The 63,650-nt window shown below is 45.4% G+C and overlaps 2 protein-coding genes across 2 annotated transcripts; both read right to left on the bottom strand.

Annotated features, from left to right (window-relative positions):
* Window positions 1–25,143: 25,143 nt before the first annotated feature.
* On the bottom strand, window positions 25,144–27,392 carry rdh14a (retinol dehydrogenase 14a). The gene is made up of 2 exons (XM_076985747.1): window positions 27,009–27,392; window positions 25,144–26,163 (listed from the first exon to the last, which is right to left on the bottom strand). Exons 1-2 carry the CDS (start codon window positions 27,249–27,251, stop codon window positions 25,546–25,548), a joined length of 861 nt encoding a protein of 286 aa, XP_076841862.1. The 5' UTR covers window positions 27,252–27,392; the 3' UTR covers window positions 25,144–25,545.
* Window positions 27,393–27,565: 173 nt separating this feature from the next.
* Window positions 27,566–31,159, bottom strand: nt5c1ba (5'-nucleotidase, cytosolic IB a). Its single transcript, XM_076985746.1, has 6 exons — window positions 30,973–31,159; window positions 30,703–30,870; window positions 30,128–30,257; window positions 29,798–29,920; window positions 29,134–29,318; window positions 27,566–28,812 (listed from the first exon to the last, which is right to left on the bottom strand). Exons 1-6 carry the CDS (start codon window positions 31,090–31,092, stop codon window positions 28,447–28,449), a joined length of 1,092 nt encoding a protein of 363 aa, XP_076841861.1. The 5' UTR covers window positions 31,093–31,159; the 3' UTR covers window positions 27,566–28,446.
* Between the last annotated feature and the right edge of the window lie 32,491 nt (window positions 31,160–63,650).

Below are 63,650 nucleotides of genomic sequence, written 5' to 3'. Positions count from 1 at the left end.
GCACAGTGGATTCCTCTAAATCCAGAAGCAATCGTAAAAGATCACTGAATTTTCTGCTTCAAAAAGGTCTGTGTGCAGCGTAATTAAAGTAAAGAAGATGTTTATAACACCAGCTGTCCATTCACTGGGTGAGTTAGAACAGAGATTCAATACACTGAAAACAAGTTTATTTCACATATGGCTTCCAGAGAAAAAAGACTGAGAGAGAGAGAATAATTACCATCACTGTTTTTTTCCATTAAAATGAAAATGGAAGTAAAAAGATTTAGAAGAAAATAAGTATAGTCATATTTCATTCTTTCATTTGTCTTTTAAGGCTCCACTTAACTAGACAGGCCATGTCTGGAGAATTTGAAAAAACACAAACAAAGCTAATACAACTGATCCTGCATCAATAAACTATCGAGTCTGACCCATTTGATGTTTACACTTAAGACTAAAATTCTGCACGTCCATACACATACACGTAAGTATCCTGTCATCCTGTCAGCAATACTGGAACAACAATACTAGCTAGTTCATGTCATGTTGCTTTTCTAATTGCTCCTCACAATATAACTGTTACTGTCAGCTAGCTGCGTACAGCCAAGTCTTTCAGTTCTGGTGTCAGTCGGATTATGCAAATGAGATTTGTGCACTCCACCATTCAACATGCAGTGGCAGTAGTTGGTGTGTACAGCGTGACCAGACCAGACTGTGTTTGGTAGTGTTGGGTAGGAACAACAGATCTACTTGAATCTGTGTTCAATTGATCCCTGGAATGAAGTCTTTAAATTACACTTTGAGATATTGAGCACTCTCTCTCTCTCTCTCTCTCTCTCCCCTGAAACATATTTCCACACAAGCACCTGGCCCGTGTGTGGTGCAGGCATCTTAGCAAAGCTACTGGTTGGCTTGGGCACGTCCCCCAGGCAGGGATCCCCTGAGACAGAGGGCATCGCTCCGGGTGCCTGCCGGTCTGTACTTGCTGAAGTGTAGAGGCGGGAAACAGTGATGAGGATTGATTGTACCTAATGAAATGCCATAGATTTTCAATAAGTGCTATGGGAGTGCTTGGAGAACAATACTCAGAATGAAGACCTTACCACCACCCCACCCCCCGACCCACTACCACCCTCACCAGCACCACCACACTGCCCCCAACACATCACAGAGTTGGGTTAGCTGTGTAACACAGAGTGAAGGCAGGAGAAAGTCAGGTTTAGTGTTTTTTACCTTTCTTGAAGACCTTGAACACCAGTGAACAGGTCTGTATGGGTCAGCCCGTCCACTTTAAGCAGAAGACCGATCCAATTCTTGGTCTCTGTATGTTCTGAGTTTAAAAGCAAAACCGTGTTTTGTCCCTTCAAGCACTACAAACAGGCAGAGCATCGATCGTCTGGTGAGTGATGGGACATTCGGGCCGCCCTGGTCAGGTGTACTTCTGGGAACATACATTTGGATTTAACATTCACACTTCCTAAATGTCTAAAGGAATTTCTTTATTGATGATATGTAAATACTGGACATAAAATCATAGAAAATGATAGATTATGTCACAAATTACCATCTGTAGTCAGAGCCTAGTGGCTCTGTGCTGTCACTACATAAGATACACAGGACCCCACAAATGACACAAGGGCCCCACCTTCCCCTCAGGTCAAAGCACATGTCGATATCTACAACTTCAATGGGAGGAAAAAGTGGAACTATCCTTCTGATCATGCATGTAAAAAATACATTGATAGATTGACACTGACTACTGATTAAATATTTATTTCATATTGATGTTTAGCTGGGCAGCATGGATGCACATGTTTCAGTAAAAAATAACTGCCCAGTATTCAGCCAAAATATAGTATTTTAAAAACTGGGAGTGGTTGAGTGTTAGGGATGGAGACACAACCCAGCTGATTACAAAGTGCATATCCTGGACCCTCACTGTGTAGGTTGGAGAGAGAGAGAGAGAGAGAGAGAGAGAGAGAGAGAGAGAGAGAGAGAGAGAGAGAGAGAGAGAGAGAGAGAGAGAGAGAGAGAGAGAGAGAACCACAAACAAACTACACATAGAGCCTGACACCAAAGTTATTGTGAACCCAGGGGAAAGTGATAGGAAGAAGAAAGCACCACTCAAGTGAGTGGTCCATTATATCTGTTGGTTCTAATCCATGTACTGCTTTAAAAACAGTAGCAGAACTTTAAAATCTAGGTGTGTTTGGTGTGATAGGTTCTCTCTTGCGTGTTGTTATTAGTATTCTGGTTGCCGCGTACTTGACAAACTGTTACTTATCAATCATCTGTCCTTAGAATCCAGTTAGCAGTGACTTACACTAGACTTACACTTACAGCATACTACATACTACTGCATAGTCCTACATACTACTACAGCTAACTACATACTACTACATTCTACTACATACTACTACAGCCTACTACATATAACTACATACTACTACATAACACTCGTGTACTGATTGGGCCCCAAATCAGGTTGTATGCATACTGCCCAGTTGCCTACTGAAAGATCGTACTACACTGAAATCTAGTGCGTACTGCTTAAGCCTAAAAACCCATCTTTTTCAGTTGGCTTATGGCTGAGCCTATATTGTTTTTATCTGTATTTTATTTTCTTTTTCTTTCTTCTTTGTATTGCACTTGTCTATCTTCTATTTTAACTTTATTGAACTTTATTTTATTTTGCTTTTATTTTTTGCTATTATTGTGCAGTGTCCTTGGGTGTTTTGAAAGACGCTTATTAAATAAAATGTTATTATTATTATTATTAATAACTAACTTTAGTTCCTCGTTACATTCACTGGTCTTCATGTCCCTATAGGACACATGTTCCATGTGATTGCACACACCGAACAGGGAGCACCATATCATGACGGTTCGGTACGAACACATGTACTGTTGCACCCCTACTGCAGACACATGTATTGCACTGTTCACATGTATGTCAGTGACAGAAGGGAAATGTTAATGAAAAGTGGGTACATGATGATTTAGCAGAGGCATGGAATGAAAACCACATCAAGATCATCACAACAATTCTCAAGACATCAGTTACAGAAAGAACTTGCAGCTGCTCAAAGAGTTTTGATACAAATTTGATCTGACACACAAGATATCCACAGAAGGTCTGAACATCTTCTGCTCGAATAAAAATACTGACACATCGTTTTATGGACGGAGGCTGCAGAATGTTATTGAGAAGAGCTACTTTTCCACTGAAAACAAGACACAAAAAAATTGTGTCGTTAAAGCAATACACGATCTGCCAAACAGGATTTTGAGGTTTCTTAATTTTATCAGTTTACCCTGATAAAGAAGTTCTCAAACGGTCCAAATCATTTGGCATCTGGCCAACTGAATACACACTGTACGCCACAATCTTGAATAAACACTGTACGCCACAATCTTGAATATACGCCACAATCTTGAATAAACACTGTACGCCACAATCTTGAATACACACTGTACGCCACAATCTTGAATACACACTGTACGCCACAATCTTGAATATACACTGTACGCCACAATCTTGAATATACGCCACAATCTTGAATACACACTGCACGCCACAATCTTGAATAAACACTGTACGCCACAATCTTGAATATACGCCACAATCTTGAATACACACTCTACACCAACATTCTTGAATATACGCCACAATCCTGAATACACACTGTACACCAACATTCTTGAATATACGCCACATTCTTGAATACACACTGTACACCAACATTCTTGAATATACGCCACAATCTTGAATACACACTGTACATCAACATTCTTGAATATACACCACAATCTTGAATACACACTGTACGCCACAATCTTGTCTATTTATTTAATCAAAATTCCACCAACATGCTTCTCTACAACTATCCTTCCCTTAACTGGTTAACATTGCTAATACATTGCTCATACTACGCTAATGTTGTATTTTATTTATGATGCAATTAAATAGTAGAATCACAGCTAATATATGTAATATACGTAATATAATGAGAGATTTCTCTAAAAGGTTCCAAAAGAAATGCAGAACTTGTATGCTGATGTCATTCACTTCAACCAGTGCCAGTGGATGGATGTGTCACCAGCAGACGGGCTGACGCCGACTCCGACCTGAGTCTCAACATCAACACTGGAGGGACTGTGACTGCTTGGCCTAGAAATAGGACTATAAATGTGGACTATATGCTACTAGCTGGGCTGTCCAGTGGAGGATGGGTTACCTTTTGAGTCTTAGTCCTCTCAAGGTTTCTTCCTAATCCTGCGTAGGGAGTCTTTCCTAGCTGTTGTTGCTGCTGGCTTGCCCATTAAGGATCTTGACCTTGTAAAGCTGTAAAGCTGCTTTTTGACCACATGTGTTGTAAAACGCACTATAAAAATAAATTTGACTTTGACTTTGACAAACCTACAGCTTATTTTAAGATGAAATCAGTAAAAATCAGTAGTAAAACATCCCACTAGTGTAATGTTCATTACGATAATGGTTGTGCGTCTTAATAGTTAGCATGGCTAGGTAGAAGTGTAGTTTCGTGTTTTTGCCATGTCTAATTTGCTAGCTACATTCCCTTTAGCTTTTGTGTTCTACATAACAGAACTCCTTGAAATGTTCCTCCGGGCTCTGAGGAAAAGGTTATGAACTACATGCAGATATTTTACCTCACACGCACGTCAATGCATTCCCACTTTTCCTCCATGCATGAATGATTCTGATAGAGAATTAATCTACTGTATGCCACAGAGGACATCACCTCACCTTTTTAGTTTAATCAATAACACTTTTAATTGGCAAAGCCATTGAAGTTATGATCACATTTAAGCCTCGGGCAGCATAGAAACGTGCAAGATTATGGGACTGATAAATGGGAGCAATAGATCACGGATGAAAAACGTTTGAGAGTGCATGAGACAGGTGTGAGAGGGAATGTTTTACCAGAGAGAATGGCTACGTTCATCCATCTTTCCTGATCATCATATCCTCTCTTGGAGGAAACGCAATGGACTGCATCTGTATGGAGGTCCTGCCACACCTTCTCTGGTCTCCGCACTGGACTAAAATAGAAGCCAACATCGACTTCCGTGGACTATTTAAGTAGAATTTTCACTGTGATATTAGATTAATTAATGATAGCTTAACCTGACTCAACACTATGTAAACACCTTTCAGAGAAACTCACTCAGATTGGGAAGTTTCCTGCCTAACTGTGAAGATTTTGGTTGGAACTTGTAATGTCCTTGTTGAGCTGGCTTGTTATAATTGTAGCAGTTTTTTATATTTAACATGAATAAACTATATTGCTTAATAAACCATCTGAAATTGGATCAGGCTACTTTCTCCCTTCATCCAATTAATTAATTTTTTTATTACCATGTTATTCACGCCTATTGAATGGATGGCATGCATGCCAATCCATTTAACACTCTGCTGCAGTACCCAGGGTCTCGAGATTTCTGTGATTTACAGAGATTTACAGGGATTCCATGACCAGCTATAATCAATTCCAAAATTTCCTGTATTAAACTCTAATGAACTATAATTCATATGCCAGCAGCTTGAGTCAAGATCTACTGGGCCTGTATGATTTGTGCGATTTGTTATTTTAGATTCTTTTCTTATTTTAGATTCAATTTGTTTTTAAGTGTTTCTTTCCAATAAGACATTTACGGTGGCCAAGAAGACCCATTGCGCTGCAAAAGAAAATGCACTGCAAATACACAAAGCACATTCATCAAGATGACAACGCGTGCGCTACATTTCAGAGGCGCGCTGCAAATTCAGAACAGTGTTAATTTTGACAGCAATTTTTGATTTAGTTTTAGTCTTAGTCTTTTGACTAAAATGTAATTTAGTTTTAGTCATAATTTAGTCATTGATTTGTTTTTAGTCTTAGTCTAGTTTTAGTCGACTAATTATCATTAGAATTTAGTCGAATAATATCAAAATAATTTAGTTGACTAAAATATAAATGGTGTAGTAGTCATTATATACACTTGCACAAAATGAAACATTTATTAACCAGTTACAGAATATTATTTTTTGTATGTGCAATATATACAAAAACAAATTTCCAAACAACTCTATTGACCTGAACTTATAGTTATTGAGCATAACAATAACAAAACATTGATGACCAGTAGGTCCGCTCTACCTGAAAACATATGGAGTTTATGAACAATGCATATTACATTCTATATAAAACTGGGCGCCGTAAAACAATGCCATAGCCCGCAGATGTCGTTTCATTTGTCGTATTTGTCCCGACATCATAATTCCTCATGGTTTACACAGCATCTTGTTTTTCTCAAAGTCAAAGGAGAAATGTGTCCATATATCGCCGCTCATCTTTCTCCCTGCTGACATTGTCGAGTTAACTTCGAGTTTAATTTCATGAGTGACCACAGTTCACGGGCTGGTTTTGTTCTAACGGGTTCTGCGCGATGTGAAGACGTTAGTTCTGATTGGATGGTTACCCGGTTTGTCCCGCCTTTCCGTGTACGCTAAAGTAGTTACGGTTGGATCTCTTCTTAACTTATCCCTACCTTTCACAAAACTAAATCAGGTCTGATTGAATGTCGTCGCTGGCCAATATTTTCGTCTCGTTTTTATTCGTTGACGAAAATGTCCTTTAATTTCGTCATCGTTTTTATCCCTTCGTATAGTTTTAATTTAGTTATCGTCTCGTTTTCGTCATGAAAAAAAGGTTCGTTGACGAAAACTATGACGAAAATTATTCGTCAACGAAATTAACACTGATTCAGAAATGCTGCAAATCCACCCACAACACATTGGAACAAGGGACAGTTGATAAAAAAAATTATTCAAGTTATTCGGACTAAACCATATAATAGCATGAAATAGTCAGCTTGTGTGTGACAACCACATTTGTGGTTTTGCTTTTCAAAAAGCTTTTGAAATTTTGAATTTTCTGACAGCTATACCGAATGTTTAGAACATAGTATTGACTTTAAAGAAAGATTAAATATTTTAAATGAAATAAAATGTATGTATATGCTTGAATAGTGATACTTGAGACAGTGATAGAAAAAGAATGTGGAGAACATCTCTGAACTTGAAAGCTCGAGACTTTCAATCTTGACAAATAATGGCGGTGCATTATTCATGTTGCAACCTGCATTCTCAGAAAGAAGAATTCCCTCTCTCTCTCTCTCCCACACACACACACACACACACACACACACACACACACACACACACACACACACACACACACACACACACACACACTGTTTATTTCCTCATGAAAGAGTCAGGAAGGCTCCTGCTGGTCATTATTTAACTCTCATGCAAGAACGATCGAGTGCTGGTAGTTTTGTCAGACGCCTTTTCCGATACACATCGCGCCCCATATAGTTGTAAATCGGCCTCCTATGACTGGAGAAATAAACAACATGTCAAATCTGCGAGAACAAAATCGCCCGTGATGATTTTCTTCACGGCTTACACGCGAGCTCAAACTCAATCAGCCCAGATGATCTCCGTCTCGACTCCCTCCACTTCCCCGCCACTGCACATCTGATCAAGGATGGCGCCTGTCGTATCCGTTTAGCGCATTTAGCCAACAAGGGCTCTGTAGTTTGTCCGAAGTGTCGGTGTGCGTTTCATCATCTGGAATGACATTAAGGACCTTTTCGTTCTCACTGTAATCGCTGTCGCAAAACCTCATTTATGTGTTAATGATGTTGGAAGAAGGTTGAGAGACTTCAAGCAATCGGGCCTAATCGGTATTCGCCAAGAATTTCTACGAAAAACATCAAGAGGGCATTTTTACATTTGGTTCTACAAAAGAAACCGAAATTACAAATGAAAACACATTTATGAAATGTATTTTGTCTCGGCAAATTGACAGTGAATCAATCGCATCACCACACACGCAAGCATGAACACACAAATGAATTAAATGACCTTTTCTATAGTCCAGTGACAACCTGTTTTTAGACAGTTTAATGGTTTTAATCAATTTAACACTTTAGAAATTGCCCAGTTTACCAGTGGGGCCATTGCTCTCCTCAGACACATGTCATTCCGCTCCTGTTCTTTACCACATTCAGTAAGTGTGAGAAAGAAGAAATGCCAGACTGGAGTCTCATGTGATACAGATGACAAAGCTTTTGGATTGGATGAGACTGCATGACTATTTCTGTACTTCACATGCATCAGCGGTTTTAAGGCGGCAAAGTCGTAGGAATTAACGACGTATAGTTTCATGACTTCATTCCTCCACCACAGAGTGGTCTGATCAGCCGTTGAGAGCCGGTGTGATGTTCATATTGCCATGCGTTTAACACTCCATCTTGTCAAGCCAGCTCTGCGATACGAGCTGGAATCTCGCCTTGCGGGGTGTTTCAGTGTCATATAGAACATCTGCGCATATTCTTTATAGTTCCTGCAAATGGCCTACCCTGGTCCATTAAAGCTATAGCATTTCATCCCCCTCAAACTGTAGTTCACATGCAATATACAATAACTATAAATGCAGATAATATATCTGTCTTATGGAAGAAGAAAAATCTGATAGCACGTGTAGCTCGTATCAGTTGATTTCCAGCCATATTAAAAGCAAGGAGCACGCAGAGGGAGAGAGAAAGTCAGCGTCAGTGTGCAGTGTCATTTGGTCACGCCTGACGGAAATTTGAGTCCCCTCCCAATATGTCTGGAAGGGACAGATACGTAGCGTGATGGGGTACTGTGGTAGAAATTAAACCGGAGAGTTAAGGTAGGTGAAGGAAAGGGCGCACTGAAGGGTGTGTGTGTGTGTGTGTGTGTGTGTGTGTGTGTGTGTGTGTGTGTGTGTGTGTGTGTGTGTGTGTGAATCGCTGAAGTAGAGTGTGAAGAATGTCCTTTGAACCCAATTCATTCTCTGTGGTTACACATAACACTGAAAGAGTTCATCACCTTCTCTGAACACAGTCGAGGGTCTTTATGTAATGCGCTCGATCAGGAAACACGTTGCATCTGCAAGACAGCGGTAGGCCAAACCCCAGAGACAGAGCTGCTACATACATAGGTATGTTTCACTGGTGCATTGTGGGATTGTGGTTTCTAGTCATACAGGGATTGGTTCCTCTATAATGTGGCCTCTCAACAGTGGTGGTCACACCTGGCCTGAAGATTTGCAATTTCTTGGCCAGGAGGTAAAAAAAAGAAAGCTGTTGAATTGCTTCTGTGATGTAATAGCTGTGATGTCATATCTGCTCAGTGTCTCCTTTGCTTCAATCATTATGCTAATGCTGTGATGTCATGGCTTCTGATGTTGAGGGTAGACTGCCGTCATGACTGAGGTGACGCCTCATATGTTGATATGAGCCAGTGTTCACACACCTGGACTGCGCAATGTGGAATATCCAGTTTCTGGTGCAGTTGTTAGCTTCAATGGGGCAATAATGTACGCCATCTAGGAGTCGCTGAGGTATGGACTAGGAAACCCTGCACATGAGGGTTTATGAACCCTTGCAAATTACTGTACATTTGAACCATACTTCAATGCACATTTTGGATTTAATTGAAGCTTATTTGCATATATTTAAATTCCATCTGTGTTGTGTGTTTTTGCCGGTTATTCTCCACACACACAATCTCAGTAGGATTCAAGTCAGTTTTGTCACATAGCTATCACATGACCTCAACCTGTCACATAGCTATCACATGACCTTAACCTGTCACTTTACTCCAGGTGACCCGTGCAATTACAAATGTAACTAGGCTGTGTGTTGGTAAGAGAAGGCGTTTGCTCATCTTCTCTCTCCACCAATGACAGCAGGTATGCAAATAGACTCATTTCTCATCATTCTCCACCTCTTGTTGTCCCGCTTGAGAAACTATGATGGATCCGTCTCACGGAGCAGTTACAGGTCGTTCCAGTGGCCTGTTCTTAACTGCTACACATATATGCAAGTGTCCTTCGGATCCTGTTTGATTTTTCCTGAATTGATTTGAAGGGCTTTACATTATGAATTTACTGACTTGAATTGTTGTTGGTTGATGAATGAATCCCTGAGGCTTTTCTCACTTTGAGATGATTGATAGATACTGTGCGTTTGCAGTTTGTAGTGTGGAGTGGCTAAGTGATTCTGTAGATCCCTGGAGAAGTGTTTTACATACAAAAAGCCTGAGAAAAAAAGAAGACCGGGGGGTGATACCCTGACTGTTTCAGGGAGAGAGAGAGAGAGAGAGAGAGAGAGAGAGAGAGAGAGAGAATGAAAGAAAATGAATGTAGAAGGTAAAAAGTTAGAGAGAAAGGTATAGGGTAGGTGTAGAGATTGGTATCATATTTTTGTTTTTTGTGTTAATTCACCAAAATGTAAAATATAAGAATTCTTACTCTGTGGTGTCTATGAATTGCTACATTGGTGATTGCTGACTGTCATAAATCATTCACACACTTATCCTACTGGTGGAGAGTGTGTATGTGCGCATGTGCTCACACACACACACACACACACACACACACACACACACACACACACACACACACACACACATTCACTTACACCCCTAATCTGCCAAATACATAAATTGACTCCTCATTTGTTTGATCTGTCCCTGTCTCTCAACCTCTATGTCCCTGTCTCTCAACCTCTATGTCGCTGTCTCTCTACCTCTATGTCCCTGTCTCTCAACCTCTATGTCGCTGTCTCTCTACCTCTATGTCCCTGTCTCTCTGCCTCTATGTCCCTGTCTCTCTGCCTCTATGTCCCTGTCTCTCTGCCTCTATGTCCCTGTCTCTCTACCTCTATGTCCCTGTCTCTCTGCCTCTATGTCCCTGTCTCTCTGTCTCTATGTCCCTGTCTCTCTACCTCTATGTCCCTGTCTCTCTGCCTCTATGCCCCTGTCTCTCTACCTCTATGTCCCTGTCTCTCTACCTCTATGTCCCTGTCTCTCTGCCTCTATGCCCCTGTCTCTCTACCTCTATGTCCCTGTCTCTCTGCCTGTCTTTACTGCAGGACACAGTCCCCTCAGGAGTGAAGAGGTCCTGCTTGTTTTAACAAGCACAACATCCTCCCACATCTCAACATGGCCGCATAGGCAAACACAACAGCTGGACTGTCTTCACGTAATTGCATCTTTTTATTGTTTTTTTCTAATTTGCACCAAATTTCATTGATCATCAGTATGTTCAATAAAGACTTCTTAGTCTTAATTCTAATATTGAATGAGAAACATGGTGGGTTAAAATCCTTCAGTGGGTCATCTCTTTATTTTGGGTGGTTGCTGGGGTGATCCTGAGACTTCCCCTTACTCGCCAGCCGTATCCGGGCTGCTGCCGGGGGGCGGGGCCACAGCTCTTCTCCCAAAAACAGAGGTCAGGCACTTGAACTCAGAACGAAAGAGAGGCAACAGAACACTACATGCCTCTGCCTCCATCTCATGGTTTCTCTGGCTACCCTAAATGCATTAAAACAGACCATCACACTTCAGAATTACATTACTAGGGGTGTCAAACATACGGCTCAGGGGGTTCAGTACAGCCCGCGGAATAAACCTGCATATTATTAAAGAAGAATAAACTCCATTTTATTTAAAATCGCGTTTTAGTCATGAGTTTTTGTGCATAATACACTTAAATAAATGTTTAACTGAGTAAAAGTGTTGTTGAAATTGCACATACTTTTCTTAAAAAGTTAAAAGTAAAAGTAGAAAGTTGTTCATAATATTTTTAGTAAAAGGACAATTCATTTCATATAAAGATTTTTATAATTTAATTCTTTGCACTAATACAAAGAAAAAAAAATTGACCTGTTGTTAGTTCCATGTAATTTTGGAATGAGGTTACTGGTCTGGCTCCCTTGAGATCCGATTAAGTTGTATGCGGCCCCCAGACCAAAATGAGTTTGACCCTCCTGATGTAGATGTCTCAAGTAGGACTCTCTGCCTGGACGTCAGCCACCTCTCACATTGCTAAAGAGAAGACAAAGACGACATTTCCAGCGGCTGTTAGAGGCGTTTGGCGTCATGGTGTGCGTAAATGTTATCAAAATGCAGTCCTCTGCTTCACCACAGGGTGGTGCTGCTGAGTACCGCTGACGTGAGCGGACGGACTGGCCAGCGGGTGACGGGGTCACTTGGCGTGCGTCCATCTCTCCTCAGGTAGGACGGTCCCTTGGGGGTTGATGAAAGATGTTTGTCTGGTGAATGTCTGCCAGCTCCTCCCACTCTGACTCCATTCGGAGGGGCACAAAGCCCAGTGAAACCCTCTGCCCACATTTGCCCCCCCGGTTAGATTTCAGCTGTTGTGCTCCTCAAATGTGGGTTTACAACGGAACCATGAGGGCAAGAACCAGTTAGCTGGTCAGTTCGCCTCAATCAAACACACACACTCACACACACACACAACACACACACACACACACACACACACACACACACACACACACACACACACACACACACACACACACACACACACACACACACACACACACAGCACATTCCCTCCTCGAGCCCAATATTCTCCTGCTACTCAGTCGAGCAAACTAGAAGCATCACAGTTGTTTGTAATAACCCAACATCAAACAGCAGCTCAGCAGATGAGGACGGGGACCTCTTGTTACGGGGGCCTGCAAAATCATACACGCGTTCCTGCGTCCGTCCTGTCACGCGCTACTCGAGCGAGCCGGGCCCGCGAGCAGGTGCAGGACTGTCGCCGAGGTGGCTGGGTTTGTTTAGCGGTTCCTCGGGTTTGCTCCTCGGGAGTCGTGACCGCTCTCAGCACAGCTGCAGCACCTGCTGTGAACGTGTGTACCGGCTCCGTTCAGACCACAGCTGTCCCACAGCATGAAATCCTCTCTGCTCTTTCTCTCTTTTCTTGTCTTCTCTTTTCTTTATCTTCCTCCCTTCTTTTTGTTTTGTTTTTTTTTCTTTCTTCCCCACTTGACCCAGTCCTCCTCTCACAGATAAAGATAGTCCAGTATACTCCGGAGAGCGCCAAGGTACCGCAGTGTTCTCCGCTTGCTTTCATCACACGCAGTTCATCTATGTACCAGCAGAGGGAGACAGAGGCCCAGATTTGTGGAGGGTTGGCATGCATGGACAGGGCCCCGAGGACCTCTGCATCGCACCACCTGTACCGACAGTATTCGCGGCTTCATCGCCTGTCATGCAGCCGGCTGCTCCGGGCCGCGGGGTCACCACCCCGCATGTTCTGGCACTCTCACAGGGGTCAAAGGTCAAAGGTGACAGCAGCAGGTGGGGGTTCTGTTGCCTGTCAGTACTCTACTAAGCAAAGTAGAAGCAGCTGCAGAAGTCAGTGAGAAGAGAGAGAGAGAGAGAGAGAGAGAGAGAGAGAGAGAGAGGCACTGAGAGAGAGAGAGAAAGAGAGAGAGAGAGAGGGAGGGAGAGAGAGGGGCACTGAGAGAGAGAGAGAGAGAGAGAGAGCGAAAGAGAGAGGCACTGAGAGAGAGAGAGAGAGAGAGAGAGAGAGAGAGAGAAAGAGAGAGAGAGAGGGGCACTGAGAGAGAGAGGAAAAGAGAGGGGAGAGAGAGAGAGGTGATAAGAGAGAGAGAGAGAGAGAGAGAGAGAGAGAGAGAGAGAGGCGCTTGGTGTACAGTAAATCTTAGAAGATAAGCAAACTGTAGAGAGTGGGACCCACTTAAGTGTAACCATCAAAAATGGCCCCTTTTGCTTTGACCGTGCCTGAAATAAACCCTCATCCACGGCAACAAGCGTCCTCTCAAACGGATCCGCGCGTGATTTAAGATACACAGTTGTCAGTGAGAGAAATTGGGGAGCTTAAACACCATGATTGCAGGTAGAGGAACACTGACGACTTTGTTTAACGTAGACGGGATTTATCCGCCGGACTACGGGAAAACATTGCTGAATATATCTGACTTTGAGTTCTAATGCGGAACATTGAGATCTATGTGTGCAGGATGACACGGCAGCTCCCTGTGAGAGTCTGATTATGCAGCAGCCAGGAATCTGGCTACCAATTCCCCATATTGGAACTCTGCCTTAGTCTGTCCTTAATCCCGTTTGTCCTTAATCCCTAGTCCGTCCTCATCCAGACTCGAACCTTCATGATTCACAACAGCAAACCATACCTGATCGCATCGCTGTAATTACGGAGCTTACCCAGGGGAATACTGTCTTGTTTTTGAAATCCTTGTTCTGTGGTTCAGCGTGTCCAGATGATAGTGTTCCCGAGCAAGAGCGCTAACGAGTCCTGACGTCTTCCTAAATCCACCCCATGCCGATCCTGCTTCCACGGAGGAGATACAGTGACCGATGCTGATTAAAAATAATGAATATAATCAACAGAGCTATTTATGTTACCTGTCTCTGTGTGTAGAGGCCCAGATGTCCAGGGTCAGGAGCAGGCCTTTTGAATGTTCTTCAGACCTGCGGCTATCAGGTAGACATAAGTCCACTGTCCTGTCAAAATGTCCTGCAGGGGTTTGATGCATTTGTTCTTTTAGTGCCAGGACCACAGCTCTGGGTTTACCTGTAATCTGGCCCAAGATTTATTTCATTCTCTTCGGTCTTATATCAGCCTGGAATTTCTGTGTAAAGTCAGGCCATTGGATGAATGATTGAAAGAGAGGGAGAGATACGGCAGAATGAAAGAGAGAGGGAGCGGGTGAGAGACTGAGAGGGTGAGAGAGTGGTGGAAGAAAGAAAACCAATCTGGCTGTAGAGAGGGAAGACAGAGAGATGGAAAGATCAAACAGATGAGAGACAGGCCAAGAAAGAAGAAAGAAAAGCGTGAAACAGGAGTGGACGCCTTCCCTCCACTCTGTCCTTCGTCCACGCTGTCCTTCCCTCCACTCTGTACTTCGTCCACGCTGTCCTTCATCCACGCTGTCCTTCATCCACTCTGTCCTTCGTCCACGCTGTCCTTCGTCCACGCTGTCCTTCCCTCCACTCTGTCCTTCGTCCACGCTGTCCTTCGTCCACTCTGTCCTTCGTCCACTCTGTCCTTCCCTCCACTCTGTCCTTCGTCCACTCTGTCCTTCATCCACACTGTCCTTCGTCCACGCTGTCCTTCGTCCACTCTGTCCTTCATCCACACTGTCCTTCGTCCACACTGTCCTTCATCCACGCTGTCCTTCGTCCACACTGTCCTTCGTCCACGCTGTCCTTCATCCACGCTGTCCTTCGTCCACTCTGTCCTTCATCCACACTGTCCTTCGTCCACACTGTCCTTCGTCCACGCTGTCCTTCGTCCACTCTGTCCTTCATCCACACTGTCCTTCTGGTGGGCCCCAGTGACACGTGGTGATTTGGCCCTAACCTGGCTGGGGTTTGGGTCTGTGATGCTGAGCAGACACCACAGGACTCACCGAAGTCCGGCCTGATGACAGGAAGAATCTGGCTGATATTAACAACAACAGTGCGGCTGCGGGAGGTACAACAGAAGCACCGTGATCAACAATAAACAAGGAGGAGGCGAAATGAGGGGAGGGGACAGTAGGTGAGGGGACAGTAGGTGAGGTGAGGGGACAGTAGGTGAGGTGAGGGGACAGTAGGTGAGGTGAGGGGACAGTAGGTGAGATGAGGGGACAGTAGGTGAGGGGAGGGGACAGTAGGTGAGGGGAGAGGACAGTAGGTGAGGTGAGGGGACAGTAGGTGAGATGAGGGGACAGTAGGTGAGGGGAGGGGACAGTAGGTGAGGGGAGAGGACAGTAGGTGAGGTGAGGGGACAGTAGGTGAGATGAGGGGACAGTAGGTGAGGGGAGGGGACAGTAGGTGAGGGGAGGTGAGGTGAGGGGACAGTAGGTGAGGTGAGGGGACAGTAGGTGAGGGGAGAGGACAGTAGGTGAGGGGAGGGGAGGTGAGGGGACAGTAGGTGAGGGGAGAGGACAGTAGGTGAGGGGAGGTGAGATGAGGGGACAGTAGGTGAGGGGAGGGGACAGTAGGTGAGGGGAGGTGAGGGGACAGTAGGTGAGGTGAGGGGACAGTAGGTGAGGGGAGAGGACAGTAGGTGAGGGGAGGGGAGGTGAGGGGACAGTAGGTGAGGTGAGGGGACAGTAGGTGAGATGAGGGGACAGTAGGTGAGGGGAGGGGACAGTAGGTGAGGGGACAGTAGGTGAGGGGAGAGGACAGTAGGTGAGGTGAGGGACAGTAGGTGAGGGGAGAGGACAGTACGTGAGGGGAGAGGACAGTAGGTGAGGGGAGGTGAGGGGACAGTAGGTGAGGGGAGGTGAGGGGCGGTGAGGGGACAGTAGGTGAGGGGAGGTGAGGGGACAGTAGGTGAGGTGAGGGGACAGTAGGTGAGGTGAGGGGACAGTAGGTGAGGGGAGGGGACAGTAGGTGAGGTGAGGGGAGGTGAGGGGAGGGGAGGTGAGGGGACAGTAGGTGAGGGGAGAGGACAGTAGGTGAGGGGAGGGGAGGTGAGGGGAGGGGAGGTGAGGGGACAGTAGGTGAGGGGAGGGGAGGTGAGGGGAGGGGAGGTGAGGGGACAGTAGGTGAGGGGAGGTGAGGGGCGGTGAGGGGACAGTAGGTGAGGGGAGGTGAGGGGACAGTAGGTGAGGTGAGGGGACAGTAGGTGAGGGGAGGGGACAGTAGGTGAGGGGAGGGGACAGTAGGTGAGGGGGGTGAGGGATACAACGTGTATTCACTGAATAATAACAGAACCTTTTATGAGTCTGTGCCTAAATCTAACCAAGAAATACATTCAAACATAAAGAGTTGAGACCTGGGACTTCAGAAAGTTGCAAGAACAAGTGTGTAGACACGCACATTCACAGAACTCGGCGAGCGGCGAGCACTTGTGTGTGTGTGTGTGTGTGTGTGTGTGTGTGTGTGTGTGTGTGTGTGTGTGGAGCTCAGTGAGTGTGTGTGTGTGTGTGTTTGTGGAGCTCAGTGAGTGTGTGTGTGAGTTTGTGGAGCTCAGTGAGTGTGTGTGTGTGTGTGTGTGTGTGGAGCTCAGTGAGGATGTGTGTGTGTGTGTGTGTGTGTGTGTGTGTGTGTGTGTGTGTGTGTGTGTGTGTGTGTGGAGCTCAGTGAGTGTGTGTGTGTGTGTGTGTTTGTGGAGCTCAGTGAGTGTGTGTGTGAGTTTGTGGAGCTCAGTGAGTGTGTGTGTGTGTGTGTGTGTGGAGCTCAGTGAGGATGTGTGTGTGTGTGTGTGTGTGTTTGTGGAGCTCAGTGAGTGTGTGTGTGTGTGTGTGTGTGTGTTTGTGGAGCTCAGTGAGGATGTGTGTGTGTGTTTGTGTGTGAAGCTCAGTGAGGATGTGTGTGTGTGTGTGTGTGTGTGTGGAGCTCAGTGAGGGTGTGTGTGTGTGTGTGTGGAGCTCAGTGAGGATGTGTGTGTGTGTGTGTGTGTGTGTGTGTGTGTGTGTGTGTGTGTGTGTGTGTGTGTGTGTGTGTGTGTGGAGCTCAGTGAGGATGTGTGTGTGTGTGTGTGGAGCTCAGTGAGGATGTGTGTGTGTGTGTGTGTGTGTGTGTGTGCAGCCACCGTGCAGCTCGCCTTCATCAGCTCTGACGGCTGCTTCCTGTCTCAGCTGCCTTTTGCTGGGCAGACAGGCAGGGCTCTCCCACTGCAGCCCACTACCCCTCACCACGACCCAGGACAGCCATTCATCATCACCAACCTGCAGGCCCAGGTGAGCTTAAGGCAGACAGACCAAGATAAATGTGTGTGTGTGTGTGTGTGTATTTTAAGTCTGAAGAACCCTAACCTAGACAGACAGAGAGAGATTCAAAGTGATCTTAAAGAGAGAGGCCTGGTGGAGTTAAGATCAAATCACATCATGAAGGGCAGAAAGAAAAACCAGAAAGAGAGCCTGAGCTCGTTAGTTAGGCTAGCTCAGTGTTCTCAAACTTTTTCTATCATTCCCCACCTCAGAAGAACGGGAAATTCCACGCTCCAAATACAAATGCTAAATTCAATAGGGGTGGCGAATATAATTTGTTGACCGGGAGGGCCGGTACTAATTCATTAAAGGGCCGAATCTAGCCCTGGTTCACACTGTTCCTCAGACATTTTAAACATCCGGGGCTTATGAAAACCGAACAGGCATTAAAACGACAGGCTTAAAAAGGTTCATTTCTTCCATTTGCTTGCGCCCCACCTGCAATACCCATTACACTTTGAGAAACGCTGGGCTAGCTGAATAAAGACTAGATCAAAAAAGACTAGCTGAAAAAAATTAACTGAATAAAGACTAGCTGAAAAAAGACTAGCTGAATAAAGATTTGCTGAATAAAGACTAGCTGAATAAGGACTAGCTGAATAAAGACTAGCTGAAAAAACTAGCTGAATAAAGATTTGCTGAATAAAGACTAGCTGAATAAGGACTAGCTGAATAAAGACTAGCTGAAAAAACTAGCTGAATAAAGACTAGCTGAATAAAGACTAGCGACATAAAGATTTGCTGAATAAAGACTAGCTGAATAAAGACGAGCTGAATAAAGACTAACTGAATAAAGACTAGTTGAATAAAGACTAGATGAATAAAGACTAGCTGAATAAAGACCAGCTGAATAAAGACTAGCTAAATAAAGACTAGATGAATAAAGACTAGCTGAATAAAGACCAGCTGAATAAAGACTAGCTGAATAAAGACTAGTTGAATAAAGACTAGATGAATAAAGACTAGCTGAATAAAGACCAGCTGAATAAAGACTAACTGAATAAAGACTAGTTGAATAAAGACTAGATGAATAAAGATTAACTGAATAAAGACTAGCTGAATAAAGACTAGATGAATAAAGACTCGCTAAATAAAGACTAAATGAATATAGACTAGTTGAATAAAGAATAGATGAATAAAGACTAGCTGAATAAAGACCAGCTGAATAAAGACTAGCTGAATAAAGACTAGATGAATAAAGACTAGATGAATAAAGATGAAGTAGCTGAATAGCACTGTTCTAGTTTCTTTGTGATTGCTCCTCCTCTTCCTCCTCCTCCTCCTCTTCCTCCTGCTTCTTTCTTCACTATTGGTCTCTCTCTCTCTCTCTTCCACTCTCTTGATCTCACACTCATTCATTCTCACACTTTCTCACATTCATTCTCTCTCTCTCTCTCTCTCTCTCTCTCACACACACACACACACACATCACTACTTTATATGTAAATATATTTAGCAAAGAACGTGCTAAACGTGTGTAGTTTACATAATAGAAGAAAGACACTGCTCTCTCACACTCTTTCCCTGTCTGACTCTCTCTCTCTCTCTCTCTCTCTCTCTCTCTCACACACACACACACACACACACACACACACACACACACACACACACACACACACACATACATACACCACACACATGTGTGTATGGGTATTGTTTCAGTGCAACATGAGACACTGGATATGTGTATGTATGTGCTCATCTCTGTGTTTGAGAAGAATGTGCATTTGATGCACATATGTGTGTGTGTGTGTGTCTCAGTAGGCTTTGGGATCTGTGTGTGTGTTTCCGTATAGGCTCTTGGATATGTGTGTGTGTTTCAGTAAGCTCTAGGATCTGTGTGTGTGTGTGCTTCAGTAAGCTCTAGGATCTGTGTGTGTGTGTTTCCGTATAGGCTCTTGGATATGTGTGTGTGTTTCAGTAAGCTCTAGGATCTGTGTGTGTGTGTTTTAGTAGGCTCTGGGATCTCTGTGTGTGTGATTCAGTATAGGCTCTAGGATCTGTGTGTGTTTCAGGAAGCTCTGGGATCTGTGTGTGTTTCAGGAAGCTCTGGGATCTGTGTGTGTTTTTCAGTAGGCTATGGAATCTGAGTATGTGTATGTATCTGTGTGAGTATGTATCAGTGTGAGTATGTGTATGTATCTGTGTGAGTATGTATCAGTGTATGTGTATGTATCTGTGTGAGTATGTGTATCTGTGTGAGTATGTGTATGCATCAGTGTGAGTATGTGTATGTATCTGTGTGAGTATGTATCAGTGTGAGTATGTGTATGTATCAGTGTGAGTATGTGTATCTGTGTGAGTATGTATCAGTGTGAGTATGTGTATGTATCTGTGTGAGTATGTGTATCTGTGTGAGTATGTGTATGTATCAGTGTGAGTATGTTTATGTATCAGTGTGAGTATGTGTATGTATCTGTGTGAGTATGTGTATGCATCAGTGTGACTATGTGTATGTATCAGTGTGAGTATGTGTATGTATCTGTGTGAGTATGTGTATGTATCAGTGTGAGTATGTGTATGTATCTGAGTATGTGTATGTATCTGTGTGGGTGTGTGTATGTATCAGTGTGAGTATTCAGTGTGAAACTGGCTTTTGATATGTAGCACGTTTGTGCAGAGTGGATCAGTTATGGGTTCATCTAGAACCCTGTTCACAATGTTGTGTTGGTGTGTCATACTGTGGACTGCATAGACCATTTCTTATTTGGACAGATCCCACAGGTCTTTATTTACCCAGAAGTTGTTTGTTTTATTTTCAAGACTTATAAAGACTGGGGTGACCCTAATTAGTTTTGATGTAATTCAGCTCGAGAAAACACTCTGACTGGGGTGTCACACCATAAACATTCCACAGCTATAACGGATCAAATCCAGCATAAACGTAATCAATGTGCTATGTGACAAAACGTTGGTCCATTTACCGACCCCTCCCACACTCCTGGGGGCCTCCCTCTGGGTTGCTGTAATCAGTAGTGTTCCATTAAGGTTTTCATCACTTTACCCCCTACCAGAGCGCATTCCCGCATCTCACTCGGCCGTGTCTAGCATCACGGGCCCGTTTGAAGTGGCTCTGCTTCGTGTCCTGCGGACAGATGGGCCCCGTCGGGACCCCCGAGCCTTCGGGCTCTGCGCCTCTCACCACGAGGACACGTCACCGACCACCCTGACCCTGCTTGTCACCCCCGTGAATGTACTGTATGTGTGTGTGTATGTGTCGCTGAAATGCCTTTGAGAGAGATGAAGTGAAAGACCCAAGCCAGGTGGAGTGTTGATACAAGACACAGACACAGACACTGATCCTAGATGGAGAAAAGATACAATACATGACATGCAGCATATGTATAACTCTTGGTTAGAAAAGAAAGCTGTGAAAAATTAAAGCTGTGAAATATGGCAATATAAGTTATGGCAACAGACCCAATGAGTTGAATAGCAAATTTTGATTTGGCATGACGGAACAGTTTTCCCATAAACTCATATATAGATTTAATCTTCATTGAAACGTGGCCTCACTGAAGGGTCAAAGCTCCATTTCTCCAAAGCAGCAGCACTGAAACGATCTTTAAGTAAAGAATTCTCCTTTTACAATGACCTTAATGTGTCAATGCACAGTATGACACTACATCCTTAATCCTCCCACATTTATTATTATAACAGAAATCTATAGTCCTCTTGCATTTCAGTATGGCGGCTGACAATACAGCCTTTCTACTTCCGACACGTCTTTCTGTCAAACGCCATGAACCACGAGTGTAGAATGAAAAGAATTCAGATGTGAGACTCAGTCCTTGGTGACGTTTTTACATTAGAGTCTGCTGGATTTGTAAATCACAGTAAAACGGCACCCCAACTTCCCATTAACACATGAGCGTGTTTCACAGCCAGCCAGCAGCGAGGGTTTTCTGAAAGGCGGCTTTTGAAGCCTCCCGTTTACGGCTTTCCCGTTAACCGCGCACATTTTCTCAGTAACGGCTACGGCCGACTGCTTCTGTGACTGACGTGAGAGCATTATTAAACACACCAAACCTCAGACACAAGGACTGGACCTTCATCCGTTCTGAGGCAACACCAGCTTGTGGTCCACTGACTCAGGGTCTCAGGCCTGGGAAGTTTATCTTTGATTAAACAGATTCACATATATCTGCTTTTTTTGGTGATCCATACAACATTTGCCAGAAGAAAGAGAAGGTTTTTGTTTGCTTTACATGAAAGTTAATGGATCATAAACAAAGTAAACTGCATACAGACACACTAAACTCTAACCACCCATTACTGAATGAGGTCAACCTTAAATATTTAACTAGAACACTGAAAACATCAGATGTTCCAGATATTTAAATGATCTGAAAGATGTGCTGAATCTGAACACTTCAAGCTCACATGATAACTGATTTTCACAAAGTTTTAAGCTCAAATGTTATGTTCTATCTTTCTGTAATCAAATATTCTCATTTTCAGATTCATGTATGCATTCATGCAAAATGGCACGTTACAATACAAAATGAAGTCTGTATAGGAGAAGAATCTAGTGGGTCTGCTCCTTAGTGAATATTCCTACAGATTCTTCAGTTTCAATATTTGCTGTTATGCAGTGATGTGTGTGTGTGAAAAACTATTTGGAACACATACCCATATCAGGTGTAAGAGACTGATGTTTGATCATTCCTCTGTATTGATACTGATCCACAAGCTAGGCTAAGGTTGTAGTAGGCCATAGTCCTCGCCAGTAATGCTAATGGATTCGCATTTTGCTTACTCACGGCTGCCTAAAAGGCTTAAGTCGAACAAGGATTTTATTCAGGAGTGATGTTTAAAAATGTAGTTTAGTTTTGAGAGAGCCTACAGAGAGAGCTTGAACTTTTCAGTGTTCCAGAGTCAAGAGTCTCTTGGATTAAACAGTCTGGTCAGTTTGTAGATAAATACTCGTTCATGTTCCAGAAACCTGTCATAAAAGCACTTCCAGTGCGATCTGTGATCTGCCCGAGTAACTCTGGAGTTATCGGTCTCACTTTGGCAACGCTGGGTTCTCAGACGCTGGAAAACTTACACATTTCCCATGAAGAGATTTACACTTCAACAATCATTTCCATGTGTGAGCACTGCAATGCTGAACAGTGGTGCAAAATAAAAGGTGTAAAAAAAGGGGGGGGGGTGTTTTCTTTATCTTGCCATCAACCAAGACATTTCTTTAAACCCTGAGAAAAACTCAAATTTGTTTTTAAGAACGTGTCAAAACACAGCACTCAAATTCAGGGCAAGCGGATCTCTCTTTTCTCTTATCCTGTACGGCCAGGCAGCCTTAGAGACAGCCAAACAATCAATTACATTAACCGGTCATATAATGATTAACAAATAAACAACATTTGATTTATTTTCCTGCACCAGCTGAACGCCATTGGCAATGCTGTTATTTCTTAAAACGTCAAAAGTTATTGTGTTATGCTTTCGGCCCTGAAACTCGGTGCAGTGCACGAGAGCCCAGTCACTAGTGACACGGTTAGAAGCTGAGAGTGAACACGGGGGCCACTGTGAAAAGTGCAGAGCTCCCAATCCATGGCCTCGCTCTCTCCATTTGTATTTATCCAATTTGCAGAAACCCCTTCATACAATCTGACAGACTCTTCGCCATTATACTTAACCGCCAAACGATCCTAGAGAGAGAACTTGCTATGAAACATTCAGAGTCTGAGCCCCTCTTGGTCCCCCAACATGCAGAGCTGTAATGTCATCTTTGTTTAGGGCCCAGTGAAGTGTTCTGAATGAGGCGTGTACCCAAGTACCTCACGGTATCAGGGTGGAAGTTAAACTGGACTTTCCTGGCAGCGTGCTAGGTTGTCCACGCCAATTTACATGATATACATTCTATATGGCGTAATATATGGCTATACTAATAGACGTTAGGCTGCCGAAAAAGTTCCTTAAGGGCGAAGGGATACGTTTTCGCCTCCAGCTCACATAAAAAAGGAGAAAAAGAAAAAAGAGGAAAACCGACAGGAGCCCCGCGTTTGGCCTGGAGAAGAGCTCCAGCACAAACACAGCAAAATGGCACTGGCTTCAGAGCAGGCTAAGAAGAAGAAGGCACCAGGACACGTAACCTGAGCCGGAAAACCCGATGCCAACATGTTTGTTAATGCATGTGATAGTGATCCATCAATAAAAAACTGCACAATTTAATACTCGGTTAATGTTTATATACAAAATTGTTCAATTAAAAAATCATTACTTTAATAATTGTGTAGTAAATTATGTCATTAATATATTTTTAAAAGGACTCTTAATTTGTTGACTGTACATTTTTGGAGGGAAATATGAGAGAAAACCCGTTGAGGAAACGGTTCCGCGCCTGCGTTTACCGCCTCTCTCTCTCGCCCTCGCTGCCCGGCTTGGCACTGCGGCACCGCGGCACCGCCTCGGGACGCGCCATTAAAGCCATTAACGTTCAAAATGTCTGCAATTTTCTTGATTCCAAAAACAAACAGTCCCCTTGGCCTTCGCAAGCGAACCTGCGGAGACCTCCCTCCGCTGGAGGAGCGGGCCGGATCCTGACAGAAAAGCTCCCCGCGTCGAGGGTTTTTGGCAGGGCCTGGCGCCCTGTCTAAATGAGCCTGCAAACGCTCTAATGGGGGAGCGCAGGTGGGGAAAACATTAGCGGTTCGTGAGGGAGCGCCGCTATAGTCCGAGAGAGCCGCGGTAAATCTCCCATTAATAAGGGAAACATTCCGCGGTAATCAGCGTGTGCGAAAGAAAGAAACCGAGAGAGTGAGAGTGTGTTTTTGTGTATGGAGCTGCACAGAGGGTTTTGTTGTTGTATGTATGTGTGTCTGTGAAAAGGAGAGAGAGAGACACACAGAGAGAGAGAGAGAGAGAGAGAGAGAGAGAGAGAGAGAGAGAGAGAGAGAGAGAATGAAGGCGCTTAGACGCTTCAATATCAGCTGCCACTTCGGGTAATTTGAGTTTCAGTGCACTTGGAGCGGTTTACTGCTCTAATTAAGCCGGACCGGCAACGTACCACGGCTGTGTATGTCCAGAAAACTGACAGCCAAGGTGAAAAATGCCGCCTGTTCTCGTGTGGAATAACAAATAACTTTTGGTTTTATTATTAGCTCTTATTTGAGCTTTTTCAGTGCTATTAACGCTAAAAGAGAAAATTATTGAATAATAAACAGTTTTGTCCTGGGAAAGTCTGACGGCATAAGATTCTTTGGAGATGTTTACAGTACTTGGTACTTTGAGTGATGTCATCCATTTTGACATTTTTGCTGTTTTTCTACAATGTTCTCTGACTTGACTGGAAGATGTAGCTAAACCTTGTTTCTGAGACAGAAATGAGGACTATTCACGTAATGTGAGATCAACTATGATTTATTAGCCTGGTGATTTATTAGCCTGGTATAACCCTTATTGAAATTGTCACTTAATTTTGTTTTTGATCTGCTCACTTAGTCTAGCATCAGCTGGATAGCCACTTGTTTCAGGTGGTGCTGTGTTGTCCAGACCTTTCTCCCTGGATCAGTGAAATGGGGTATGTATAAAGAAAGAAAGAAAAACTGTCAAGACTTGCCATGATGGTGTTTATTATTGGTTATAACAGGACTGAAAGGCAGAACTGAATAGCTGAATCGCAGCTATGCCACTTTACGAATCGCAGCTATGTGAAAGTTCTTTTCCCAGCGGGCCTTGGCACGATCTTGACTGATCAGCTTTCTCACTCGTGACACTCACGTGTGCAAACGTTCACTATTTACTCAGCGTGTACTGAGTGGACTTGCACAGCTGACTTTTCTAACCACAGAAATAAGTACACTAGACTTTTCTAAGAAAAGTCAGCATGGATTTGTACTACGTTATTCACGTTATGTGACGATAAACCATTTGACCGTTACTGGGAATAAAAGCCAGGGTACAAGTACATGGTATTAGGTGGCACTTTAGTAGTACATGTAATTGGTACATCTTCTAGGTGGTGATGCCCACCATAACCTCACTAATGTCCCACAGTTTCTTCGCCACCTCTTCATTTGTGGCTTTTGGAAGAAGCTCCTCTTCCTGGCAGTCTGCGAAGCATTTGCCCTGGACGCCCTCCACGTCTGGAGAGCAGGCGAGGTAGACGGACGTGCGGGCGCCCTCCTCCGGCGTTTTGAAGAAGGCCCAGGAGACCAGGCTAAACAGGGGCCTCACCAGCAGGGGAAGGTGCACGTGTCTGCCCAGCTCCGTCCTCACGATGCCGGGGGTGAGGGCGTTGACGGTCACCCCCGTGCCCTCCATCCTGCGGCCGAGCTCCAGCGCGAAGAGCAGGTTCGCCAGCTTGCTCCGCCCGTAGGCGAACGCCTTGTCGTAGCTACGCTCGCTGCTCAGATCGTCGAAGTTGATCTCGCCGCACTTGTAGAGCTTGGAGGAGACCACGATGATGCGGCTGGGGGCGGAGCGCTTCAGAAGGTCCAGCAGCAGGTTGGTAAGGAGGAAGTGACCCAGGTGATTGACGGCAAACTGCATCTCGAAGTTATCCTCCGTCTTAGTGTAGGGGCACTGGTAGATTCCAGCGTTGTTGATCAGAACGTCTATCTTGGGTTCCTCCTAAGCATGCAATTATAAACAGAAATATAGTTTGCTCCATTTATGTTTTACTGGGATTAAAGCAATTTGTTTAGAAAGACCAGGGAAGCATGAACACAGACTTTGTTTTGAACAGACCTGTTTTGAACAGACTGTCCCATGTATTGGCATGCACCTTCGCATGCGATTGCTAAATAAATTAAGAATAAATTAGCTCCCCTGTTTCTGAAACAAATTCAATAGTCAAACCAATTCAGGGCTGTTAATGCAACGGACAGTGTTAATACACATACCTGAGGTATAGCATTTAATCTTGTATGGAAAAAACTAAACAAAAAACATTAGCCTGTTTCTCATTATACACTGAAAAATAAAGATTCACTTTAAGGTAAGTTCATAAAAATGTAAATATTCATGTTGAAGAGTGTCTGATGGACATTTGCACAGCTAACCCCTAATTCTGGCCACGTTGCTTGCCTGTGAGCAGATGAACTCTCGATTGAACTGGAATTTCAGGCCCTGAACTGTGGCAGCGTGGTACCCAGTTAGATGGGTGTCTCTCCATGTCATTGGCACATCTTATAGGTGGTGATACCCACCGTAACCTCTATAACCTAGATAGCTAGGGGAAGGGTATCATAATATGCTGCCACGTTTGAAACTATTTGAGTTTGTATATCATTGGTACCTCAAACTTTCGGCTATTTCCAGAAAAGTCCGTATCATTTCTCTGTTAATGGTCGTTTCCATTGTGCTTGTTGTAGTGTCCTATCCCAGCCCACGTCCTTATTTTAGGGGTATTCAAGTGGTCATTGTGCAAATAAATAAATAACCTTTCTACATTGTGCCCGCATCCTGAATGTTACCTTGATGATCTCGTCGCAGAACCTGCGCACTGACTTTAGGGATGCTAGATCCAGGACTTTAACCAGGAGCTCGCCGTGTTCTGGCCCGGCCTGCTGCCGGATCTCCCGCGCCGCTTCCTCCGCTCTGTCTCGGTTCCGACACGCCATGATCACCCGGCCCTGCCGGCCGAACAGCTCCCTGCTCGTGGCCTTTCCTATGCCACTGTTCGCCCCAGTGACAATGATAGTTTTGCCTCGCATCATCTGGACACGCGCATTACAGTAAGGTGTCCGTGAACGAACGATTCGGTTCTGCAGAGAGACCGGTTCGGTTCTCCGCTCTCCCGGGGCGACAAGCGACGAGCGCACATGGGGAAGTAAACAAAACGTCACATGACCGCGTTACCCATACGTCACTTCCTGTTACGCTCTTCGACATTTCTTTTACTGCATCAATTGGGTGACAATATTTGTAGCGTATGTGGTTGTTTTAAAATGCTTATCAGATCAGGTAGTTTTATTCGACTTGAGGTTAAAGACTTACATTATCTGTAATACAACATTCTGGTTTTATTTTATGACACATTTACTGTTATGTGGAAAATAACTATTTATTTATTTAACATAATCTTATTACATGAAGCATGCAGAAAATGGACACTTTAACTTCACTGTCACTGGGTCTGAGAGTCAAACACAACACAAGCGGCCATGTTGGATTTGGGCAGTACATAGCACGCCCAAGGACAGCGTCCACAAAATAAATACAAAATAAATCCTCGAGGGGAAAAAGCTGCCAAAATAAAAATATTACATCATGTTTTATATTACTATATTATATATTACTATTATTACTATATTACTATTTTTCTTCTTCATATTTTTATTATTATTATATTTCTTTAATTCTAAACACAAAAAATAGCATCCTTTTAGTACATCAGTGGACAAAGAACCATAAGACTATGTTAATGGATATGTCCACCTAGGATGTGCAATAATAATTCATTGTAATAATGAAACATTTCTGCAGTCACTCAGGAGAGTGACCCAAACACAGTGATTATTAACATTACAGTACATTCCAGGCAACACATTCACTGTATAGACTGCATGCGAGCAACAATATTCGTAGTTTGCTGTTCCATGCTAAACGATCTGCCGACATCCATAAGCCTCCTGCCCCAAAGATGGCGGGTCGCCATTGCTCATTGTGTTTTACCTTTTGTCACAGACACCACCTTCTCAGCTAATTACCAACTGCTACATCAGAGCAGGGGTAACATGAAGGCATGTGAAGCATGGCCTACACACCACTGGGCTTCGGAATCACTTCTGCTAGTTCACGGATCTCGGTTTGATGTGTAGTTGTTGGTGGAGCAAAACCACTGCACTGGATGGAGAACTTTAAGAGAGTGGGAGACGATCGCTGCTGAGTTCCACGGTAACTACACCACTCTCACTTCTCTGCCTCGTTTGGCTCCAAGGGCCTGCTCTTATGGTATTTCTGTCCGATCCCGTAAGGCACGTGGGCAGCGATGGTACCCAGCTCTTGAGCGCCTTCGATGTGGAACATCTGGTCATCGAAGAAGATGTGAGGCCTTATTTTCTGCAGCAAGGGTCCCTTGGGGGCGCCGGCCAGGAAGAGGGCTTCATCCACCTCCAGACCCCAGCTCCGCAGGGTCTTGAGGACGCGGGCTCCGGAGCTGGCCGCACTGCGCGCCGTCACCAGGTAGGTGCGGATGGGGCACCTGATTCTCTCGTTCTTGGCATAGAACTTCCTCTGCAATTTCCCTAACGCCTCCAGGAAGCACTTTAGGGGACCCTGAATAAAAGGTAGTGCAGCTTCTGTCACAACACCATCTCAAACCTCATTCTAGTCAACAATAATTTTTTTTTCTAGCTTTTGTAACTAGCACAATAGCTCATGTGATATGTTTATTCCTTCCCATGTGACAATGTGTGAGAACTACTGAAATATTATGGCATCACTTTGACTATTAATATTAATAACTACTAAGTACACCAGACTCTGATACTGATCTTATAGATCTTATGTATTTTTTTGGATGCATCATCAAGTGGAATAGTTGCGCTGTGCTTGTTAAATGAGATTTATTTTGTCCACCACTGTTGCGCTCGTCACCTGTGCCAGAGGTTTGTTCTCAAACTCCTTCTCATGCTGAAAGAAGGTGTCCAGTCCGTGTTTCTTAACAATGATCTCGGACTCGTCAGAAAACAAGACAGCGTCTCCATCGAAGGCCACGCGTAACTGAGTATCACTGAGTTCGTTCTCGTTGTCAGAGGTAAACATGGTCGCTGCTGCAATTCCTAGTCACACAGAAATCATATTTGTTTGAACTGATGTTTGGTGGTTCAATATTTGAATCGTTGGCTAAATAATGCGATTCTGAGGTAAGCTGAGTTGTATTATTGCATTTTTAAAAAATGTAAATCAAAACACCCAACTGAGTGTTCTGTAAATGTCTATGTATCTCAAATATGTCAAACATGTTGCATTTTATCTGCTGAGAACTAAATATAACGACAACTTTTGTGTCATTATATTAACATTTATGGTTAATCACAAAAGATGCTTTAAAAGATTATTTGGCAAAACATTGTATTCACTGTTGCTCTCCAAAGTCCTTAAAAGTTCTCCAACATTTTTGTGCTGAAGCATGCCATTAACACTGAGCTGCTTCAGTGATGCGTTTATGTCCCTAACAAAACAGTGCTCTCATGACAGTGCAGTATCAGTTCACATATTGTGTTTTCAGAGGCAACTGCAAATAGATCTGTTGACCTACCTTCTTCAATAGCCTGTTGTACCTTTTGAGAGTCTTTAGACAAATACAGGTTGGTCATGTAAGCCTTCAGGTACCCGATCGGACTCTCTCCCCCCGTCATACAAAACCTCTCAATGGATAAATCTAAAGACAGAAGCCATACGTAGACCAACATTTATAGCAACACTGGATGTCTGCAAATAATTCATCATATTAAAATTTTTAGGCAATTACTGTCTGATTGTTTGCTTGCTTGTTTATATTTTAAAGATGAGCCACGTTGGTGAATTACTGGAAGTTGGACTGGAAAGTGTTATTAAAGTGGTCATGTATTTCAGTCATTCTCCATACCATAATGGTTTATGCTGTTGATGAGGCGAACTCCAACCTGGGCGTGATTATTAGTCATTAGGACTATATCGAAGAGTTCCTCACTGTCCGGGTACAACTCCCTCAAACGCGCGTTCACAGTCATCAGGGCCTTGTGTGCGCACACACACGCACACACACACACACACACACACACACACACACACACACACACACACACACACACACACACACACACACACACACACACGCATGCACACACACACACCCACACACACACACACACACACACACACACACACACACACACACACACACACACACACACACACACACACACACACAGGAGACTTGTGTAGCACTTTCTAGCTTTCTAAAGCAAGTGACACTGACAATGACATCATGGCACTGGGTGAAGGACTTGTGTCCTCGAACTATATATGCTTAATTTACAAGGAAAAACGGTTTCTCTTGCCTTTTAATGACAGTGTAATTACACTAGGCATACAAAAACTGAATATATAAACAACGTGTGCATAGGCCTGTATAAATATAGGCTATTACAACAAAAAAAATCATCTCAATGTCTTACTGACCTTGACGAATGGGAAAGCGACTCCCGGGGTGAAAGGCTGATCCTCGTGCTCCAGCTGATAGGATACATATCTCTCGAGCCCCTCCTCTTCATACAGCTTTCTTTCCTTCACCATGTTGAATAAAGTCCGCGATGATACCGCGATGCTGACGGCATTTTTAGGTTTCGGCTGCGAGGGTAGTTGACATTAAACAGGTTTCAGATACAAAAACTAAGGAGAATGGTGCAACCGCATAACAGACCGAAATAAATATACAACTGGTCCACGTACCGGACGAGGCTTCGTTGTTGTTTTCAAGCTGTCAAAAAACGCCTTTGCGGCAGCCCAGTCTTGTTCGTCGGTGCTGTCACAGTTCGGCTGCACAACCGCACACCGGGCATCTTTGCTCATCCTTGCCGCGATGCAATGTTACAGTAGGCTTATAACAGGTGTCCGTCCATTGCTGTATCCCCGTGACGTTTCCATGGCAGTGCGTCACGGGCGAATCCCGGATCACGTGCTTCATCCATTCGATATTTACAGCATTGCAACTAATTGAATTTTTGAAGCCCGCCAAATGTGCGGCTAAAATGTAAGGCGCAGCTTGCAGTGTACATTACGCCGTTATAACAAGCTAGGCGTAATTCGTTAATTATGCATTATGGAAATGTTGTATAGTCCATAGATAAAAAACAAAAAAACAAATAAATAATTCATGTATTGTTACCGGATCTCGGTGTCGGTTTAGGATAACCACCGAGTTGTATCTGACTTCAAAGTGAAGGCTGTCTTGGCCCTGTTACATTTTAATACCATCAAAATTGATCTTTAAACTTAACTTCAGATGCAGTTTCAGAGCCCTTAAACTGGTCTTGTAGAATCAAAAATCAACGAGATGGGTTAATCCATATCAGAACTCGCGTGTATTTCTTAATAACATATATTTATTTTAATGACCATGAGTTTAATGAGTTTTAATTTGTTATATCCCCTTTGATATCTTACCAAGTTTCACCTGTATTAACAACCAGCAGGAATCATTTGACATATCTTGTAATTTTTTGGTTTTCAAAACAAGAGGTGGGGGCTGCTGTAGGCTATTCATAAAATAATGTGTTTATTTGAATCACAAGAGTTATTTATTAGATGTATTAGTTATTGCCTTGCGAGCAGGGTGACTGTTTTGTGCTGCTGGAAAGTTGAGTCCTGCCTGGTTATACGTCTTCTCCTGCAGAAACAAACAGAAAGAGGGAAAACAAACAAAAGAAACAAAAAGATTTCAAAGAACCACGTGAGTCACCTCACTAACCCAAATCCTGCTTGGGAAGTATCCTTCTGGTCAGCAGAGAGCTTTTCCTCAAAATATGATCCATAACCACTTTTTTAAAAACAATTTTTTATGAGACTTAGAGGACCAACAGTTATAGCCTATATAACTACATGTTCTATTAATATTAACTTACTCACTATATTTAAAGTCTTCTATTTAAATCACCTACTTTATTATCTTAAATTGTATTTGTAACATTTTATTTTTTATTTTTGGCAAAAAACCTTTCTGAGGATGTAATGGGTTTTATATTCCTCACTGTCTGATTTGAAGCACTTTGAATTTACACTGTTCACTGCTACACAAATCAACCTGCCTTGACCTGCCATAGAATCTTATTTCTCACCATTAAACCGTGTCAAATAAAATAAAATGTAAAATGCATAAAGTAAAAGAAATTAATATTTTCATGGTTATAGAATAAATTAAAATGATATGCCATAAAAATCCACTACTGGACACTTTGCAGGAACTCGAATGTACCCCGGTATACTTTCCTGAAGATGAATTTGTTTTAGATATGAAAATTCTATTTTAACTTGACAGATGTGCAATCCACATGTGGGAATCTCGTCTAATACAGATTTCCACACAAACTCTGGCCAGTTCACAACTATAATTCTGTCAGATTTGTTTCTGATTTCTGTTTTATTAGACTTGCAAGCCTAAGAAGTCATTTAATCGGAGTGTAGGAGTGTAACCTTTTAAATCCTGTAAAGCGCTTTGTGACAACATGTGTTGTGAAAAGCGCTATACAAATAAACTTTGATTTGATTTGATTTGATTTAGGAGCTGGGGCGGGACCAGAAGGAGACTGATTTATGTCTGATTATTTTGTCACAAAACAACATGGACCAAAAGTACGTAGTAAAAACCATCAGAGTGTTACTGTCAGCTCCGTCCGACAATCAGAACGCCACAATCGCATTATCTGACCATCAGAGTGACACTGTCAGCTCCGTCCGACCATCTAAACGTCATTATTGGCTCTGTCTGACTTTCAGAGCATCCCTATCAGCTTTATTTGACCATCAGAGCTCTGTCGCTCTATCTGACCATCACAGCATCACTGTTGTCTCTGAGCAGGACTTGTTCAGATCACACAAAAGGTAAACTTGATATATTCTTGATACACCATATGCTTCTGGTGTAGCAGCTACACACACACACACACACACACACACACACACACACACACACACACACACACACTGAGAAGCAATGCGACCAATGCTTGCGTGCAGGGCATGTACATGACTGACTAGCAGTGGTGTGCAAAGGGGGGGTATGATGCAAAAAAACGCAGAAACAGCTGCACAGTGTATTGCGACAGTAGAAAACAAATGTCAACATGAAAGCAAAGCCGAATCCTGCAGTTTTAGAAATCTCCGCCGGATGTGTTTTTGAGGCCTAAAAAAACGGTCTGGCGTAACGAGCCGTATGGGCAGCCTGTGGGACTGCGTGTCTGGGAGCGTGTGCAGTGCGTATGTGCCACAACCCCCCCCTTCCGCAAGACTGTGATGTTCAAATCAGGAGATGGTCATTGGCTCTCAGAAGACCCCAAATAAGACAATATAAGCTTCGCCTGCCAAACTGTAGACTCGCAAAGTTCAATACGGTTCATTTGTATTGCGGCAGAGGGAATGTTTCCTACTAATATTGCAGAAAGCTGGAATACACAAAAGAAGTCTGAGCAAATCACTGAACATCTTGACTGAGATCAGTTGTTCCAGATGAGTGTTTTGCAGGCGTTTTGATTAATCGCAGCACACACAATGTTGCTTGCACACGAATCCACTTTCAAGCGTTCAACAGTGGGGTTTTTTTTTATATGAGCTATTAAAATCACAACAGGAAGCAATATTACTGCATTACCAAAATGTTGTCCATATTGCCTAAAAGACGAAGCTGGCCAAGAGATCGTTCCTTTCATCCCTCCCGCTACTGGATAGTCTGGTTCTGTCCAGTGAACGCAGAAATCCTGCTCTGTGAAATATCCACCTGGACATACTGAACACGATGCCAAAGTTGACCCTTTAATCAGCAACAGAAACTGTGTGTGTGGAAAATCACTGAAGTAATGAGCTCCTAACCTCTCTCTCTCTCTCTCTCTCTCTCTCTCTCTCTCTCTCTCTTCTTGTTCTTCGTGTTGGTTACCCACCTTGTAGTGAAAATAAAATCAGTGTTTCTCAGGCTCTGTGCCGCCAACTTAAACATATCCCGACTTCTGCAGTATTGTGGTAGTGTCCAGCTCTGGTACCTGAGGTATTTCTGCTGCTTGATCTCCCATGAGCCATATGGAGTGATGAAGTACACCCGCCTTTCAGCATGTAACGATCCATGTGCGAAACCTTTCCCTCATGCGAATGTCCTTTAAATGGCAGCTGGAGAACCTGGGCATAGCAGCTACATGTAAACACAGTGTTTTGCAAGATCGAATTAGGCGATTATATGTGCATAAACGGGAGTGTGTATAGATGTGTGTGTGGGTGAGTGTGGGCGAGAGTGTGTGTTAGCGCTTGTGTGTATAAGAGAAAGAAGCATCGTTCACAAGCGAGTGTGAGAGCATTGTGAATAATGCCTTTGCCATCACCTCTGTGGAAATGTAACCTTTAAAGGTCAAAATCCTCACAGTTCTCACCTCGTTTCTCTGATTCTGAGCAGTTACACACACACACACACACACACACACACACACACACACACACACACACACACACACACACACACACACTCCTGGGGATCTCTTACATGAGAATGGGAGCGGATTTCTGTCATCGGCCCCCGCTTTCGCTGCAACAGCTCTGTCGCGGGGCGGCCAACGGCCGACGTTTATTTAACTTGCGACCGAGCCCGGGGATGAAAAATGGTAGCTTATATTGGCCTCACCGGGTCAGACCATTACTTACGTGGACCTGAGGCAGAGGGTGAGAACCGTGTTTGTTTTTTCAAACGCTAGCTTGTTAAGAGTGAGCAGGGCCATTGAGCGCGGAGTGCGTCGTGCTCGGTGGGTTTCGTCTGCCGTTTGGTTTGCGTATAACGCCTGTATCGGTGTGATGTATGGGGAGCTCGTCTGACCATGACATGTAATACAAAACAATTAGTGTCTGATCTCATGTTACTTCCCCCTGTACTACATACGGATTGATTCCTAAGTGTTGACCTGAATGAGATGAGGTATTGATTGCTGGAATCCATTAAAATATGTACATAAGAATGGGGGTCATATGTTGTTAAATGACCTGCATATTTGGTTGGGTTAACACGCAACGTGGTGATTTGGCGACAGGGTCAGTGAGAGGTGTGACACACCCTCTCCTTCAGAGGGCCACAGTAGTGCCGGAAAGGTTAGAGGCCTCGTTAGATCCAACCTCTGACCTCCTACGGGCTGGGGCGATGGTGACAGCTCATTTTGCCGGCTAGCCATTAGCTTGTGGGAGAGCCGCCAGATTCGCTGGGTTTGTTGTTTATTTATAGTAGAAGAGACGGCCAAATTCCAGCCTCCATCATGTACAGGAAGTCGTGGATACCCCCTCCCCCCAAACACAACCCCCCCCCCCCCCGCACACCTGGTCGTGATCTCATCAGGCTGTGGCTCAACTTTTCAGAAAACGCAACCGTCTACGTTTCCCGCTTCGCCCCAGCAGTCGTTTCACTTTTGCTAAGCGTGAACGACAACCGGAGGCCATCGGCGTAGCCGGGCCGGACGTGGCGAGGATTTAGCCCGCCTGCGTGTTGGGTCGCTCCTGTTTCCCACGGTCCGCCCTTTCCTCAGCGGGCTGAGGCCGACGCTAAAACAATTTGGTGCCGAACTGTCACGTGGCTAATATAAAACAGCTTTTAGCGCAGCTAATGGATGGTGCGGTTGACAGAGGCGGTCGTGGAGAGTCAGCGGCTAGGGTTGGAGCTTGGCTATGATTAATGGCCGCTCGATAACGGAGGGACGAGGGCGGGGCGCATGCTAGCCATGTGTCTCCCCTCTGCACCGGGCAGACTGAGGCCTGCCGGAGCCGCTCGGCCTTCTGGGACCTCGTTCCGGAGAGTTCCGTCTCCTCGCTGAGTGGGCCACAATCGGAGAGACCCTCCGTGGGGGGAAAAAAACTCTGCCCTCAAACTTCAGATTTAATAAGGATCACGTTGCATTGTGGGCTCGGTCGAGGTCACTCACGCGGAGGGAATTACACGGGGGGGGCTCTACTGCAGCACTGCTACTTGTTGCAGTAAGACATGGAAATTGTCGCTACCTGCTTCCCAGTACAGCTAATAATTCCAACAACATCTGAAATAAAACTGCTAAAAAGACAAGCAGTTGTGCTCCAGTGTCCTGCCTTGGATGCAGTCTTAACAACCTCTTAGAAGTGTGATATTAGTGACTTGTGTTAAGTGTGATATTTTGACTCCTGGTGCCACGGACTGCACTGTTGATCAGTATTTGAAGAGAAACATTTAGCTAGTTCTCCTCAAAAATGATCGCAACAACACAGATGAAAAACAATTCGGACTGTGACATGACAGAACTCTCTGCCTTGTCTTTTCCCCACTGGAGGCAGGGAGTGTTATTGAGTCTCCCAAGCTCAAGATCCACTCAGACATAGTCTCAGATGAGTGAATGTGTGTGTTTGTGTGTGTGTGTGTCTTTGTGCTGGACAATCACTAATGTAGAGGAATGTCAGACACTAGCTTGTTAGGGTGTGTGTGTGTGTGAGTGTGTGTGTGTGTGTGTGTGTGTGTGTGTGTGTGTGTGTGTGTGTGCGTGTGTGTGTGTGTGTGTGTGTGTGTGTGTGTGTGTGTGTGTGTGTGTGTGTGTGTGTGTGTGTGTGTGTGTGTATGGGTGTCATTAGTGTCAAGGAATCGAGGTTCCTCTACAGTGTTTCTATTGGCACGCTGTTTGCTGAGTTGATTGTGCTCTGGCTGAATGACCGAGAGGACGACGCCAGTAGCTGATCGGCTTCTGTTGGCCCTACGGGTCATAGCAGTGTGTGTGTGTGTGTGTGTGTGTGTGTGTGTGTGTTTAAACTCAGTGGGAACCTGGCAAAGAATGCCCATTTGGATTGCTTTCATCAGAGCACAGGAGTTGAGTTAGAGGTCAAACCAGTTTTGTGTGTGTGTGTGTGTGTGTGTGTGTGTGTGTGTGTGTGTGTATGTGTGTGTGTGTGTGTGTGTGTGTGTGTGTGTGTGTGTGTGTGTGTGTCCATACTCTCAACATGAACTAGCAGGTTCAAGGAATATGTCTGACCTTACAGAACCCCACTCCCATTACCAAGAGCTGGGAGGTTAGCAAAAGCTGAACAGAGATGACAGACAGGCCAAGAAAGACTATGTGATTTAAGAGAATACTCTTTCCACCAATCAGATGGATTGGGTTGCAGAAATGTATATGAGTGTGAGTGTGCCCTTCTCTGTCTCCCCCTTGGAAACAGATCCTACACATTCGGCACGTTTGAACTATTAGTCTCCTTCCATCGCAGCAAGAGTGTGCCTTTGTTTATTTTTCTTAAAGTCACTTGTAATGAGGTGATTAGCATGTGCTACACATGTTTCACAAAGGACCAGGAAGGAGCAAGCGGGCAAACCTGGACGGATGAAAACATTTAAAGGTAATAAGGATTCAAACGTCTGCGCTCAGTGGTCCAGTGGTATGGCCTGTAAGTGACATCACTGTTCCGAGTTCTGCCGAGCTACGTCTCAGACGGAGATCCTGGAACCCGTTCTTCTGGTTCCCGTCCCAGCGCTGTGATCCTTTCCTCCGCTCTGCTGTAACCGATGACTTGTATGGGTTTATATTCGAACCTCTGTAATATGATTGATTACTCATATGGGAATATATTAGAATTATACTGGAAACAGACCCGTGGACGAGTTTTATGTTCTTCGGAAAGCCAAAACTGCAACGGTAACGGTGCCAGAGTTGCCCTTCAGAGTCGCAAGATCACAGGATCTTAAAGAAAAAAAAGGCTCTGGACATTTGTGGAGAGTTTTGATACTGACACAGAACATAAATTAGTTCATTAATTCCTATGTTGCCCCAGCAATTAGCAGGAGGCAAGGAAACGCCACGCAAACGCCAGACTTTATGGCAAGAAATGGATTTTCATGGAGATATATGAAAATGTTTCAGAGATATTTCAAAGGAAACTCTGAAATATTCTTTAAATAAATATTGGGCTTGAAGTGGTCCGTTGCTCACTTTAGATGAAATCCGGCCTTTATTTCAGCAGGCAAGATTTTCCAGCGAGTTGGAATGCTTTGGGAAAAAATAAAGGTTGTTGGAGCGGAACGTTCCTCACGCTTTGTCCTTCTGAACAGCATGGACACTTGGCTCTTCCTGACCATAATGCTGTATTGTAAGGAAACTGCATAGCTGGTAAAGACTACGACTGTGTCTTTGTGGTTATGTGTGGTTATGTTGACTGTGTGACTGTGTGGTTATGTTGTGTGCTTTTAGAGAGACAAGAAAACACATACCTGAACAAATACTTCAATACATCAATACCTCTGCTTGTGTAGACAGACTCTAATGTACAACACACATACCAGCAATCTGCTGTATCGTAACCAATAGGTATTGTGAACTGAGTAATTGCAACGTTCATTTGGACATGTTCAAAAACATATTTGTAGTCTTTTGCTGAACCAAACAACTGTACAGTACAACTGTACATCTACTTCATCTAATTGTGGTGTGTTAGTTACCTAACACAGCCCAGCTGGACATTGCAGATTACGCTGGTTAAGCCCTCTGTGAGATAAACCTGTTAAGTGATACTTTCTGATAATAAGTCAGAATGGAAAATTCATTCTTGAAGCCACATTCAATTCTGAGGGGGAAATATTTTTTGCATCGCAGGTGCCAATTATATTGTGCGTGCACATGTACAGAAGAGACCACCAATCGGCGTGGGGGTCCCAGTGTGTGAGGAGGAAGCGAACCGCGGTGTATCCATGACACCTGTATCCATGGTTCCCCCGCCCCACCCCTGGGGACTGAGGTAATGTCCTGGCCGCCTCTTCTGGGCTCAAGGTTTTTCACAACATGCCCTTTAGTTTGAAAGACATGCACCCCCAAAACAAGACTTGTAGTTTGCAATTTTGGCCACAGAGTGGCGACAAATCCTACCCAGAGTCTCTGTGTTCTGAACGAGACAAATTGAGACCTTTCAACTGAAACACGAACGGGTCTGGTCAGATTCCCAAAGTTAAGCTGCAAAATACATTGACCAAGTTACTTTTTCTGATGGAAAGGCGGTTTTTAGGGAAAGGAACTGTTATTTGGGATGATAAAACCGACAATGCAATAAGGATTATACTTACCTAGACTGTTTTACTGCTGAACCAAACGTCATTACGAAGCTGTGGGGAAGTGTGAACAAGGGCACGTGTTAGTTAGCGATGGGGCCTGTCGGGCCAGCGATAAATAAGAGACCTTGAACAAGTTCTGCGTGCTAGACGTTACAGTCTGAGATCCACAGAAAGATTGTTTCTGACTTTCCATAGACATCACACACACACACACACACACACACACACACACACACACACACACACACACACACACACACACACACACACACACACATACACACACACACACACACACACACGTATGTTCCCTTTGCTGCATGCTTTAGTCAAAGTTGTATTTATCTTTCTATCCAATGCCCCTCCTCACCCCCAGATTCATCTCAAAGTGCAGATGGGTCTCCAGCTCCCATATTCTGTCATCTCTAGTCATACCACCTGCTTTTACTACTGAGACTCCCCTCCCCCCCATAATAAACACACAGTGTTTTATCTTTGTGCTGTTTAGAGGAGAGAGGACCCCCCCTACTCACACATGTGCAGCTGGTGGCTGGAGAGAGGGGGAAGAAGAGAGAGAGAGAGAGAGAGAGAGAGAGAGAGAGAGAGAGAGAGAGAGAGTGAGAGAGAGAGAACGATGGCTGTGATGGGCACAAGGGAAAAGGGGAGAAAGTGTAAGAGCTTAAGAGGCGATTAAAGGATAAAGTGAAGTGATGAAGGGCAATATTGGGCAGAAGAGGAGACCTGTAATCTACCCCGGGGTGATGGGGTGGGGGGGGGGGGGTGGTCATGTGACCACATTTGGAACATGGAGCTGTCACCTCATAATACTGCGCCCCTCAACACTGGGGAAACAACACCAGAACAGACAAAGTCAGACTAGAACTTCCAGAACTTTCAACAGTTCCGTTCAGCTCCATTTAGAAGGACAGTTGGTGCTGGTTAACGTTTGTCTGTATGACAGGGCCATGAGACCGAGGAGGAAATGAACTGGGCTGGAACCAGAAGAACCTCCAGAAGGAGGTGGTGAGCACTCGGACCTCGAGCTGTGACAAACGAGGGGTTTGTGCCGCTCGGCGAGATGGATACGACGTGCCACCTGGCGCGCATCACAGACAGGAAGCGACAGAGGGGATGTTGCTAGAATGCGGATGCACTGGGCTAAACACAAGTGTTACAGGCTACACATGGAAGTCATGAGGGTGGTTGACTAATGTCTGAAAAGCACAAAGTCCTTTCTGCTGGAGGAATCCCCACTGGCCGAACAAGAACACACAAACACACACACACGATTAGCTGACACACAGATGGAGACACAATGTAGCTGTATTTTCCATTTCTGGTTCGCAAACATTAAACGTTGACATTTTTCTGCTAGCTATATTCACAAACAGTGGGTGATGTATTACTAAACACAAAAAAATGTATAAGATTGTACATGATGTCATCGGAGAAGAGCAAATATCAGAGCTCCATGATCCCTTCGTAATATCCAGGAAAAAGAGGGAAGCTGGAAGTGAAAAGTCTGATGTTCCTTTTGTGCAAACACACACATGTTCACATCAGGTGCAAAGGCAGTGTTTGTGTTTCCTGTGTAAGTGTTTCCTGTTTGAGTGTTTCCTATCTGAGTGTTTCCTGTGTAAGTGTTTCCTGTTTGAGTGTTTCCTGTCTGAATGTTTCCTGTCTAATTGTTTCCTGTCTAAGTGTTTCCTGTCTGAATGTTTCCTGTCTGAGTGTTTCCTGTCTGAATGTTTCCTGTCTGAGTGTTTCCTGTCTGAATGTTTCCTGTCTGAATGTTTCCTGTCTAAGTGTTTCCTGTCTGAATGTTTCCTGTCTGAATGTTTCCTGTCTAATTGTTTCCTGTCTGATTATTTCATGTCTGAGTGTTTCCTGTCTGAATGTTTCCTGTCTAATTGTTTCCTGTCTGAATGTTTCCTGTCTGAGTGTTTCCTGTCTGAGTGTTTCCTGTCTAATTGTTTCCTGTCTGATTATTTCCTGTCTAAGTGTTTCCTGTCTGAATGTTTCCTATCTGAGTGTTTCCTGTGTAAGTGTTTCCTGTTTGAGTGTTTTCTGTCTGAATGTTTCCTGTCTAATTGTTTCCTGTCTGATTATTTCATGTCTAAGTGTTTCCTGTCTGAATGTTTCCTATCTGAGTGTTTCCTGTGTAAGTGTTTCCTGTTTGAGTGTTTCCTGTCTGAATGTTTCCTGTCTAATTGTTTCCTGTCTAAGTGTTTCCTGTCTGAATGTTTCCTGTCTGATTGTTTCCTGTCTGAGTGTTTCCTGTCTGAATGTTTCCTGTCTGAGTGTTTCCTGTCTGAATGTTCCCTGTCTGAGTGTTTCCTGTCTAAGTGTTTCCTGTCCGGCCTGGTCAAATGCACAAACCTGAAATATTACAAATATGGTCCACACACACACACACGCACGCACACACACACACACCCAACCACTTTATGTCTTTCCCCTTACCCATTAGAATGACGTGTGACACCAAAGCGATGACACAGGCCACTCTTCTTTTTTTTAATTAGTCCTGGGGTTGTGGTGGTAACATCAGGAGGACCTTCCACAGTCACTAAACGAGAGAGCGGTTCGGCAGGTTAAGTGTTTGGAGCTTAGGACCCAATTGTGCTGACCTCAACCACATCTGCCCAGAGAGTAGCCTTTTCTACGAAAACAGTATTATTTAAACCATATATTAATGAAAGCGGTTTCTGATGGAGAATTATGTAACCGACAGTGTCACGCAGCGTATTACAGCTTACCTCAGACTTCTCCTGCTGGGTTTTCCTCTGGACGGACCAAAGCCGCTCATATTGTTTCCGCCCAATCGCCCCTTTTCTGAGATGTCGGAACTCTTTTCGCACTCCAATAACCAATCAGTGATCAGTTACACAGGAGTTATCCAGGAGGGCATGTTGCAGGGTAAAACACTGAGGTTCTTTTAGGAAAGGATTTGACCAGCAGTCTGGCAGCACACTGCAGAGGAACGTCAAGTTGAATAATCAGATTGTTAATTAGCATCGTTCTAAAATCATGGTGAAACCTCTGAGAGTAATAAGGATAATAATAACAACAATAAAATGTTCATTTATAAAGCGCTATTCACAAACCAAAGGGCGCTTACACGTTGAGAGTACACATTGTACTTGGTTGAGAGTCTATTTTGATGGTGTGATATTTAATAATATACAGGATGACGAAAGTTCAGTTGTCTTAGTTACACAAGCCATTGTCTAGACTTTGTTCCTGTAGCTCTGTACATTTTAAATCTTCGCCACAGCTTGAGTGTTCTGGAACAAATGAGAATACTGCACACCTGTTTTTATGAATCACAAAATCTACATCTATACGCCACTGAAGTGCTGAAGTCATCCTACATTTCGAACTCTGTCATCGGTAGCGCTCTCTGGCAGCCAGGGGCATGTTGGAAAGCGTGGGTGAAGCAGGCTCCAGAATCGCTCCGCTCGGGTTTGAGCGGCGCGGACTCGGTGCACACCCAACCCGTGTTCCGTATACCATCGAGGGACTTTCCTGCCTCTCTGCGGCCCCCGGGGGACCCGTTTTATATGGGAGGATTTATTTGATGTGATCACTGACAGCTGTGAAGATCCAGCGTTCGCGAATGTGAATGTGTCTGGCAGAGCACAGATCTGTATTACATTATCCTCCCTCCTATGCTGACCGCTCGATCTTCCATGACTTTATGAGAGAGAGAGAGGGAGGGAGGGAGAAAGAGAGAGAGAGAGAGAGAGAGAGAGAGAGAGAGAGAGAGAGAGAGAGAGAGAGAGAGAGAGAGAGAGGAGAATGTATGATTATATGTCTGATTATAATGGCAGTGGTGACAAGTCAGGAAAGGGGCTCCACACCACCTGAATGAGGCCAAAGATCCAGGAAATGGCTCCGGGAAATGACAGGAAATTGAATTATTGGATAAAAACCTCTTCAGAAAGCAGCCCCGAACACGAAATGATGTCAAGTCAATGGCCTTTTTTTTCCACATGCCTTCCTTCGACAGAGCTATGGTAATCAACACGTGAACGTCCAGAGAAGGTGACATCAAGTCATATCGACTGACTTAATTTGAATAAAGACGCAATCCAAGCCATCTGAATCTGTGAGCTGGCTCACACGTAACCAACCATGGCGTTTTGCCGTTTTCGCCTTCGAGCGCACAAGGTCACGTTGTTCGGTCTTCCAAAAGCGTTGGCGGGGGGAACGGTGCGGAGTGCATGTACGCATTCATCTACGCAAAATGCACGCAGGACTTCCATCCAAATGAAACAAGCTCTCAACAAGGTGAACACACTCACCGGATTGGAGGAAATCCTTAAGAAAAAAAATCCACTTTTCTTAGACTCCATGGAAACTTTGGGAGGGCAAACACGTCTCTGGTATGTACAGAAATAACTCACTGTCTATCCTGAAACAAATCATGTTGGTAACAGCGAACACTGCTAAAAGGCATGTATTGTCATCAATCATTCTGAATGGTACCCTCACGCTCGGAATCACAATCGCTTCCTTTGCATCTGTACGTGTGGATGGTTTGGCCGAATCGGAAATTTTGGTAGCACTTTATTCCAGAACCAACTACTGGCAGAGTAAAGTCATTTGTGTAAATACGGTGGACCATTTTCCGTGGAATGAAGATTAATTTGGTTTGTTTGTCTAATTGCTCTCAGTCTCAGTCCCGCTCAGTCTTGTTATTCTGAGATTGAGGCAGAGACAACAGGGCTGACCTTCGGAGTGGAGGGAATTCTCAGACGTCCCCGGAGCCGTGCATCTGGGAGTCAGCTGGTGATGTGGCACTGACGTGGTCTGGTTCATCGCCTTCAGGGAGATGCAGATCTCGATCTTCAGACGCTTCTCCTGTCCTGCGTCTGGGATGTAGTACTGAAAGAGTGACTGTGGTTGGCATAACATTTCAGCCATCAAATGTGTACCATCTGCAGTACCATATATATATATATATATATATATATATATATATATATATGTGTGTGTGTGTGTGTGTGTGTGTGTGTGTGTGTGTGTGTGTGTGTGTGTGTGTGTAAATGTCCTCATCTTTAAATAATAGGCATTCACCAGTCTTGTGTTCTTCGAGGAGCAAGAAGGTCAATCATCTTGTTAGCTGTGTTAGTTTCACAGATGTACTTCTTGAACACCAGATACTCTACACCCAGATGAAGTTGCTTGTGGACTCCACTGAAACGCCAGTGCAGTGATGAACATCTGCTGGATATTCTTCTCTGTATCATTTCAGTAAAGCCCTTCATGAAGAACAATGAAGAACAACGAAGATTTTTGTTGAGATTGGTGTAATTAGCATCACCTTATGTGCGTCCACTTTTGTTCGCAACAACATTCGTATTTGATTAAGGTTTCCCAGCAGCTTAATAACGTCTTTCTTCGGAACACTGCGCATGCCATGCAGGCTGAGCAGAAGTCAGGGTGGAGGTCCCGGGTCTCCATCGCGAGGCCCTGCTCCTCCTGTGTGGTCTGGGCTTCCTCCCGTCCGCCCGCGCCTCCCTCCGACGGTGCCTACCTCCCCCAGCCGTTTCGGCCCGGGTCCGTCGTGACCTCTGCCTCTGATCTCGGCCCGCTGAAAATGTAGCATGAGAAGCCCAGGCGAGATAGCCCCCCCCCCCCCCCCACCTCTACAGACACCTCCCCCCCCCACCCTCCACCTCTACAGACACCCCCCCCCCCCCTTCCCCACCTCTACAGACACACACCCCCCCCCCCCTCCACCCGGCTCCCGGTCTGCTGCAGCTGCACTTTTGAGAAATCTCAGGCACGGTCACGCTCGCGTGCGTGGAGCTTCTCAATGAGACGACGTTGCACACGGCAGCGTGTAAAAGCCTAATAGTAAAGCCACGCAGCGATGCCTATCAGGACCCATTACCAACACGGTTTATCAGCACTGCTTGCAATTTCCCCATTTTCCTCTGCCTCCCAGGTGGGCCAGGAATTACACTCGGCAAACACATTTAATAAATTGGCGCGTTAGCTTTGCACCCCATCCGTAATAGAACGGCAAGCAGAGACGTTCAAAATGAACGGTGACTAAGCTAGCGTCTACGGCCGTTACGTTGAGTTTGGATCTGTAGTTTTTAGAACTTTAGTCTTGACTCTTTCTACAGGACAAAAGCTTTTCAGTAATACAGTACAAAATACATTCGAGCTTTCCTACAGTATGCGAATGGCCTAACCTTAGGTCATGTTCTCTTAAAGATCTCTAAGTGTACAAGATGTGAGGGCGTTGAGGATCCACTGAGGCCCTGCACACCAAGCCCGATCTGAGACGTGGAACCGGCACTAATCATCCTGCCTGGGAATTTGGGCCGCAATCGTCCGCCTACGACTCCGAGACGCACACCTGCTTGCGGGACGTCCTGCTGGCCCAGGGGAGTGCCCTTTGTCTCCGTCGTTTTCTCCTTCCTTCACTTCCCGGCCCTGTGCAAACACGCGTCCCCGTAGGTCCAGCCCTGCTGCACGGTTGCGGCGGGGGTTAAAAAACATTTACTGTACGTCTGTCTCATGGGCAGCAACCAAACAGTCTCGTTGGGTTGGAGGTTTGGAGGAGGAGAGGAAGAGAGGGATCCAGCTTTGATCTGAGTCAGATGTTGGACTGGCCTGAACCAGAGTGGTTTTTTACTGCCCAGAGTGCAGACACACACACACACACACACACACACACACACACACACACACACACACACACACCCCTGCAGCTCCTTCCTGTGTTTCCAAGGCAGTTGCTTTATCTCGGGTGGCAATATATGACACTGCATGGCTGCCGTTGCTGAGGCAACCTGCTGGACAAACTGGAAACACAGCGAGGGATTGGCTATCACGGGTAGGGCTCAGCCTATCAGAGACGGCGCTGAGCTAATAGACCGCAGTTGTTTAAGGAACAACAGCATCAATTTGGAACGCAGCTTTTGTGAGGTTTCTGGAAGGGTGTTCGAGACCCACGGGAAGTCCTGCAGGAAGACTCAAAAGTCCTGTAGTCCTGTAGAAACAGAGAGTAATGGCGTTCGGCCAACCTAGAAAACCACTGATGCACGTCTTTCTTTTTTCCATCACCCACCCACAAAAATAGCCTGGGAACCTGTCAAAATGGAGAGATGTTTGTTCTGAAAACACAGGGGTCCGGCGTAGCTTTAAAACAACAGGGCACCCGCGACGGCACATCGCCCCGTGTTCTCCGCTCACGGTGCTACATGACAGAAGGCCTGTTAACAGGGCCGTCGCACCCTTTGAAATACCTGGTTTGGGGCCCCCGTTTATACTGGGGGGCCCAAAGACCAATACCGCACGTGCACCGCGACAGAAGCTACGGCAGACGTACTCCTGAACGCACAAGCGTAGACGGAGAGACGCGCGCAGACCGACTGCCTTCAAAGCGTTTAACCACCAAATTCCAGGACCAAAAATATTGGCGAGCGCTCCCAACAATAAAATTGCCCTACATACCACTCTTGGCTGCATACGTCTCCATACACGCTGGCCCAAGTGGACACACACAATTGCAGACATATTAAAAGATATTTTGGTCGTCGGGGCCGGGCCGTAATGATTTTGCTTGCTGCGGTGATTGAAAGGCCAGTGAGAGGTCAGTAGATGTTGGGGGGGGGGGGTGGCAGAGCGGGTTTAAGTGACCGCCGCTCCCTGATTGGACGGCGCGTTGTGCACAGAGGGCAGTTTATGATAATGTATCATGGTCTCGAGTGGAGAGATGCACTCTGGGCAGAATGAATACGATGGAAAGGCTGTGATAATGATGGTCATCAGAACTGCTGCTTAGATTTTATGCTGATAAGGTTTTCATAATTATTCAATTAGAGTGATTTAAAAAAATGAAATGCCTTCATTTTATGTTGAAGGCATTCCTGACCTAATTTACACACTACAAAGCCCAGAAGCATTTTTTGCACTGGTTAATTGACCAATCAGGCAACTGGACCGAACTTAGTCAGCATCCTGTATTTATGCCTCTTCCCCACTGTTGGAGAGTCCAGGTCTGCAGACCATATTGAAGTACCGTCTTCCTGACACATGGAGATGCACCTTCAGTGCCACAGACAAGCCGGTCCGGCCCATTGTCTGCTGGGCAGGTCTGCTCGGAGGCTTCTCCAGAACCAGACTCAGGTGGACCCTGCACACCCACATCCTGTCTCATGCTTCCTGTCATCTTTTTTTTGTCTCCATTACTGAGAGAACCGTTTAAAACAAATTGGGAACATGTTCATAGACATTTCAACTGAAATTTATGCCTGAATTTGATGTAATCTTCAAGCTCCAATGGGAATTCACCATAAATGTGACATACAAAAATGACGGAGTCTCTAAATGACACCATAGATCAAACTGCATGTACATGTGCTTACCAGAAATACATTAACTACAGGCCTTAATTTAGAGCTTTTCAGCGGTTTTCTCTTTGAGGCCTGACTAGGTTTAAGTGCCTCAATCACCATGGAATGTCATTTAAAGTGATCTGCAGCTTAGACTCAATAAATCACAGCTCTCAGTGCTGCCATGTTACTGTTCCTCCAGTGAGTGATATCACCATTCATGTGTAAGCAGGGGGAAACTGGGAAGAGTATTTAAATACTCAAAGTTACTCAAACTTTCACTTTCATACGCACACGCACATGCACACCGCACACGCACACACACACACACACATATATATATATATATATATATATATATATATATATATATATATATATATATATATATATATATATATATATATATATATATATATATATATATAATGCCGATGGACTATGTTAAAAATCAATTTATACAGCAAATAATTTAATTAATAATGTTACTACTACTAATAATGGAATTTTAAATTAATTTTAATTTCCTCCTCAAAACATGAATACAATTTGCCCCTCATCTTATAAGTGCTCAGTATACATGATAATGTGTTCAGGGCATCATAAGTGCTCAGCGTACATGAGAATGTGTTCAGGGCATCACAGGTGCTCAGTGTACATGAGAATGTGTTCAGGGCATCACAGGTGGTGCCTCATGAAGATGGTTAAGAACATCAAGAATATCCAGAGCTTCATCCCAAACTGTCCAGGAATGGGTGAAAAACTTTACAATCTACAGCCATCTATTAAACCACCTGTTTTGGTTTAACATTGCATGGTCATGTGTTATTTAATTATTTTAACACGTTCACTGTTTTTCAAAAATGTAGAAAATATAAAAAATAAATAAACTGCGTGTGTCCAAACTTTTGACTAGTAGCGTATATATAAAGATTTGTGTAACTGAGATGTTTTGATAATACATACAGCATCTTAATTGCCAAGAGTTCCTAAGGGGCCAAAGGTCAGCTCCTGAAAAACAACCCAACACCATAACCCCTCCACCAAACTGCATCTGACGCTTTGAATTGCACTTTGTGATATATGGCTTGGATGCAGCCATGGAACCCCATTCCATGAAGCTCTCTCCGCACTGTTATTGAGCTAATCTGAAGGCCACATAAAGTTTGGATGTCTGTAGTGAATGACTCTGCAGAAAGTTGGTGACCTCTTCACACTATGCACTTCAGCATCCGCTGACCCCGCTCCATCAGTTTACGTGGCCCACCACTTTATGGCTGACTGTCATTCCCAAACACTTCCATTTTCTTGTAATACAGCTGACAGTTTACTGTGGAATATTTAGGAGTGAGGAAATTTCACAACTGGATTTGTTGCACAGGTGGCATCCTATCACAGTTCCACACTGGAATTCACTGAGCTCCTGAGACCCATTCTTTCACAAATGTTTGTAAAAACAGTCTGCATGCCTAGGTGCTTAATTTTATACACCTGTGGCCATGGAAGTGATTGGAACACCTGATTCCGATCATTTGGATGGGTGAGCGAATACTTTTGGCAATACAGTGTATATTTGAAGCACTACTATATACTGTATATGCTATATATGTATATGTATCAATATCAACCGATACTTGTGTTCTACACAAGATCTTTAATAACTTTCATTCTATGATTCTCTTATTTAATGATGAGTATTTTCCAGGTTGCACACCAGGGCCATGACTACGTACATCGGTACGTTTAGTGCCATGGCAGATCAACGTAGGGCAGTGGTGACCATTAATATTCACACATTTTCCTCTGACACATTGGGAGAATTTGAGGAGCCGAGGAGTGATCTCCAATGATTCTCTGGGTGAACCCATCACTGCGGCTCCTGGAACGGATACGTTTCCATGTCTCCTCTGTGACAGGCGGCCCACCACTCCCGCATACCCGGTGACTCATTCTAACCCTGATATATTGTGCAACCCCCACACACGCCGTCCGTGGAGATGACACACTCGGAGCTGTGATCAGTGCCCACTGCCAGAGGGGCCTGAGTTCTGTTTGGGGTTTGGACCTGATAAGGCGGGAGGAGCACAGCTGTGGGAAAGAGGCTGTGACCCCTCCCCCGACCCCCGGAACACTCCGCATAACTCGCTAACTCATGGCTGCTGCAATATGGCCGCCATCTATCCTGGCCGATTCGTCAAGCCGGGACGGAATCTCGTCTAAACACAACGAAAGTGGCCCGGCCCTGCACTCTGAACCGACGCGCAGAGGGTGATTCTTCTCCGCTCCGAAAATATACAGAGCCGTTTGAAGTGCCTGCCATGAAACTTGATAAGAGGTTAGTGTATAGAGAAGGGGGTGTGTGAGAGGCCACAATAGCACACGGGGGCTAAATGCGTCCATGCCGGAGCCAAGTGCTAGCTGTTAGCGCCCATATGTCTAAAGTGCGAGAGAAAGTCTGGCCTGGTGATGATCCATCCAGAGGTGTAGGACAGACAGAAGCCATATGGCTGAAGGCTGAAGCTACTCATCTCTACAATAATGTCATTGATGGTGTAGAGGTTGTCTGATCCCTGTATGGGGGTGTAGAGGTTGTCTGGTCCCTGTATGGGGGTGTAGAGGTTGTCTGGTCCCTGTATGGGGGTGTAGAGGTTTTCTGGTCCATGCATGAGGGTGTAGAGGTTGTCTGGTCCCTGTATGGGGGTGTAGAGGTTTTCTGGTCCCTGCATGAGGGTGTAGAGGTTGTCTGGTCCCTGTATGGGGGTGTAGAGGTTTTCTGGTCCCTGCATGAAGGTGTAGAGGTTGTCTGGTCCCTGTATGGGGGTGTAGAGGTTGTCTGGTCTCTGTATGGGACACATAGCTAATTCACAAACAGCTTGGTATACAGTTGGTAGACTTACTGTAGAGTAGATAACTGATAACTGATTTGCCAATCAATTAATTTCTTGTCATAAGAAAGAGCAGGTTGGTATTCGTAACTGTGCAAGAGAATGTATGCATATTTTCATTTTTGCAGCTGTAATTCAATTTGTGTGGTAAATATTTAAATAGGAAGGAATAGATTTAAGATGACAAGACCCAACATTATCTTAATTACCCAGCTTTGAAATCGGAGATGTTATAGATCATAGATTCAGTCACCTTGGACCAGAAGAGTCATGAATCACAGGTAACCACAAAACAATTTAACATGGGCTCCAAAGACACGGTTTACCAAGCTCCAAGTGGAAAGAGCATTAGCAAGATTAATGCTGTTTATGTACACTGCAAGTCTCTGTGTGTAAATTAATTGAGATTCTGTAGCCGCAAAGGTTCTCATCTGGCTAGAGGGGTGATCGTTGCTGTTTTTATTTCCATAAAGCAATAGTGAGAAGGGGAATGTATGCGTGAAAATGAATCTGTTAAGAAGAATATTCGGTCTGGCTCACCATTCAGGCTTCCTGAGTACAAATGTTCCTCATTTTCAGTGTGCTCTACCACCTCGGAGAACGAGAGAATGAAAATCGGGGGAGGAGGGAGAAAACGCATCACGGCGAGGTGACGGGGGTGGCGCTATTTGAGGTGATTGCAATTTCACGGCCTTAGAAAAACACGATTGCTGTAATTGCAAAATTAAAAAATAGCCATATTTTAATTGCTTGCAGGCTCCATAGAGATGGAGGGATATTTCTGCTGTTTGTTTCCCACCACACGGCACCCTCGAATTGCTGGAGGCAAATGGCCGGGACGGGCTAGGATGCAGTAAGGCGGGCCTGTTGGCTGCTGCGGGTTCACCCCAAACACAGCCACGCCTTGCACAGTTGCACTCACTGCAAACCGCAGGATGCACGGCTGACCCCATCGTTAACGGGCCTCCTGCGTATGAGGCCAATTTGCGATAGCGCCATATCTGATTCTCCCGTGGAGGTCTGAAAGCGCGAGGACACATCAGGGCAGCTCCTGCCCTGGAAAAACGAGACACTGGGGGAAATTTTGGAAAAACCGTCATTGGCGAAAACCGAAATACGCGTCCAATACAAAGGACAAGCATAACATTGACCGTTCACTCTCTTCTGAGGGAGGTCAGGTATCAGTAGAGTCTGTTGTTACAAAACTCACGGAAATCGAGAGGGGGGAAGAATTAGCAGGAGGTTTGGAAGAATGCGTTGCTTGGCTACTGTTCAGAAAAAGTATGCTACAACAGCTTGGACATGTAATAACACGTGTCAGCGATACTGCAAACAAAGGGCGTGCTACTGCTGCTGACCAACTCCCTCGTCCCTGCCGTGTTTACATCGTTCCGGCCGTTCCCGCTCATTTAACGCTCGCGAGTCGACGAGGGAACCCATCCCGGATTTCAGCGCGTCCTCTGGGTTCGTGTAAACGCTGGAGATGTTTTGAGAGCGTTCGTGTAGGAGGTCTTCCCCAGGCCTTCCTCAGCACGGTTCGACTCTCGCGCCTCGAGGTCCAGCCCCCGCCTTGCTCGGCCTGCAGGAATTCCTCGGCATCTCAAGATCCTGCTTTTATCAGGACCTCCATCTGAAGTACCATGGGGTCTCTTATCATGTTCTTCCTCATGGAATGGAGAAACCAACAGGAAATGACTTAATGGCAGTGGGGTATTCATGGCAGCAGGGTAGTCATTTTAGTCATTTGTGTTTGTGGCTGCCAGAAAAGTGACTATTTTTTCACCTTCATCAAAACTTTCCCTTGCTGTTCTTATGCCATTACCAGGAAATATTTGACTTTTTTGGCATTCACAGTTACCCTGTCAAATCACACTCTGCTTAATCAAATAAAAGATGGGGGATGTCCTAATACAGGCAGAGATCGCAGCTTTTCCACAGGATTTTACAGTCTTTTGCCTAAAGACAGAAAGCCAAGTCCTACTGTCGATCAGCCTTAAGTCCGAACCTGACGTGCTCCTTCCAGGTTTCTTTGCCAAGAAATAAATATGACGCAGTGAGCCAAAAGTGTCAGAATGAACCAGCCTCCTCCGGCCGAGGAGACAGACTGTCACGTCCAGGAGCTGACGTCCAGGAGCTCACCATCTGAACCGTGTTTTTCCGTATCTGAGAGGTCATAAAACTGTAAAGGCACAATCAGTGAACCTCTGCTTTGGGAAACCGTATCTCTCTAACCAGGAGGTGCTGATACACCATGTGGCATAAGCAGGAGGATATTGAAGCCATATGGAAGGAAGCCGTGGTTCAAATAACCTGTAACAGCAGCCCTCGCTGAGTTGCATGTGATCAGAGAAAAAGACCTTTGTATCAAGTATACTTTGTAATGAATCAAACATCAGACCGTTGAATTGGATAACTGTTACTTATAATGGCAAAATGCTTCCGTTCCGTTAATATGAACCAAGCCGGGTCTGTTTCCAGCCTTGGTTCATTCGTTTAGCCGGTGATGGTTAATTAGTAAGCAGTGGATGCCTGTATTGGTTGCTTGCAATATGCAATTGAATCCATGTGGCAGCGGGTTAGATTCTCGCCCATTTTCTTGAACGTCGGTCTGTGTAGGACTAATTTCGGGAGGTCTCTGATGTGGGTGTTATCATCTGACGAAGCTCTGTCTCGTGGTTCAGTGCCTGTGTCAAACATGATTTGATGGCTGAATAGGTAGGTATTTAGATTGGGTCAGCTCCAGCCGAGGTCCTGTCCTCTCCTGTTTGCCCCGGGTTTACATACAGCCCTGATGGGAAGCAGCAGGAGCTTTACAGACAGTTGGACGCTATCAGAAAACATTGCTATGCTTAGCTGGAAGTGTAGGCCACCAGGCTGCCATGGGGTTTTACAAAAAAAAAAAAGCCAGTTTGATCAGGGTTTAGGGCTGCAGTCCAGGGTTCTCATCACATTCTGCTCTCTCCACGCAGAACCGGCTCGGACTGGTAAATACCGCAGTCGAAAAATGCAAACGTGAGGAATGACCAGAGATTCTTAACTGCCTTTGCACACTGATTGGATTCAGGTGGTAGACTCTGGGTAAAACAACTGGGGCCAAGTGGTAGTGAGCTCTCTTTGTGCGTTCACCACGTGATGCTCTTTAAGTAGGAAGCCATGTGATTGTGCCGTTGACGGATAGTCAAGGGCGGTATGGGCTTAGGCGTGACATCTGCACACGTGTGTGCCTGGTCCCAGCAAAGGTCCCCTTCGTTTTCATTGGCTGGCACGTGTACACATACATGGCGTGTACGCAGAAAGTGCTGTAATTGTATGTTTGTGTGTGTGTGAGTGTGCGTTGATGTGTTTGGGTAAGGGCTCTGAGGAACTTGGACAGTCTAAAGTAATCTTTTCACCCAGAAGTCAAATGGGAGGGGACTGCTGAAGGAGTAGTTTGGATGAGGCGTCTGCTCCACCTGTTCACCATTATGCAGCTGAGAGCCATTAAAAGCACCTCCTTCAGACACAAGCAGAAATAACCACCAGGACAGATGTGGGTGACAAACGCAGAAATGGCTGCCGTTACAGGTTGACACTGTTTACTCTGAAACCAAAAACCCAACGCCTTTCTTTTCTCGCTTTTTTTTTGTGACGTGAAAGCTGAACTTGAAACACACGATGCGGAACGACAAACTAACATCGAACGACCGTCTGAAATGTGCCCGTGGCAGTGGCCCTCGGAGGGCTTTCCGTTCCTAGGGGCTGTGCATGGCAGCATCGCGGGCAATTACGACGCCTAATCCAGACACGGTGGAAAGAACGAATGCATCGCTCTGAGAAAACAGAACATCCATCACAGAAAACGATGCAGTAATTACACCAAGCAAACGCTCTCCCACACATCCACGCTGAAAGACCGTGCGTTTCCTGTTGCCAAATGACCGCTGTGTCAGATTCACGTTCAGCCACGTCTTAGTTTCTATACCTAACACATTTGGCACTTTTATGAACGATAAAATGCCACTGACAGGGCATTCCGTCTGTCTCACTCTTAAAATGTATGCATAAGGTGCAGGACATTCTGTGAAGCACATTACATTTCCAGCAATTCAGTATTTGTAACCTTCTAGCTAGCATGCGTTAACATTTCTAAATTAACTAACTAGAACGGCGGAATTAAGTGTGTGCTCATATGTGGTTAGCTCCGACATGCTAAGCCATCGGTTATAAAGGTTGAGAGAGGCATTTGCTGAGGGGAACGTTGCGTTCGGAACGAAGCCTCCTCTGGGTCCATACCTTCATGTTTTCCTTCACCCTTTTATCCGTGTTCCACAATGTTTTCCCTCCTCTGCTTATAGCTGTCTGTTGGCAGGAACTCGTGTGACTTCAAAGTCGCCCTCGTGTATGTTTGCTTAAACCCCGCTCTCCCCGGAGCCTCTGTTTTCACAGCCATTAGTGCCGCGAGTGCAGGAGGGGACTTGGGCGGGGGACGCTGGCACCCGGGGCCGACCGCTCGCGCCCCGCCGCTGCCCCGTGTGCCCGTAGCAACAGCCCCGGGGCAGCGGTGCCACACGGGCCTGCCGGTCTCCGGCGTTCCCCGACGCGGATCTATCGGGGCCGCTTTCTGGGGGCCGGCCCAGATTGGAGGAAGCTGAACAAACACGAGGGGCCCCCGCGTCCGCGGCACAGATGAAGAGAAGAGGGCCGCCGCACCAAGAAGCAGGAGCAGGTGAGTAAACGGAGGAGGATGAAATGACTTCCTGTTCCCAAAGGGAAGTGACACGGGGGTGCGCGAGGTCAGCGGGGTCAGCGGCGTGTTTGTGGACACTATCTGCCGGAGACTCTTTTAGCTCCTGCACAGGCCGGTACTGCACCTTTGAACACACACCTATTCCTTTTTCTGCTAAACGCCGATTGGCTCCGTATCATGGTTAATAGGTTCGGTACTGCAGCTCAGGGTCCACATTCTTCACCGGTGGCTTTTGACTATGTGTCTGGTCTGCTAAGATCCAGCAACACTGTGTGTAATGAATGAGTTAGTGCAGAAGTGTCATGACCATGCCATTTTTCTGAAAACATCATGTTTGTTAAGCCTAGCTAATGTTAACTGGAAGACTTGGATATATTGAAATCAGAGGATCAACATGCAAATCTCATCATTCACTACCCAAAAGTGTTACAATCTCAGCCCTACCATCCTAGGACATGTGGCACAGCAGTTGAGAAGTTGTATGTTATAATGGACCAAAAAAAAGTTTAGCAAATAAACACATCTCCTAACAGCTGCATCTCTGGGTGAGATGTGAGAATGTCATGTCTTCTGAAAACGCCACAGGCTGAATCCATGTGATCACCAACAAACAGACCAAACAGTACTTTGTGTGTGTGTGTGTGTGTGTGTGTGTGTGTGTGTGTGTGTGTGTGTGTGTGTGTGTGAGGCAGCAGGATTCAGCCGCTCCGCCGGGAGTCGGCACAGACGCACGCGTGTACACACACACTTCATCCGAGTGTGTGTCTGTCGTCCACAGCAGCTGTGTTTTCCAAGCTGGGGTCCCTGTTGGGCACATGAAGTGTCTGCACCTCCATGGGCGATTTATCACAGAGCCTCACGCCTTGTGAGAAGTCAAATCGCTGACGGGAATTCATTTGAAAATGGGAGCTACTTCATCAGGAAGTCACTGGTGCTTAAAATACCCTTTGACCTCAGAGCATGCCTAAGATTGATGATGATACTGGTTTTAACACTTTTAAATGACGACAGTGAAATTCCGCTTGGCCTTCTCGCGCCTGAGAGAAGCTTCTGGAACCTGGCAAACCCGACAGGTTACATCAGCAGTGCTGGTGTCCTGAGCCAAACAGAACGTAAAAGAGAATCGCCACCCTTTATCCAAACAATGACAGCACTGCGTTTACCCGCAGTGTCAGATGCAAACTTCTGCACTGGATATCCAGAAAACAGGAGCTCAGTCCGATCGCTGTCCGAGCCAGGTTCTTTCTCCTTCTCCCTCTGAGCCAACCCCCCCCCCCCTCCTCTGCATTACTGTGGGCTTCTGGTCACAGCTGTAATGGCTCTTTAATGAGTATCTCTTTTTAATGCCTTCCACCCCTGCTGCAGAGGGCTTTATGAAGGCCCAGAGCGTCCAGCGTTCGAACGAGCGGCTAAATGTAGCGAGTAATGGATCCCGGGCGGATGAGGGGGGGACCACAGAGGAGCCTGGGTCAAAGACCTTGTCCCACAGGTGGGGAATGACCAGTCAGAATTAAATATGCACATTACTGAGTGTGTGTACTTGTGTGTGTGTGTGTGTGTGTGTGTGTGTGTGTGCACATGGACTGCCACATCCAGCTTTCCAAAGCTGCATTTCTCATAATCTTAATGAGACTTTGCTGCAGATTTCACCTTTAAGCCTGTGCAATTCCCAAATATCTTCTAAGGAAGTCGGGTTGCCAATAGCTACTTACGCATAGAAAGACCTGGATGGCTCAGGTCCCCCGTACCTAGTTAGTCAAGCTCCAGGACAGAAGGTTGCGTTAGCAGTGCACACACAGAACTGACAGGAATCTGGCCTCCATTATTTCTGATGCTGCAAAAATCAATCAATCTGAGCGAACTGAAGTCAGAAGCGAGCTTACCCCGGTCTGTCCACCGGCACCGAGCGTCCGTCTCCGTCCCCGAGGACGTGCTGGCAATGAGCTGTGCTAAGGAGAACAGCAGAGAGAAGATCGAGAACTTCTGGGATGAGCAGCTGTCATCCCCATCCGCCAGCTGAGGGCAACCGTTTCCATGGCTTTGGAAATCCAGCCCAGCACATCTGTGAAGGTCTGGTGCTAGTGGGGTTGTTCTGCATATGGTGATATAAGATTATGCTTTTTATGAGGAGTTCTCCAAACTGATGAGTCATGAATAATCATGAATTATATAAGGTTCATTATTAGACCATTCACTTATTACACACACACACACACACACACACACATCTCCAGATTGCATCCATCTTAACCCCCATTAACTGGTCTTTCTGCCCCATGGCACAGTGAAGTCACAGGGAGGGAATTCACTGTCCCGGCCGTTACGTGTGACACCGACTTTTGTAGACCCTCTGTTCTTCGTTTCTGAGAGGGGAGGTGAAGAGAGGGGAGGGGGAGAGAGGGGAGGGGGAGAGAGGGGAGGGGGAGATAAAGGAGGGAAGAGAGGGGAGGGGGAGAGAGGGGAGGGGGAGAGAGGGGAGGGGAAGATAAAGGAGGGAAGAGAGGGGAGGGGGAGAGAGGGGAGGTGAAGAGAGGAGAGGTGGAGAGAGGGGAGGTGGAGAGAGGGGAGGTGGAGAGAGGAGAGGGGGAGAGAGGGGAGGGGGAGATAAAGGAGGGAAGAGAGGGGAGGGGAAGATAAAGGAGGGAAGAGAGGGGAGGGGGAGAGAGGGGAGGTGAAGAGAGGAGAGGTGGAGAGAGGGGAGGTGGAGAGAGGGGAGGTGGAGAGAGGGGAGGGGGAGATAAAGGAGGGAAGAGAGGGGAGGGGAGAAAGGGGAGGTGAAGAGAGGAGAGGTGGAGAGAGGGGAGGTGGAGAGAGGGGAGGTGGAGAGAGGGGAGGTGAAGAGAGGGGAGGTGGAGAGAGGGGAGGGGGAGAGAGGGGAGAGGAAGATAAAGGAGGGAAGAGAGGGGAGGGGAGAGAGGGGAGGTGAAGAGAGGAGAGGTGGAGAGAGGGGAGGTGGAGAGAGGGGAGGTGAAGAGAGGAGAGGGGGAGAGAGGGGAGGTGGAGAGAGGGGAGGTGGAGAGAGGGGAGGTGGAGAGAGAGGAGGTGGAGAGAGGGGAGGTGAAGAGAGGAGAGGTGGAGAGAGGGGAGGTGGAGAGAGGGGAGGTGAAGAGAGGGGAGGTGGAGAGAGGGGAGGTGGAGAGAGAGGAGGTGGAGAGAGGGGAGAGGAAGATAAAGGAGGGAAGAGAGGGGAGGGGAGAAAGGGGAGGTGAAGAGAGGAGAGGGGGAGAGAGGGGAGGTGAAGAGAGGAGAGGGGGAGAGAGGGGAGGTGAAGAGAGGAGAGGGGGAGAGAGGGGAGGTGAAGAGAGGGGAGGTGGAGAGAGGGGAGGTGGAAAGAGGAGAGGGGAAGAGAGGGGAGGGGAAGATAAAGGAGGGAAGAGAGGGGAGGTGGAGAGAGGGGAGGTGAAGAAAGGAGAGGTGAAGAGAGGGGAGGTGGAAAGAGGAGAGGGGAAGAGAGGAGATGTGAAGAGAGGGGAGGGATTGGCTTACCGGGGGTATACAGGCTTTCTACTGTCAGAAGAAGGAGGGTGGGGGGGGGGGGGGGGTGGGGCTGGAATGATGGCAGGGAAGAGAGGATCTCCTTGGTGGTGTTGAGGTTAGAGGGAAAAAGAGAGAGAGAATAGAACCTCTAAGAGAGATGAAGATACTTCAGATCAGAAGTTTCAGATCGGAGTTATTGAAACTTTTCCCTCAACCTGCCTTCACCTTCCTAGAGTCCAAAAACACAGATCTCCTCAATTTAAACATCTAAAATCTTCTAAATTGGTTCCCTTCGTGTTGTTTTGCCCGGCGTGATCCTCCCAATCGGAAACGTTTGCGAGGCTGTGTACTTTTGACCGGTGATGTGTTGTTTCAGGCTTTCTAAAAATATCCGCTCCTCTGTTGCCAGTGGCTGTCAGATGCCATTATCGCGGCTGCCCCGAAGAGCCTTGGTCAGGCCTTGTGTGCGGTTGCCCCGGATCTGTGGTCAAATCTGTGGTTCGTCTCAGTTTGTGTAAAGGCGAACTGTGCCACAGTGTGTCTGAAAGGCTGAGACGCAGTTGTAATAAGTGCCACATGCTCAGCTTTGCAAGGGGCATGTCTCTCTCTCTCTCTCTGGGGTCGGGTTATTTTAACACCCGAGCACTCCGTGTGTACGTGTGTGTGTGTTGAATGTATGTACCAGTTGAGAAATCCATCAACGAGTAGTACAATCACACAGAATCGGGCCTCACAGCCACTCACAGAAGTGCCTTGTACAAAGAGTCCGGAGCTGTTGTTGGAGTGAGCAGTCCCAGACATTTCCACCACTTTATGGGAGGCCGGCATGGGCCCTCCACCTCTGGGCCATGCTTCACTTCCTGTTTGGTGTCTACAGAGGAGAGCTCCTATTGGCTGTGAGGTGGTCAGGTTAAGCGCTGGAGTGGTGTGGCAGTGGAAGATGTGGCTCGTGGCTGTTTGCTTGGAGGCGGGTTCTTGGGTCTGCCCCGCCCATTAATGTCCACTAACGTCCACTAATGTCCACTAATGTCCACTAACTCTGCGGTGCCAGGAATTGAAGGCGGGCTCCTAGGGGCCTGGCCCCATTAACATGGGAGCTAGGTGTGAGGACCAGTTCTCTCTTCAAGAAAATTTAAAGCAAAAGGCCCTCAGATTTAACGCAGCACTTCCTTTAATGACCGCTGCTTTCCTCTAATAAACAGGCTCCAAAGGAGTTTAGTCCCAGATCAGCACCCAAAGACTAGTGTTTACCAGGAGCCACCTTAAGTAGGGTTTATTTATTTGTTAAGTCTGTTTAGTCTGTTTGCTTCACAGTTTGTCTGGTCTGTTGATGGAGCCTCTTATCCTACTTGAGCCAATGTTCTCAGGAAAAACTCCTCTTCTGACTAACAGGTCATGACTACTGTGCAGTATTGGCAGAGTGAAACCCAGCAAAAGCACAGGGATGACGGAGATAGGAAACATGACCTACAGCCCACGACCCCACAAATGAGAAATGTTAACCTGTAACTTGCGCACTTTTTTTTTTTAAAGCAGCCAATCAAAAGACTGCATTAATGCCAAATGTTGCCCATCAGAACCAGATGTGAGTTACCGCTGAGGTTACGAGTTTAGCATCTCAGGTGATCAGAAATATCTGGATATGGCAGAGAAGTTGTAAAGGTTCACCAAGAGTTATTGTCAAGAAAATGTGTTATTTAGTAACATTTATTAAGGAAGGAAGTCAGTTACATAAAAAGACTCATGCATTACGTTGAGAGAATATTAGACATTTATACCTTTTTATTTTCGTCATTTGGCTGCAATGTCTGGGAAATCGTTGACATTATGTTAAGTTATGACTTATCTTTCATATGTCTTAAGGCTAATAAATATGATGTGTGGGGTAGTTGTAGTAGCTCATATTTGCGAACCCTGAGCCGTAAAAATTGTGTGTTTTAATCCTGGACAGAGATGAACACCCCACAAATCACAGATTAATCACGAGCACCAGCATCATTGCAGATATATTTAACACTGCAAATGCGAACGAGCTCTCACTAATGTCCGGAGATGTCACTGGTGATGTCAGCTAGTAACATCACCAGTGATGTCACCAGATCCAGATGTATATACTTACATAATTGCGTGATTAATAAGATTACACCATTCACTCATACGCAACACGGTGCCCATCGCTATTCTCACTCCAAACCTTTTTGGAGTTTGGAAAAAGCCAAAACGGCAAACATAAATGCAGTTATATAGCCCAGATGCTCACGGGCCTCTCACGTAAGTACATTTAGTTCCGTCTGTCTGTTTGTCAGTGAGCGTAAATGGCTCTTCTAGGCAAAATGATATGTGGACCTTCAATAACTAACATGTATCACACATCATATTTATACCATAGAACTACATGACATCTGAAATGCTTCAAAGGTTCCAAAGAACACAGAAAATCGAGTCTTCTGTATCTTGGTCCTACACATCTGCGATCGAGCAAGCTAATAGCTGCATGATCTCCAAACCTAGCCAGGTTTGTACTTGTTGGTTGGAGCCACAGATCTGGTGACCAGTGTACTGTGGCTAGGTGCCACATACTTCTTCATCTGGAACTGTGTTATTTTTAAATAAATTAACCGGCAGTGATAATGCTTTTATTCTTATTTCTTCTGAGAAACAAAACAACTTCATAAGTTCAGCAGCTTAAAGAAAGAGAAAAGCCTAATTCAGTACAGGTTTAAACCAGATGTATCACTGCTTAAATGATGGCTGGTTATGTTTTATGACACTGCTTCTCTGGAGTAGACCACATACTCAGACGAGCCAGACCCTACTGTTCAGACAAGGGAGGAGAAACCTTCGGCTTTCTGGCCACTGCTTACTTCATGATAGTTTTTCCAACGTTCAGCATATTTACGACCTGTACAACCCCTAGCATTGCTGTATGTGTGTATCAGTGTGCCTACTCCCCTGTTTAAGAGAGTAAATGGATGAAGGAATCTTTTTAAAAGTTTGATTACACATGCACAACAACAACAAAATAAGAGAGAAGCTGTTTTAGAGAAAGTGGTCATATCGAGATATTTGTTCCATTAGAAATCCTTTCTGGTATTGGGACAGGCTTAATCTGTGATAGTGTGCGAAGCGCTAGGACTAGCTCGGTCGTAAGGTTTTTGTAATTTGTCCTGAACAAAAGGAGAACATTCTGGTCACTCATCATGGAGACATCAGTAAATCAGATCCTCTCAGATGTCTGAAATGTTTTGAAACGTCCTCCAAACATCTTTGGGAGCCCCAAAGCCGCTCACTCTGCTCGGCAAATAAACAGCGATAAACATACTCTGGGTGTCCGTGCCATCTCCGCTGAGTGCAAAGAGCTGTCGTCCACAGTTTGTATTCGTCCTCTTCTGCTTCTCGTAACACCAAAACACGACTGCGGAAAAGATATAAAAAGACGAACATAACAGAACATAACACGAACCAGAGCGAGACGCAAGAATGCTTTTGTGTCTCCTTTTTGTGCGGGGGTTGGCGCTCCGATGTTTATGGCTCTTTGTTGTGAGGTGAAAGGGTGACCGGCCGACCGACGTGGCCGGCAGTGAAGCCTGGTCGGACGGCAGAGGGACGGAGCTTCTCCGCACCTCCGCACACCCCCACCTCTCCACCCTGCTCCTGCCCACCGCCGCCTCCGTGGAGGTCCGGCTCCAGGCGGGAGATGCTTCTAATGAAGTGGACTCGCCAAACAAGAGAGGAGCAATACCATTCAGGTCTTTGGCTCGCTCAAAGCAATTGCACACAGAAAGAAAAAAAGAATAACACCCAAAAGGTTGCTGTAAGAAGTGTTGAGCCTCAACTCAACTGTTACAATGATTTGAATTTAATTAGGCCTTTATTCACTGTGACATATCTTTGCTATGACTGTTGGGGAACTCATTTGAAACTCCCACTGCGTATAAGAATATACATGCATCACAGCATGAAATGGCTGAACTAGTCCATCCATGTACCATTAACTCTGAGCTCTCACTCCCTATTAGAGTTTCCATTAGGTGTTTTCTAAGCTGAAAGTTGTTCTAAGGCCACATCTGTCTGAACTATCCATTCTGAGTGAATTTGAGTTTATGGGTAAGGGGGGGACAGGTGGGACTCTCAACACCCTCTCCTGCATTTGCTGGAATGTGCCAAACTTGTGACTGGTAACGATTCACTGATTACAAGGCTGATTACATGGTGTAGGTGTGTTAGGAACTGCAGCAAAATTATCATGTCTAACGGGATGGGATTCTTGATTTCCGACTGAGGACACCCAGGACATGGACCTGGGGGGGTATCAATCAGAGACAAAAAGCATCCGGTTTTCAGCATTCAGTATATTTTTAGTAGATGCTACAGTAACCCATAAATAAGAATGTTTTTGCTTCGTTAAAGGTCGCTGGATGGCTCTGTGCAGCCGTCAGTCTGGTCCTTCTCATAGTCACCTGCTGTAAGGGGGAGAATGTGTGGTGGAGGCAGAACAAGGGCCCTACTTAGGGCCTTATTATGATCCTCTAGGGACCCTTGATTGGCTAGTGCTACAGCAGAGGGCACTTCCAGAGCAAACCCAGGCCCGATCCTGATCCACAGCGAATGTGCCTCCATGAGATCAATCCTGAACATGCATTGTGTTATGGAAGATACCAAAAGCAGGCAACGAAGGGGGGGGATGACGCAAAGCTGGGCTATGGCGATACGCTTCTGGTTGTGGGGGTGTGTGATGCTGCTCACGACACGTGCGGTACTCCGTCCGACGAAAGCCATGCTCGGCTTAATCTGAAGCTTCTGCGTGTTAAGACGCTAAATGTCTAGTGTTACAAAAACACGACGACAAAAGAAAAAACACACACCCCAAAAGAACACAACAGCATGTTCTTTTA

The sequence above is a fragment of the Brachyhypopomus gauderio genome, unplaced genomic scaffold (assembly GCF_052324685.1).
Source record: "Brachyhypopomus gauderio isolate BG-103 unplaced genomic scaffold, BGAUD_0.2 sc43, whole genome shotgun sequence".
Lineage (NCBI taxonomy): Eukaryota > Metazoa > Chordata > Actinopteri > Gymnotiformes > Hypopomidae > Brachyhypopomus > Brachyhypopomus gauderio.
Note: the sequence above shows the minus strand (reverse complement) of the source record. Positions and strands in the feature narration are given on the sequence as shown.

Excerpts from the sequence above, each read along its gene's own strand:
- rdh14a (XM_076985747.1), bottom strand. The coding sequence starts at position 27,251 with ATGATGCGAGGCAAAACTATCATTGTCACTGGGGCGAACAGTGGCATA. Across the intron at positions 26,164-27,008 it reads TCTGCGACGAGATCATCAAG|GAGGAACCCAAGATAGACGT; the intron begins GTAACATTCAGG and ends TTGCATGCTTAG.
- nt5c1ba (XM_076985746.1), bottom strand. The coding sequence starts at position 31,092 with ATGAGCAAAGATGCCCGGTGTGCGGTTGTGCAGCCGAACTGTGACAGC. Across the intron at positions 29,921-30,127 it reads CAACAGCATAAACCATTATG|ATTTATCCATTGAGAGGTTT; the intron begins GTATGGAGAATG and ends TTCTGTCTTTAG. Across the intron at positions 29,319-29,797 it reads ACAACAGGCTATTGAAGAAG|GAATTGCAGCAGCGACCATG; the intron begins GTAGGTCAACAG and ends CTGTGTGACTAG.